At 41.1% G+C, this 72,089-nt stretch overlaps 2 protein-coding genes and 1 long non-coding RNA gene across 7 annotated transcripts in view; 2 read left to right on the forward strand and 1 right to left on the reverse strand.

The window, feature by feature from the left end:
* The first annotated feature begins 4,297 nt into the window (after positions 1-4,297).
* On the forward strand, positions 4,298-45,660 carry RGS8 (regulator of G protein signaling 8). Of its 4 annotated transcripts, none has more exons than XM_075182264.1 (5): positions 4,298-4,725; positions 26,688-26,795; positions 33,621-33,727; positions 38,258-38,424; positions 40,578-45,660. In XM_075182264.1, exons 1-5 carry the CDS (start codon positions 4,598-4,600, stop codon positions 40,758-40,760), a joined length of 693 nt encoding a protein of 230 aa, XP_075038365.1. In that variant the 5' UTR covers positions 4,298-4,597; the 3' UTR covers positions 40,761-45,660. The 4 variants fall into 4 exon arrangements, with proteins under 4 accessions (XP_075038365.1, XP_075038367.1, XP_075038366.1 ...); XM_075182266.1 differs by having other exon boundaries at positions 33,663-33,727; XM_075182265.1 differs by having other exon boundaries at positions 26,691-26,795.
* Positions 21,887-22,468, reverse strand: LOC142100042 (uncharacterized). The gene is made up of 2 exons (XR_012678666.1): positions 22,302-22,468; positions 21,887-22,167 (listed from the first exon to the last, which is right to left on the reverse strand). It is a non-coding gene; the product is annotated as an uncharacterized LOC142100042 (long non-coding RNA).
* A 23,571-nt stretch (positions 45,661-69,231) lies between the features above and the next one.
* LOC142099114 (regulator of G-protein signaling 16-like) overlaps positions 69,232-72,089 on the forward strand; it is a 3,951-nt gene continuing 1,093 nt past the window's right edge. Inside the window, exons 1-5 of one of the 2 annotated variants that reach the window (XM_075182269.1) lie at positions 69,232-69,337; positions 69,482-69,583; positions 70,097-70,158; positions 70,731-70,897; positions 71,655-72,089. The exon at positions 71,655-72,089 is cut by the window's right edge and continues 1,093 nt beyond it. In XM_075182269.1, coding sequence (XP_075038370.1) covers positions 69,294-69,337; positions 69,482-69,583; positions 70,097-70,158; positions 70,731-70,897; positions 71,655-71,852 — 573 coding nt within the window. In that variant the 5' untranslated portion in view covers positions 69,232-69,293 and the 3' untranslated portion in view covers positions 71,853-72,089. Of the gene's footprint in view, positions 69,584-70,096; positions 70,159-70,730; positions 70,898-71,654 lie in introns of both variants that reach the window. The other variant, XM_075182268.1, reaches the window with a different exon arrangement.

Genomic DNA, 72,089 nt, shown 5'->3' on the forward strand with positions numbered 1-72,089 from the left:
CGATGAAGCAATAACCCGGATTAACTTGATGACGTCACGTCAAGCAGGTAATTTAAGTATGCGGCCATATGCAATGTAGACCGCTTTCTAAAGTACATTGTATATGGCCAAATACTTACAATACGCCCTTAACAGCACCGATAACAGCATCGCGGATCTGAGTGACGTCATCAAGTCAAGCTGGGTTATTGCTTCATCGCCATTGGTTATAGTCGCGTCCAACACCAGTCATCCTCAATCCTCGTCAGCAAGCAGCGCTTCGGTGTACACATGTCGGGGTAAGTAGTGTCAATTTCATCACCTTTATTATACCATACCCCACCCATGTTAGTGGCTTTGGCACCGTGTGGGGGCACCAAGGATGCATTAAAACACTGATTGAGTGACATGCCCGGAAAAAGACATTACTCCAGTGAACGCAATTTCATGCAATTCATGACCGCACACAACTGACACGTTAGACTGCTTACATCTTAAAAAGCCGAATGGGAACTAACGTGGACCATGGATAGTAAGGGTTTTCAAACGCGGACGCGGCCAATTCAAGATATGTACTTGTTTTCAGCCGTATCTGTTACACCCATTACAGGACAGGAGTAAAAGCCGACTGATAGTAATGAATGACATGGCATAGTCTTCAAAAATGAAATGTTACACGTATGCTTGGCAGTAGTTATCATAGAACAGCTGTATGCAACTAAGGCATACTATAAAAACACATTGTATGTACAATACACATTGAAAACATAAATCAAAATAAAATATTTTAGATTTGAAAAAATATATAAATGATTATAGTGAAAACAGCTATTTTAAATGTTGATCAAATATTAGTTTTATGTTTTCTGATTTCTGAATATATTTATTGTACTTATGCATGTGTGTTTACTGTAGTCTGTTCTATGTGTCTATATATGGCAAGTACCGTTTAGACAGAGTGTACTTACACCCAGATTCAAATTGAACTATATCTTGAGATACGTTTAGATATGAATACAGCCAGCACTGTGCTCAAGTTACATGCTCTTATTAAGCATGATACTTATGTGCACGTTGAAATGGGACATGAATCAGGCCCTGATTGGTTTAGGGGGCCCCTAATCACTAGTGTCCTAGGCAAATGTCTAGGTTGGCTTAATGGTAGTGCCAGCTTAGACAACAGGGGAAGACAATGCTGTAAGTTAACAGGCTTAAAGAAGCAGTAAGCTTCATTAATTACAAACAACTGAGCACCAAGAAGATTTGACACCATATATGACTAGGGATATTGGATTTCACAGAAGGTACTCTGCATATTAGACTTGGCACCAGTTATAGGGGTCTACTTATCAAAGAGCAAGAAGGCCTGTGACCAGCGAAAATGTTCTTGCCAGAGATCTTAACCCTAAATGTCACGGGGGTACTGCCAGCAATAGCACTGCCATAGATGGTGGAGACCCCTGCCGGCGATAGGATTCATCGATGATATACTTTCCAGGATTACAGCAGTGTATGTATTGTTTGATTAAAGCATTTGTAAAGTTCATAACTAGTTTTGTTTTTTATCTATTTTTAACTTTTTCTTTTTTTTTTACCAAGTGGAACTGAATGTCCATGTCTACCTGGGTCATGCATGTGCATGTATGCAGAGGCTGGCCCAGAGAAGCTGTAAGTTAGCCCACGTTGTGCCAGCTGAGTTTTACGCAGATGCCCTGGAACTATTTTATTGATACATTACAGCAATAAGTTATTTTGTATTGCTGTGATAAGCTGCAGTAGAGTGGGAGAGGGACTTATAGGTGAGGGAAAGAAGCTTTAAAAAGGTTCTGTAGGGGAAGGGGAGCCAGGGTAAGGCAAGGCAGAGAGGAGAAGCAGAAGAGGAGCGGCGTGAGAGAAAGATAAGTCTCACAGCCGTATTGAGTATAGAACGAAGGGTGGTAAGGTGGGAGCGGAGGAGGCCGGTGAGAAGAAGGTACTTGGCACCAGATATGGCTCTGTATGTTAGTTTAAAACCATTATCTTTTTTGCTTTGTAATACATATTGTTCACCAGGCTATATTTGGCAACAGTTCTGACTCATTTAAAAAAACATGTGTCAACAGATGTAAAATGTAACATGCTGCAAAGGGCCACACAAAATATCATGGGAACTATGAGCACTATGTGAATGGAGCTATTGGAACTATCTGAAAAGTGTTGTAAAGGAAAAAGGCGAAGTTCCTGGTTTTTTACTTTTCTGGGGTAGTTTAGAGAATTCTGTACCAGTTTTCATAAATGTATCCAATGTGTTTTATTTAACCTGGGTTTTTAAGGTGCATTTGAGAATCTTACTTTATTCAGTCTTCATCTCTTACTCGCCCACAATGTCCTCCTGTCTGCAGGGATAGAACAACCTGTAGTTATTTAGATCATGAGAATGTAAATAGCAGCAGAAAGTATTTCAGGAGATGAATGAGATGGTCCTGTGGGAGGCAGTGACCCGTCCACCTGTGTGATTATGTCAGTGAGGACAGGATCACTGTACTTATCTAGGAGGACAATGGAGGCTAGCACCAAGCTGCAGACTGGAAAGCAGGGTCCCCCAACACCACAAAGTACTGATGTGAGAATTGAAAGAATGCGTTATCAATCACATCTTTATATGAAACTACTACTTCCAGCTTCATCACCAAGCACCTGAAATGCATGGAAATTGTATAGGTGTTTTTTTTTTTTGTGTCTTCTCCCAGTGAAAACATTGCCTGCTCTCCCATGGTATTCCCCATTCAATTTGCCATACCAATATGGCAGTGATTATGGATGTTATGCTATTCACATTACCCTAAGGGCCTCATTTAGAGTCGGACACAAAGTCTGTCTAAGAAGTGTAGGAGTGGGAGTGTGCCGCAGCTTGGTAGGGTACTACGAGTGACATGCAACCCCAGTTGCATCCCACTCGTAATACCCTACCAAGCTGTGAACAGTTTGTGCAGCTAGCTAACTACTTGCATCACCTAATTCCTGACGCACATTTTTAGCCCCATTTGACGTGTTGCGTCTGCGCCTCACTGCATCTAGGATTTACTTACAGTGTCACACCATCACCATTCCGCATTCCGCCCTTTCCCTCGTAGTGAGCCGCAAGCTGTCGCAAGTGTAAATTGCGTCCATGATGCAGGTGGATATGGTGTTCACTGCACATGCGTGATAGTGTTTTTTTTGCGCCTAAAACCGACTTTGTGTCCGACTCTGAATGAGGCACAAATATGTATACAGATTTTCTTTAGTTAAGGAAATGCAACAGCCCCATAACAATTAACTTTCCTGGTTTAAACAAACTTATGATACAGGTGCCATTATGCGGATTATTGAGCATCACAGTAAAGCTATTTTCTTTTAGGAACACATCTATGTTTGTAAATGAGATGTCTCCTTTGCTGCGATATGTGTACAATGATGCCATTTCTATTTTAATTTCTCCTTGTTATATACGTAAAAATGATTTAATTTTGCAATTCACAAGGTTTATCTAAAACATTAAGAGTGTGAATAACTGTAAATATACTGAGATCCCCAATGCAAAGATTCATAGTAAATGTATTTATTGTGTGTCTCTGGCACTTTAGTTCTGTTTAATCTCTATTTTGTGAGTTGATTTATCTGCTTCTAATCCCATTCTTCTTAATACCTCAGATTTTTGGATCTGTGGACAAAACTTTATACACATATCTGCACAGATCCCCTGAAAGTGTTCTTAAATATAGAAATATATAATTTTCTGGTAGCAAAGAGCCTACAGGTCTATCTAGTTAGTCATTTTTTTGAGAGGAAGGTTTTTTTTTTAGAATGTGTTCTATCTAAGTATTAACAATAGAAATATATTTGTCCAAAGCCTTCTTTAATTATTTTATTGTATGAGTCCCCACCACGACTGCTGGGAGACAATGTCATGGATCTATCACCTTATATGACCTTTCACTTTAACTCCAAGTTCAAAGTGCTCTAGAAATGTTCTTATGTTGGAAAATACTGCTTCCCGATCTCTAGTCGTACTCTCTAAGCTGTACATGTTCAGATCCTGAAGTCGTTTTTCATGCACCATTTCAGTAGCTCTTGTCTGAATTTCCTCCTATTTTATTAATGTCATTTTGGAGATAGGACCTTCAGAACTATACACAGTACTCAAGGTGAAGTGACCTACAAAGTGACAATACAACCTCCCTCTTCCTGCTACCTCTGCAGCTATACTTATAAGTCCTTAGGAACGGTCCTGAAATGGTTAATAACTGATCCGTATTTCTGATCCCTGAGCTCCATCATTCACTGCAGAGGATGGGACTGGGAGAAGACGGTTAATAAGGGTATGGGAGGCGGAGAGGTTATGCCTGGAACAGACATCATGTGACTCTTAGTGTTTTGGTACCCATGCAGGCAGAATAGTTCCCAGCATCAGTCAATACAAGGGATGGCAGGGGTATGTTAGCCTATCCAAGCAGCTATCAACAAATGTGTTACACTGCCTGACCAGACACCCTGCTGGGGGATTAGGAGGGCTGGGATTGAGCTGTCACACAAACAAGGGCAGGAGGCTTGGTGTGGGGGGATTATTTGTTATGCAGGGGTTTATCCCCTCTGGATAATGCATCAAAGCACCAAGCTTCGTTCTCTCAGCATGAGCTGTCCAGCACGTACCAGCAATGAAATGGACGCTGCGTTGGGGGGTCATGGAACAGAAAAACCGCCTCGGCCATGTGGGTCTAATCTGGGGTAAGAACCACAATTTTCAAATGCCCCCGCTCACTTCTTTTGTCTTGTCTTAACCCTCATGTTGTTGCCGTTGTTCTCATTTCAATATATCACCCCCCCGTCACATCCTCCACAAGCTCCCCATACCCCCTAGTCTGTGTAAAAAGAATGAAGAGGCAGAAATGAATGCAAATTATAGTGTATACTGCAAATCAAGCGAACGTTGATGATACATCAGTGCTAGTTAATGTCATGCGTGGAGAGAGTATTAATGAAGGGACAGAGCTTAATGAGCGCCAATGTTTTGTTATTTTCTGCATCCTGCAGAGAAGGAGAAATTCTTCATCTCGCACTGTGCACAAAATGTGGATTATTTCCTTATTGCATTAAAAGATTGCCAGATATTATTATTTTAAATTTGCAAAGTCAGATCCCATGTAATATAAATAGCATTCTCTTTGGAAGAAGTGAGGGATGAGCTGTGTATACCATATAATCCATGAGACCTGTTTCACACAGACAGAAGCAGGCAGCCAAATGCAGAACAGTGCTGGGGAGAGTCTGTTCTCAAACAATGGTTATATCAAAGGATACTCTGCAGCATTCACTCCATGAGTCATCATGACATTATCATACACTGCAGTTGTCTATATCATCCTGGAGAGGAAAGTAAGACTTTGAGGGACACAGCCATTTGTGTTAGAGCGAAGGATAAGAGCTAGTCATTGGAGGAATGGGATTATTTTACAAAGTCGTCAATGTGATCTTTGATCCAGACATGGAATTTGTGAGGACACTGATTATGTAGACAGTGACAGTATCTTGTGTATAATTACAGCAGAATCAGCAAAACTGAAGGAATTGATTAGTGCACGCATAGCATTGCATAGCATAGATGATTTACAAGTCTCCCACAAGGATTATTTTAATGGCTTGATGTAATTGTTGACAAATGCATGCAGGATTATTTACTGTTCAATGCACTGCTGTCTAGATGACATGTTAATATTAAGTGTGGATCAGATAATTTTTGCATCTGCAGAATACTCGTAATAAATGACTTGTGGTTCCTGCCCTTTTTTTTTTTTATCATTCAGCCCTGCACCATGAATATAAGTGAACCACGTTATAAGTGGTCTGCATCAAACAGGCGATCGGGTTAACTTTCCTACATTTCATGGGAAATATCAATCGGTTCAAACAATATACAAGCTGATGAAGATGACAAACCCTGCGTATAAGTCAATCCATTTTGTGCTACTTTTTCAGCATTTGAAGTCATTATAATGTAATCTCTTTAGAATCTCATTTCCCAAAATAATATTATGGGTTGGATGTACCCAGTCGCATGTGAAAGCAGAACAGTTGTACTTACAGGGAGAGGCGAAAATTTGAGGGAAGGACACAAATAAATTTTATTTCGCTTAATAGGTATGACGCAAAAGGTGCAACATAAAATCCTTATCGCTCAAAGAGTTAATAGAAAGAGATTATTAGATTTGAGGAAACAAGCTGTGAAATCACAAATCTCCTTCTGGCACCCTGACCCTTATCTGTGGCCATCTGTGCAGAGAGCAAGCAAGTAGAGGGGGAGATGGCAGCATTAGCCGGGATATTTAGCTTAATGAAAGCCTGAAAGAGTCATCAGACTTCTCATAATTCCTACATTTCAGTGGTACAAAATGGCTCTCAACAATCCTTTTACATTTATTTTTAGAAGAAACAAAAAGCATATATAGAAATGGTTAAGATTCAGAATCACATAAAATCTTCAATGTCAATCACTGGTCAAAGTACAACCCTCCTCAGACTAATTTACATAGACTAAAACAAGCAATAAAGATACAAATAATTAACATTAAGCAAATGTAGTTTATACAGCAGATTGTTTATGTTTAATTATTTTTATCATTGTTAATGTTTAGTAATATCTATCATGACAAATCTTGGGCAACCAATTTATAGATATAATTTCATATATTGTATTATGACGATGTATTTTATTATTTAGTGTTATGTATCACTAGTCTGACCCGACAGTTTAAAAAACATTAGCCGTCTCTATCTATTTTTTTTATTTATTTTTTAAATATATAAACATTTTCGTGCCAGGAGTTTAGCTATAAGGAATTGATTATGTAAATACAGAGATGTAAGCAGGCTAAGAATGTAAAGTGTGATATTGGTTTGTAAATATGGTGGTTCATATGCAATATTTATATGTCGGGGCCTCTGTAATGAAAATCTTCCGGAGTTTGGTGTTTGGTACTGAGGAGTATCTATTGGTGCATTGCAGCAAAAAGCTACTATTTTGAACATCCACTGCTAATTAGGATGCTCAGGATGGACCACATACTTCATGGATCACATAGAAGTCACAGCATCACATGGTTTAAATAGTCACTGAATGTGGGGATATAAAACATAATGGATCTATTCTACAACCCTGTTCTTTTCGGTAAAAGTCATTAACTCTTATTCATTCTTGTATGAGTTTTGTGACCTCCAAATTAAAGATAGGGTGCATTTGATCAAGGATGCAGGACAGTTTCCTAATCTAGTAAAGTTCCCACTTGGCTTTATGGGAAAGGTAGGCAACCTGTAGATCTTATGTAAGCTTGGTGTTAAAGGTCATTCGTAGCCCTTCCTCCGCAGTTAAAAGTACACAGAAGACTATATAACTCCAGACTGAAGCATTCCAGCACAATAAAGAACACGTTTATAGCAAGTTATTTACAAAGAGCAACATTTGTGTGATTCAGCATATCTAGAAATTGAGTTTGGCATATTTGTACATGTATAATCACACACATATGTCCATCTGATATACTCAGCATACTATCACATGTTTCTAACAATGTAGTGATTGTTTGACACTCATTGATGTTTCATGTAACTTCTATCATAAAGGGGATATCTGGGACACCTTTATTTCACACATATTTTAATTTCCTTATTTTAAATATATGACTTTCACTTGAATATTTTTCTGGACTGTGCATTATTTGCAACTATAGGCAGTGAGGTAGTGGATAAGTTAATGTAAATATATAATAAATATATAATATAAAGCCAATTGATAGGGCACTGTACCCCCATGTGCAGCCAGGACAAACTGTATTCTCCATGGCTTTAAGTTTGCCAATGTCTAGAATGGGGCAGGAATTATTCTTCCACAAGAAAATTATTCAACTGACATCTGGTTGACTGTGTTGGAAAACATTGTCTTAGGCATATTTCCAGCATATGCCATAAACATGCCTTCCAACATGGAGGTGTTGTGGTCACTCACAGTGATGTCATGGCTGCCACTTCCCCCATGAGCGTGAGTAGCTCTAAAGTGCTAGGGCAGCCCCAACCACTTCCCTAAAAACACCCTTGCATTGCCAAATGCAGGAGTGTGCGACACCAGCTCACCACCAGCAGTGGCACAGTTCTCTCAACAACCCGTCACTTGGGAAAAACTCAGGATGGTGGGGCAGTCATCTAAAATCAGGACTATCAGCGGGGCATAAATATGCATCATTGCGATTTACAGCCATGCATATTTAGTGGCAATGCATTATGTTGATGCATAGACCCCCTATGTCCCTTGCAGCTCTCTCCTGGGGGCTCACCAGCCCAGACACAGACAAGAAGGTGGAGTGAGCATCCTGCTTTCTCCTTGCTGCACTCTCTAAATCATACCCCTGTAACCCTCTTTTTTAATGTTTCCTTCATATATCTTCAGGCAATTGCCACTGATAGTGATTTAGACCAGAAGATCAAATGCAATTGGAATATTAAGCTGACTTGAACTCAATGGTATATGACAATTACTTGGTGCATAATCACTGTTATTTACTTTTTCTCTTGATGTCATGCCTTCCAGCCTCCAGGAAAATACATAACATTACCAACAAAAATGTGCCATTACCCCAATTTTCATTTGCCCTTTCCCACCTTAAGGTAAACATCCATGTGCAGTTGTTTTATAACTTTAAATGGAAGAAAAAAACTTCCAAAACGAAAATGTACATATTTGTGTATAACTGCGTCTGACCTTACCTAGCACACATATTTGGTATTCCTATACCTGGGAGAATTACCAGTTTACATTTTTGGGTAAATATTATTTTTCCTCTATATAAAGCGCATGCAATAACAGATTTTTATTCCCATTATGCTACAAAAGAAAACCCTATCTTTAAAATGAATAATAATAAAAATAATAATAATTGTATATAAAATGTACTTGGATAGACTCAAAAACAGAAGAGGCAATCTCAGTGAATCCAACGCACCTTCAAAACATAAAAATTGATTTGGTCATGAAGGGGAGAAAAACTCTCCAGACATTAAGAAAGTTACTTGTATTGTTGGAGAGAAGCATATTTTATGTCTGAGACATCTGATATATGCGATATTCTGTACTTTGAACAGGTGACTGGAATAAAGACAAAGGATGAGGTGTAAATATGTTATTTGCATATATTGTTTGTATGTATGGTATGAACGTCTCTTTGGCAAAGTATGTACTGCATTACATCACCAGTAGTATTAGGCAGACAGAGGGGTCTATTTCCTGAGCTGCTATGAGTCAAAATTCCTGAGAAAACAGCTGTTTTCTCCAGAGAATGGCCATCCCAGCTCTTCTTTTAATTTGTCAAGGGGTTAAAGCAGGAGAAATCAGAGATTTCAGAGATTTCTCCTGCCTTAACCTACATAAGGTTGGTCACTGCAGTCCCTGTAGACTTTAATGGAGACTGCTATGTGACCCAGTCTTTAAAAACGAATGATCTCTCAGGATGACATTAGCTTATCTTTTTAATGGAGTCCAAAGGACTAAGGTCGCACATGCGCATTAGACAGACAGGGGTCAGAGCCCCATTCACCGGCAGCATTAGGAGGTTTTACTTACTTACAGAGGATTCGCCAGGGCTCACCAATGAACTCTGGTTTGATAAATTCAATCAGCACTGGTCACCAATGATAACTAGACCCCAAAGACTTGAAATAAAGCAGCAACTATTCATCTCCCGTGTTTCCCAAACACTGATCTAGACAAACCTTCTAAAAGATGATACTTATATAACAATATAACCTGGATGCCAGGAGAAAATAATTAACGTAATTGGAACTGGGTCTTAATATTTATCATGGCTGCAACTTTTAATCTAATTATGTAAAAAGAAAATAAAAGCAACTACAGTGGACATAATGAGCTTGATTCCTTAACTGAGCGCAAAACTAATGTAATGTGCGTTTTTTTAACTCAAACCATGAGAAATCCCCATGTTATTTATATGCCTGAATCAGCGTAAGAATCACCTCCTTTACATCAGGAGCTCTTAGGAGCTAGTATTGCGCCGCGCATGAGGGTTTTTTTGCCAAGCCAAGGATCCTTGGATTAATTACAGATGAAGACCCTGGATCTAGGTGAGCAGTAACAGGGTGAATGAGGATAGTGTATGGGTGTTTTTATTTCAAATAAAAGTCTTTTTACACTTTTGTCCGTGTTTTATTTACATTTTTCCTTAGTGCACTAGAGGTTCCTGACGGTCCTGGGTGCTATGGCATGCTGGCACTTGTGGTTCCCCAAGTGCCAGCCTGCCCTGGAAGCCATGGATATGAGGAGGTTGTAGTACTACAACTGTCAGCATGCCCAAACACTTAATATCAGCCTGGGAATGCTGAGACCTGTAGTGCACCAGAGTCAAAATGGATTTCATCATTGAAATCATTATTATTACTCCACACCCTATTCTGATATATGCCTAGAGTGTATTTTTAAGCATTGTTTAAATATATGAATACTTTGGCTGTACTGTTTAACAGTATGGCACACCTGAACTCCCATTACATGAAAAGTATATGCACCAAGGCTTTCTCTGTACATGAGACTTCCTTAACTTATAATGTGTAACAATACGGTAATATATTAGTAATACTGTTAAGCCGCATGTGTACGCTATAATTATGAGTACGGACACCTGTCGTACGCCTAGTGTAGGAATACCGCTTTTGAGTTGGACAAATCTTGAGATATAAGACCACAATTTTTACAACCAGATTTAGTGCAATACTATTATATACATTTTTGTACATAAATCAGGCTCTATGACTATAGTCCATTTGGTTAGAATAATGAAATTCCTGGTTTTTGTATCAAACATCATGAATCAGTGAATATCCTTCCTGGAAAAACTGCAGTGGAATGTGGTATTTGCCTCCCATGGAGACACAATGCTGAATCATTGAAAATACACTGGTGAGGCATATTATTATAATTACATATCTTTCCTGCAGTACAACAATCTTGGTGTTTAAGCAGTTTGTGCTATTCATCACTAGTAGATAGTGATTGCTTCAGTCTGTGATTTCTGTGGAAGCCATTTCATGAAATTAACCAATATTAAGACAAAATCAGCCTATCAATGCATTAGAATGAGTGACATCACATGTATTGATAGGTTGAATATTGGTTCAACAACAAAATGGCTGCCTCTGCTGATATTAGGTGGCAAGTGCACAATTACTTTATTTTTTCTTATATCTAATCTCCCATCCTCTTTTAATTACCTCACAATTATACTTTATTTTGACATATATTTGTACTCTGGATTTATTGCCTAGTGCTCTATGGACAACAGTTTACTGACCCCATATATCTGTATGGTTACTAATGAAACTGAGAAAATGGGCTTGATGCCGAGTTGAAATTATGCCAGTTTCCATAAAGAACAGGGGCCTGATTCATTAAGGATCTTAACTTAAGAAACTTCTTATTTCAGTCTCCTGGACAAAATCATGTTACAATGCAAGGGGTGCAAGGGGGTCAAATATTGAATGTTTTTTCATGTAGCACACAAATACTTGATAGCTTATTTGTACACTGAAATTTATAGTTGATGTTTGTGTGCTACATGAAAAAACAGTCAATATTTAACTTATGTGCAAAACAGAATACTAATTTGCACCCCTTGCATTGTAACAATGGTTTTGTCCAGGAGACTTAAATAAGAAGTTTCTTAAGTTAAGATCCTTAATGAATCAGGCCCCAGATGCGTATGCTCCAATGCAGACCTGCACGTATCTGACAATTACGCCTCCTTGAGGAATGTAAGGGGTGTGCAGATGCACATACAGAAAGGGTGTGTTCACACAAATGGGTCTCATGCAGACATACACAAACAAGCATATACACCTATCAGGAGGCGCAAATACACACCGCTGATAGTGACTTGGTGTAAATCAGGCGCATATACTGCCGTTGCAAAACCAGCTGCCTCCTGAGATGTGTACGGCTCTGCATATAAGCGGAAATACTCTATTTGTGCGCTGGCTGTTTCGTAGCATAAGTAATAGCCATTTTGCTAACAACACTGCATCAGGTCCAGTGTATCTCTCTTTTAAGTATCCTCTTTGTCCACTTGAACTTTTAGAAAATATGCAAGTAGTTTTGATAAAAAAAAATATTTATGTAATGTAAAGAAAGACCTTAATCAAAAAGATTGTTTAGAATTATGATTGTACATGTGACCCCCCTATCACCGTGTGTGGTGTTGGGGTGCGTAGGTTAGTAGTGCTTTGGTTCTGCTTCTCTGCCCTGGTTAGCTTTTGTGTGTGTTCATACATGACCAGAGGGTCCCCGCACATGCAGGTCTTACAGCAATGTGCTTACAGTGTTTGGACACAGTTGTGGTAACACAGTGATGCAACAAACGAACAGTTGGGTGCCAAACCATCTCTATCACAAAATAAACTATTTACACGACTCTTCAGTCCGGCACAATACTTGGCTGTAAATAAGAAAACAGATATATCCAGCTCCTCTCCTCCAGCACAGATCTTCCACTGTTAGGGCTAGATTTACTAAGCTGCGGGTTTGAAAAAGTGGGGATGTTGCCTATAGCAACCAATCAGATTCTAGCTGTTATTTTGTAGAAAGTACTAAATAAATGAAAGCTAGAATCTGATTGGTTGCTATAGGCAACATCCCCACTATTTCAAACCCGCAGCTTAGTAAATCTAGCCCTTATTGTTATCACAGTTATAGATGAAACAAGTCACTTGCATAGCCTCAATGTCTCTGTACACATACTCTCAGCTCTTCCAGTCTCAAATATTTGGTAAATGTCAAATATCACAGTTCACTAGTCTCCCCCTAAACAAACTCTTAAACGGTTAACATGGCTGTGGTTGTCTCACATAACCTTAATCCTCCTGTGCAAAGCTTAAACATGCAAGTTAATAGGACAGTCACATTTCCTCCCCTGTCCCACCTCTCCAGATATAAAGAGATGGAAGTCAGAGATATGCAATAATCTTAATACGGACGTTCATATGCACTTTTTAGTGCAATATGAAAATGCGTATTTTATGCAAAAACGCATATGCGCCCATCTGTAAAGCCCTATGTGTAGAGTGTATTCAGTACTAGTACTGCAATTCCCTTTTTTGCATTAGCCAGCATGAAACAATAAATTCTTTCCTGGAAATGCTATAGTGGAATGTGGGCTATGTCTCCCATGGAGACACAATACTGAATCATTTAAAATACACTGGTGAGGCATAATCTGTAATTATCCTTCCTGTAGTACAGTTTTGGTGTTCAAGCAGTTTGTGCTTCTTCAGGAGTAAAAAGTGACTGCTTCAGTCTGCGATCTTTGGGTGTTAGTACTCTCCGTGCTCTGGCTTTATGTGTACCCACATCACCTACACACAGCCAAGGAAAGCATTTCACGAGCTGAGCCAATGTCAAGCAGAATACAGTCAAATCATTACAATCATTAGCATCACAGAGGCATGGACTAACAGGCTCAGAATTGCTTTCAATTGCTTTAAGTGGCAGAGTTTTCTTTTAATATTTTCTGATATCTTGTCTTTATTTATTGCTTCACAATTATATCCCATTTTGACATATGTTTGTCCTTTGGATTTATGGCATAGTGCGGAAAGGACAGCATCAGTTCACTGATCCACATATATGAATGTCTGGTTATGAATGTAACAGAGAAAGTGTGTCTATCTTTTAAATGTCCCCTTGGTCCACTTGCACTGTTGGAAGATTTACAAGTTCTTTTTGCTTAAAATATACTTCATGGCATCTGTGTGCCCATATTGTACAATGTTTGATGTTATTCCTTTGCTGTATTCTATTCTCAAGCCTCAATTGAAACGCATCTGTATTTTGATCCCTGAGTGTCTATGTTCTATAACAACTATAGAACAAGTTGCTGTAAACAGACAAATTTGTCAATGGTTGTCATTAGAGATGAGCAGAGCTGTGGCGATAGTTCATACAAATTCATATTCACAGGCGAACTTTGAGTCCAGTTTTGCTTCACCATTCTGCGCTGTGGCTTTGTTGGGGTAGGATTTGAAATAGGTATAGAGCTATCACAGCCAACTGATTCACTAGGTCTTCAGAATATTGTTATAGCCATTGCCTGATTATCCAATAGGCTGCAGCCTAGAGAGCGAGTCTTTTCATGGGGGGAGCAACAATTTTAGGGGCAGCAAAATTGTGACAGGATGAAGTATACACTGAAATTAATTTAAAAAAATAAGAGAATAGTTATTCTCCAAAGTTTTCCAAACTAGCCTAGTTCTCATCCTGCTAATTAAACTGCTTCTTCACCGTTTCTCTGGATCCACCTGCCCACTGCTTCCTGTGAATTGGAAAACTAATTTGATTCTTTGGATTTCAGTATTACCTCTATGCAAATGAGACCCAAATTTATCTATCCATGCCAGATCTCTTGCCAACTGTGTTGTTCCGTGTTACTGAATGTCTTTCTGCCATTTCTTCTTGGGTGTCCTCTTGCCATCTCAAACTCAATCTTCCAGAAACTGAGCTAATAATCTTACCACCAATTAATAGAGGCTACTTACCTGGCATCTCTATTTCTGTTAACAACACAACAATACACCCTACTCTGCAAACTCGATTCCTAGGTGTCATCCTTGACATCCTTATAGACTTTCCTTTGTTCCCCCCATGCAATCTGTATCCAAATACTGTAAAAATACATCTAGAAAACATTTAAAGAATATGCACGTAGCTCACACAAGATACAGCAAAAACTTTAATTCATGCTTTTATAATCTCCCACAGTGGCTATTGCAATTCCCTTCTTATTGGTATTCCCCTAACCAGACCCTACAATATATTTGGAATACATCAGCCAGTCTAATTTTCCTATACTGCTGTTCTGCTCTGTCAGTCCCTATATTGGTGGCTTGTACTTTACAGAATCCAATATAACATACTTTTACTAACATTCAATGCCTGAAACAAACTTTCTTTTTCCCTTGTCCCAAATTACCTCCCAACTCAACCCCTCCGCTCAGCCCAAGATCTGTGCCGCTCATGCACACGTTTTTCTTCCTCCCAATCCCAGGCACAGGACTTTTCTCCGGCAGCACTCACTCTGTGGAATTCCCTGTCTCATACAACAAGACTTTCCCCTAGGCCTAGGGCAGCAGTGTGGCACAGTGGATAGCATTGCTGGCTGACAGCATTTGGGTCATGAGCTTGATTCCTGACCAGGGTACTATTTGTGCGGCATTTATATGTTCTCCCATACTGGTAGGTTGCACTTTTTTTCATTACCATCTGGCTGACCAATATGCAATGAGGCATTTAATCTCATGTATCAAAATTATTTTCCTATAGCTTGTGAGCAGTGTCCTCTTACCCCTTTGTCTGTCTGTTAGTCAGGCCCGGTGCTTTCAATAGGCAACCTTAGGCAGTTGCCTAGGGCGCAGGAACCCGCAGGGTGCCGTTGACTAGATTTTCTAATCTAGTCAGTGGTTTGGGACAGAGTATAGCGGCGGAATGGCGCCTGCTGTTTCGGAGTGGCCGTTCGGTTGTTGAATCGATGACCCCCATCCGCACCGCCCTCCTTCCTCTGTGTTTTGGAAGCCGAGGAGCGTTTGGGCAGCCATTGGAGAGGACAGAAGAAGTTTGAAGAGCCCCCCCCTCCCCCCTGCATCTGACCAATCTTCTGGAGAAAAAGTAGTAAAACTTTGGAGAGCCATTGACTAATCCAGCCTTGATGAGGTACAAGAGGAGAAAAATAGTAATGCTGAAATATACCATGTTTAGTGTGGAACAAGTCAACGTACGCATTGGTGCAGTGGCAGAAATACCATTGGTGCTGTAGGTGCGTGCACAGGGCCGATGGGGAAAATGGGGCCCGCTTCACGGGGAACTAGTGAGCTGTGGGCCCCGGTTCCCTCCTTACCGCTTCCCTGCATGGGGGCCAACAGCTCGCTAGTTACGCCTCTGCATTGGTGGCATTAAAGAATAAAAGATCCACCCCATTCCGCCCTCTTCATGAGCAACACCTAAAAATCATAAGGTTACAATGTCCCGTGAAGTGTTTATGGTGATGTTCACATAAACTTAGTTTAAGTGAAGCCCTAAGCTAAGGGCAATTAAAATTGTGTGCTTTATTTCATCAGCACTAACATTAGGGGTTGAACAATTGTGGCAGCCAGCCTATCACTCCTGGGGGAGTGGTTTTCCAGGAGGGCATAAATTACCTGGGAGCTGGGGGCTGGCTCTCTCTTAGTCCTGGATTTCAGATACCTCCCTCCCGCCCGGCATAAGCTGGTTATACTAAATTTAAGTCCTTGTCTTAGGACAAGGCGCAGTGGGTAGGAGGAGGGCAATGCAGTCAGCGACTAATCGAAGGTACTACCGTTTAATTGGCCGCACGTCACTGCCCCTTTTGCAGTAACCTGACTCTTGGCCTCTGGGGCGGAGAATATCCGGTCGTATGCGACAATGTGAGTCCAGAAGGGGGCAGTCACGATGACGCCAAGTTTAGTACCGACCAATCGTAAAGACTTGGGATCCGTAAAGTATTGGGACAGCGGTATTGAGTTTCACCTTACGCTGTATTGCTTTAAAGTTTAGTCATTAGCTGACTGCTTCGCTCTCGTCGCCATTAAGAGTTTTAAAATAAAATTCTTCCACAAAATAAATACGCCCCTTTTTTTGCCAAACTTCTATCTGGTGTCCGTGTCGTTATTTTAGATAAGAAGGTATTAAGTGTTTAATCATTAAGGAATAAGTGCAAGGATAAAAGGTATTAGCACTGAACATTTTAGAACAAGCACCAACCACATCAGCATGTGATCAGAAAGCAAAACATTTATTTACTGGTGTCATTATCCCCAAGACTGACCTCTTCCACCATTGCCTCCGTGTACAGTGCTTCTGCATTCTCCTCCCCAGTACAGTTCTACTTGGTGATATTATTACAGCTGCTGCACTGCTAATACCAGTGATGATGACAATGATGAAACATCCAGCCTTAAATTGCTCTTTGTAGTTCTGGTGATAATTAGTCACTGTCAATAGTGATAGTAATGACATCCTGATTTCTAGATATCGGGGAGGATGAGATTTGCAGAGAAAAAGGAATGCTTTAGAAACTTAGAATGCTTTAGAAACAACTTATGCAATCTTTTGAAAATAAAAAAAGAAAAAACAAGAATATGTGTGGTACAGTAAGGCAAGTGCTTCCAATTCAATAGCAAAGTTCAACAGCACATGCTAAATCTGGGTATACATTACAGATTTTTAACCCAATTATAGTCCCAATCCCATGTTAAATGACTCTATGGTAAGATATCACATTAGTGTGAACGCTCCCACAATCATGTTTTATCTTTTATCTTTATCATGTTTTATCTTTTATCTTTTAGCCTGGCTTCCCCACTACCTTTCCTCTGACCTGCCCTCTATCATACTTGGCGACTTTAACATCCCTTTGACAACCTCAGCGACCCTGCCTCAAACTTCTTGCCCTTTCCTCGTCCTTTAGCCTCACTCAGTGGATTTCATCCCCCACCCACTGTCTCGGTCACTCCCTCGACCTTGTCTTCTCTCATCTATCTGCTCTCTTTGACTTCTCTAATTCCTCCTTCCCTCTCTCTGACCACTATCTCCTCTCCTTCACTCTGTCATTCACCCCTGAACCCCCACCCCCGCCTAAATCCACTCTCACTATGAGCAACCTTGATGTTCTGGATCCTACCTCTTTCTCCTTTTCTCTCAAAGTTCTTCTCTCCCCTCTTCCTACTGTGGTCTCCCCTGACCAGGTGACCTTTCTCTACAACCTCTCCCTCACCACTGCCCTGGATGCTCTTGTACCCGCCTCTCCTGTATACCATCGCCATCTACTACCCCAACCATGGCACTCCAAATTTACCTGCTTCCTCCAGAAGTGCACTCACGCTTCCAAACACTTCTGGAGGAAATCTTGCTCCCTGGCCGATTTCCTTCACTTTAAGCTTATGCTCTCCTATTATAGTTCTGCCCTCTCCCTTGCCAAACAATCCTTCTTTAAGTCCCTCATTTCTTCTCAGTCCTCCAATCCCCGCCACCTCTTTGCCATGTTCAACTCTCTCCTCTTCTGTCCACCCTCCCTATCCTGCTCACCCTCTCTGCCACTGAATTCTCATCCTTTTTCACCTCTAAAATTGAGGCTATCAGACTTGACATCGCCTCCTTGATTCACCCTCCAGCCACCATCATCGTTCCTCCTTCCCCAACTGCCAACTCTGGTGCTCCTTCTGTCCTACATTATGCAATGAAGTCCACTTTCTCATTCTTTCCCAATCTACCTGCCAACTGGATCTTATCCCTTCTCACCTCGTTCGCGCCCTCTCCCCCACTGCCTGCTCCCACCTTTAATCTTTAATGCCACTTTTAATCTCTTTAATCTGTCACTCTCCACTGGCAATGTCCCCTGCTCCTTCAAACATGCCCTTATCTCCCCCATTCTTAAGAAATCCAACCTTGACCCCACCTTTCTCGCTAACTGCCACCCCATATCACTTTTCCCCTATGTCTCCAAACTACTCGAGTGGATTGCCTGCAACCGCCTTACCAGTCACCTCTCGGTTAACTCCCTCCTTGACCCCCTCTGATCTGTATTCAGCCCCATCCACTCCACTGAAACCGTCCTGGCCAAAGTTACTAATGACCTCATCTTGGCCAAATCCATGGGTCACTTCTCCCAGCTCATTCTCTTGGAGCTCTCTGTGGCCTTTGACACCGTGGACCACCCCTTCCTTCTGCAAACCCTTCTTTCTATCGGCCTCTCTATCTCTGTCCTCTCTTGGTTCACCTCATACCTTACCAACCACTCCTTCTCTGTTTCCATCCTCACCCCCCACCGCCCTACCCGTTGGAGTTCCTCAAGGCTCCATCCTCGGCCCTTTCCTTTTCTTGCTGTACACTACCTCCCTGGGTGATCTCATCTCTTCCTTTCGTCTCCAGTATCATCTCTATGCTGATGATATTCAACTCTCTTCTCCTGAACCCCTCCTCCTCTCTCGTGTTTCTGACTGCCTTTCTGCCATCTCCTCTTGGATGTCTTCTCAAAATCAACCTTGCTAAAACTGAAGTCATTGTTTTCCCTCCTTCTAAATCTTCACCCCACCTTGACCTCTCCATCACTGTTAATAACACCACCATCTATCCTGTTCCCCAACACCACTGCCTGGGTGTTACCCTCGACTCTTCCCTTTCTTTTGCCCCACATATTCAAGCTCTTGTCTAGTCCTGTTGTTTCCAACTACGGAATATCGCCTGAATCCGGCCCTTTCTCTCTCAGGATGCCGCCATAACCATAAGCGAGTCTTATCTTTTTTTTATGCATCTCCTCCTCCATCTCCCCTCTCTGCCTTGTCTTACATTGGCTCCCTTTCCCCTACAGAATCCTCTTTAAATTCCTTACCTTTACTTACAAGGCTCTCTCCCATTCCACTGTCCCTATATTTCTAACCTCCTTTCCATTCACACTCCCGCCCGTTCCCTGCTCTCAACCAATGTCCATTGTCTCTCCTCTGCACTGATCACCTCATCCCACCCCAGAATTCAAGACTTCTCCCGAGCTGCCCCCCTCCACGGAACGACTTCCCTTGCTCTATCCGTATGTCCCCTAATGGGCTCTCAAAACCCATCTGTTTCTCAAAGTCTACAGCCACCCATCTAACCTTCTCCATCCCTCTTCTCCTTACCTCCTACTCCTCTGCTCATGCTCCTCTTGTGCTTGTTCCCCTCCACAGACTCCTCTTGTATGTGCGGTCTGTTTCCTCCCCTTAGAATGTAAGCTCTTTTGAGCAGGACCTTCTTCCCTTCTGTCTCAATACCATCTCTTCCTCTCCAATGTCACTGTACTTGCTATGCCTGGAGCTATTGGAGTCTTGTTTTTACTTGTTTTGTTCTGTACTGTTGTACCCATTATGGTCTACTGTTTGTATTGTATTTGTATTTTGCATGGCACTGCGGAAACCTTGTGGAACCATATAAATAAACAACAACAACAACAACAATAATAATAATAATAATAATAATAATAATACACTAGAGCTTAAGACCTGGGGGCATCTAAGTACCTGCGAGCGCATAAAACTCTACGGGAAAGGCAGCTGCTAAAGGTGAAGACCTCTATTCCATCAGTTCTATAAGTATATCCTGGTAATCGTGAGCTCTAACAGATATTGCCCAAGATTTCAGTGATAAGCTAATTTTCCTGAAGTTAATTTATAGTTCAAACTTTAAGTTGGAAAGCAAGCCAAAGGAACTTCTTACAGAAATCCTACAACTAGGACTATCTGTGGTGTTTCCCCAAATTAGAGTTTCTTTGTGCATTTTCCTCAGTTTGCTGGCATCTGTTGCTTTTGGTGAACCTTCAGTGTGCTGAAGAACGTAAAAGACTATCATCACTCCACTATGGGGCAAGAGTGATTAAATGGGCTAGCCATGCTCAATATTAACTGTGATGTGGCACAAAAGTTGGAATTTTCCAGATTGATTGCTACATTTCCAGAAAAAAACAAAAAAGTTAGAAAAGCACTTCTAATTTGAAATCTCCAATAATCCAGTACATCGGTATATGTATACAGTATTTATTTGTAAATTTTAATAAGGTTAAGCATTAAAATAAATTTTAAATACATTTTTAATGGGGTTTTTTTCTTTCTTTTTTAAGAAAAAGGGTGTGTGTGTGGGGGGGGGGGCACTTATTTTTGGTTTCCCCGGGCCTCTATGAACCTCTGAAAGGGCCTGTATATAAGTGACGTCATCATGTGTGTGACAATGCAGTCTAAGGTATCAACAGATCTTGTGCACTATTCAGTGGCAGAATGGTGTGCCAATCTGAGTGTCTCTCTTAGATGAGTCTTGTCAGAAACGCATATATCCTGATCCCATAATAACTTTCTTCACTCATCTGGCTTTTCAGCACCTTTTGTAAGCCTGGTTCTCTAAGGACGCTTTAAAAAAAATTCTACTCGACACTCTGCGAGAGAAAAAAGCATTGTGTATTGTTGGATTGGTTAAGGAGTAACTGGCACACTGCAATGCTGGGTATTGTTTGGAGGTGGAACAGATCACGGTGGATGTCTGTCATTTTCACAATGAAATTATCTAGATGACCATATAAGCCTTCTTTACAGTAATTATGTGCGGTGCAGTCATTTACAGTCCAAGGCAAAGAAATGGGCACATTCAATATACTAATACATCCCTAAAGCATACTGGTGGGTTAGTTGACAATATTAACCCTAGTCTGTGTGGTAGGAAATATAGATTGTAAGCTTCTCTGGGGCTGGGAGTTACATGCATGATAAAATATTATCTGTAAGGCACAGATCATTATGTAGGTGCTATATGAAAACCTGTCAATAAATAAATCTTATATTAGAAATGCTAAAAGAATCCCAGACATACTTCTATCTTTTGATGCTAAAATCTATGGAGATTTCCTTACAGGCATATTTGCTCTATATTCAGACCCATCAGCAATGATAGTGATCAATGGGACACCATCCAAAAGGGTTAATATCCGAAACGGTACTAGACAAAAATGTCCGCTGTTGTCCATGGTCTTCACTCTGGTTATTGAACCCTTACCAGCAGTCATTAGATCTTCACAAGTATACCAGGATTTCAAGAAGTTTCCTCCGCTCTCTTTCAGGGGCTTTGTGGCGCCCCTTTAAAATTTTGTGGTCAGGCAGTATAATTATGTATTTTATGTATTCCTTATTTATCTTTAAACTTTAGTCTTCTTGTCTTAAGGCTTTTAAAGGTGTGTTTATTCTGCACCATTTGTGCAGCGTGCATGTAACATGTACATTAATCCCCTTAATACTTAAAAGATCACAGGAGACCAAATTCGGCTTATTTTTTTATTCCATGCTTCTTAATTGCACTTAGATTAACCTAATGCTAAATAACTTAATGGTAATGGTCCCATGCAGAAGAAAGATGACATTCTCAGTATGACTAAGCCTTGCACACTCATTAACTTATTTGTTTTTCATTTTCTTCTTTTTTTCTTTTTTTTTTACATTTTCTGAATGCTCTTTAGGGTGAGGTGACTCCGGCAGGTGGAGAAGGTCACCGTCATCGTCGCGTATTATGCCTCTAAAACGTCAGACGATTACGTCTGTAACCTGTAACAATGAAAAATAACAGCTTATTAAGTTAAAGAATCACTTTTTCATGGTAGACAAAATTTGTTGAGGAAATCTTGTACAACACTGGCCTAGACTGTAATTTATACATTAGCTGGAACATATATATTTACCTCTCCGTGTGCCTTTAGTACCGGTCACACGCTTCTTCTGCCTTGTGTACCGTCTCTTCTTCCGGTAAGTCATTGCCCGAGTTTTGGGCAAGTGGCCCTTCTTTTGTTTCCTTTGATAGGCCATTGTTGTAGCCTATTTGCCTTCAGCCAGGAGCAAATGACTTGTAGGCTCCCAGTCCCCACTTTTATACCCTGAGACTACTGTGTCTTTTATGATGTCATATGGGTGGGGTTTGGGTGTGGTCTGGCCAATTTTTGTGACACTGTCAACTTGTCATGTGGGTGTGGTCAATTAACCAGTCATAAGGGTCATACTAAACATTAACATCTGCGTTCACAGCAACAATAAAACAGGTGACTGGAATATATATGTTCCAGGAGAAAAAAGGATGAAGTAAGCTTTATATTTGGCTTGTAAACACAATCACAAATGACCTTGGAGAAGGTGGGAAAAACAGCTCAAATAGACCTACACGTACCGGGAGGGTTATTAAGTACAGCCAGAGTTTCCAACTGTCAGTAAATGTATTCTTGCTGTACACTACATCCCTAGGCAATCTCATCTCTTCTTTTGGTCTCCAGTATCATCTCTACATTGATAATATTGAACCCTACATCTCTTCTCCTGACCCCTCCCCTTCTCTTTCGTGTGACTGACTGCCATTCTGCCATCTCCTCTTGGATGTCTTCACGTTTTCTCAAAATGAACCTTGCTACCCGTTTGAATAGAGTCCATCCGGATCTGATCCATTATGATCAGTTGGGATTTATCCCAGGTCGTCAAGCCAGAGATAATACCCGTCGAGCAATAGATATAATTCAAATAATTAACCAGAGGCGTCTCCCGGCCCTGTTGCTCTCTTTGGACGCAGAGAAGGCATTCGATCAGATTTCGTGAGATTTCATGTTTAACGCTCTGAAGATGTATTGCTTCTTTGCTGAATTCCTGACGGGAGTATCTGCTCTTTACAACTCTCCCACCACTAGGGTATTGGTTAATGGCTCGCTTTCTGATCCTCTTTCCCTTTCCAATGGGACGAGACAGGGATGCCCCCTATCTCCTTTAATGTTTGCAATGGTTACAGAGCCCTTGACTAAAGGCAGTCGGCTTTGATAAGGGGTGTGGAGGTGGGACCCTGGGAATTCAAGGTCTCTCTCTTTGCGGATGATATACTTCTTCTCTCACGAACTCCCGAGACTCTTTACCCGCCCTATACAGGTTCATTGAGGAGTATGGACTTCTCTCAGGCTATAAAATTATTTTTGCTAAATCTGAGGCCATGCTCCTCCATGCTCCCCCTCCCCTCCGTACCGCCCTACAGGCTAATTTGCTTTGCGCTGGCAGGCGAACAAGATCAAGTATCTTGGGGTCTATATCACCTCTTCATATGACCGATTATATTGAGAGAATTTTCCTCCCCTTCTCATTAAAATAAAAAAAGACCGAGAAGTATGGAGGAGCTATATTATATTGTGGCTGGGGAGGATCATTGCTGTTGAGATGAATCTAATCCCTAAACTTCTTTACCTCTTCCAGACTCTACCGGTGAAGGTGCGGGATCTTCTGTTTCGGGACTTACATTCTTCTTTCCTCAAATTTGTCTGGCGTGGCAAGCCCCCTAGAATCTTAGTAGCAGTACTTAAACAGCCCAGGGCCCGGGAGGAAGAGGCTTTCCAGATGTTAAATACTATTACTTGGCGGCCCAACTGACCCAGGTTGCAGTTACTTATGTCCCTTACCGAACCGTAGCATGGGTGGACTTGGAAACCCACTTAGTGGGAGTCCTTTCCTTATCATCCCTATGGGGCCTCTCCAGACTGGACAGGCCACAGGGGGCCTCCTTACTCCAATCGCTCAAATTTTGTTTGTCCCTATGGGACTCGTGCCGGCTCAAGCACAAACTATCCTCCCTTATTTCCTCTTTAACTCCCCTCCGGAGCAATCCGCATTTCCCCCCAGGTGGCCAGTCACCGCAATTTAAACTCTGGAAACGTGCGGAGATACGTGTGGTCTCGGACCTGGTGGTTAATGGAACATGGGCTTCTATCTCAGATCTTCAGCATAAGTTTGAATCTTTTTGACCGCTTTTCTTTGAGTACTTCCAGGTCCGACACTTCGCAATGTCCTTGCCCGCCTCTGACACTCTTAGGCCCTCACTCCCTTTGAGTACATGTGTTTGCATTCCCCACTCACCAAAGGGATGGTGTCGAGGATTTATAACTGGCTAAAGCTGGGTACACACTACACAGTTTTCATCCAATAATCAGCTAAATCAGCCGACATACGACAGCTCGTTCAAAAGTCGGGTCAGTGTGTGCAGTGACACGATGGTCGAAAGTCTGCCCAAATATACGATTGTCGCCTCATTTGGTTGGTCGTACTGTTTAATATTTTCGTTTCAATCTCGTTTCCGTTGTGTAGTGTGTATAAACTTCCAACCGATCCACAACAGTGAGTACGAAATTACAGTCATTGCTCACGACAACATGGCTGTAAAAAGTCGCTAAAGGGACGTTCGCTCTTCCCTTTATCGTCCTAAACAAGGCTAGTGTGTATGCAGTCCATGGACTGAGCGATCAGACCATCGATCGCATGTAAAATTGCTCGGCATAAAAAGTTGGTTGAAATTTCTGTAGTGTGTACCCGGCTATCCTTTGACACTCCAGGACGCCATGAACGTGAATGGGAGAGAGATCTGGGACCCCCTCCGGATGAGTCTGTCACGGTTGACTTATGGGAAATTGATCCCTAAGCTCTGCTGGACATGGCTTAACCCACCCACAGTTGCGGAGTCTAACAGGCAGGTGGTTTTCACCAGGAGCCCCCGCAAGGAGGTATGGACCTAGCGGCAACAAACCTGCAGGTTGCGGTCCTGTGAGTGGGTGAACAGCAGAACGGTGTAACACAGGTAGAGATTAGAGCCCACCGGTAAATGATATGGGAGCAGGAACACTAGAGATATGACTGATGGGCAGCGACAAATGAGGCACAAGGAGAATAGATGTCCTGTGGTACAACATGAAAAAGCAGAGGCTGTCACAATGGTGTATCCAATGGAGAAAGGTAGAGATACTGGAACAGCTGGAGTACAGGACTAGAGTAATGCTGAGTACATGGGGTCCTCCTGCTAACACCCATTATCAATTGTCATAAGAAAAAAATGGCAATCCAATGGCATTCCCACAACTAACCAGGGTTGCTACTTTAATGGCTGAGCAGGTATCCATTCAGTTGAATGAAAGGAAAAAGCAGCATTATCAACTAAATATAGAATTTGCGTTAAGCATTAAAAATGTAAAGTTATAAGAAATTAAATTAAATGTGCATTATTTACCCACTCATAAATGGATTCAAAGGCATATTATGTTACTAAGATGTTAATATTGTATCTTGATGCTACTTAAATCAGTTGCTTGGTGTATGTCAGGGACCTAATTACACACTATGATAAAATGACTGTTGGTTAAAGCACCAGTAATTGACATTGTACTTGCCAAAAGTAATAAGAAATTTTAGTAGAAATATTATTATTAATAATGTCACAAGAATATTACTGTCTATAACTCTATACAATGAATACACAGCATTGTTATATGACAGTGGAGGACTGGCAAAAGGGCAGAGGTGCAATTGCTTCCCAAGCCACATAGATGAGGACTGGCCCAGGGCTTTCTTTGTAGTCAACTCAGCACATCAAGAAAGGTTCATAACCAACACTATCCTACCAGATTGGCCCTATACATCCAGACATATGTACTTTACATATGATGTATGACTGTAATTAGTTCACATGCATGCTGCATACTAAAAATTATAAGCATGTGCCATGTATGTGAACTAATTGCAGTGCAGGGTATAAGTAACGTAGGTGTAAGGGGTAAAGCTGATATGGGCCCACATCTGACTAGTTACACCCCTGGCCATGCAGACTGTGTAATCCATATGTGCCTAGATTTACATGGCTGATTGGGTATGTAGGAGGATACAGATGTTGGTCCATTATTACTAGCTACCTCCGTATTTCTACCAATAATAGTCTGTACAGATGAAGCCAACGTTATCCCAAAAGAAATTTGAGTCACCTTGAACCATCTTATTATAATTAAGCATAGGTATGTTGATAGATTGAGAGCTAAAGTTCTGGGATAGCCTAGGTTACAACATTAGAATAGCTGGACCCTACCTGTGGTAACGCGGGCTACTTATTTGTTCTTTCCAGCTGTCCCCTGCTGTACGCACTTTTAAAGCAATGCACGCCTGCTCCTACTTAATCTGTTTTAAAAGATGTAATACCCAAGCTCTAATTCCTTTGCTTGTAAATTCTGCTTACAATTCTACGACTATGTGCCAGTTCTCACTCTGTTTATTGTCTTTGCAATTCTCAGCAGAAGCCGAGGAATAAGAAATCACCTGAGCTGCCTCTCGCAGAAATCAGATTCTCTAAGCGATTTCTCAACTTTACAATATGATGCCAAGCACAGCCAGGCACTGAAGTAAGTAACTTCTGGTTCACTGTGTGTTTATTTTACTCTATGCACATTTACTGATGTCTGCTAAGATCTAGGTTCCATTGCCTCTGCAATGGAAAAGTTGCTTGTTGATTAAGTGTTTATATTTGAGTACTGTGAATAAATTAATTGCTTGCACAGCAATTATAGTTGCATTGATAATGTTGATTAAGTAAATAAGTAATAAGTATTTTATTGCAATATTAACTTTGCATGATGTGCCTGCTAAACACACCATGCAGTAGTCATACCAGCACGTCTCCTTCTGCTTTCATTGTAAAATTATCTCATTCCATTCACTTGCATTGTCCATACAGCCACTTCTAAATTTACACTTCATCTACTGGTTTGGATTGTATACCATCAAAGGCAAACTGAAGGGGGGTTTTCTATTGCTTGGAAACCCTCCTCCAAGCCTGGGGCACTGTATAATTGAGGTGGCTGGACTCTGCTCCCGCTTCACACAGCTCTGCTTGAAAATAGAGAGCTGCGTGCACCTAACAGTAGTGCACGCAGCATTGCCCATGTATATCATGGGGATAGAAAGAGTTGGAGAGCAGCCAAGCACTGTTTAAGATTATAGCCACGCCCCCATGCATGCTGGTCACGCCCACTGGCGGCGTGGTGTGGAAACTCCCCTCTACAAATCCTGTGTTTGCCCCTGACTATTGCAGTTTTACAGGTGTCAGTGTACAATGTTATGAAAGTAGTAAAAATACATATTCATCTTGTGGCTACATCTTGTTCTAGGGCTACGTCCAGACAAATGTTGTTTTCAGATTTTTGAAAATACCATAAGCGTCATATTGCCTCCTGTTACGGGAGCATAGAAAATGAAACAGTTTTAAAAAATAAAAAAATTCCCATTGATATGTGTTACTTGTAGATTCCTTTTAAATGTAAGTATAGGCTCTTTACAAGCCTATTAGGATTGTCAATTTTTCAGGTAAACATAAAAACTTCTGAATAATATGTCCTGCAGTGCCATCACATCCAGCAAATGTAGGGTTCTGCAGCTATTCTGAAAAATTGTATTTTGTAATGTATTTTTTCATGGATATAAAAAGTAACCATTGATTTAGTTAGTTATTGTGGAACTAATCCCAAGGGTGTAATTATAGCTCTAGAAGCTATAGAATCTTATGCAACTACTATAATGCCCAGTAGCACAGGAGGCCCTAATCCCAGACATGTGTCTCTAAGGCCCGCTCAGTGTGGCTATTGACGATAAAAGAAATGTATATAGTTGATGCAGTTTGGCAAAGATGTTGTCAGGGTGTTGCGTTGATTGTTATTTTGGGATGGAGCAGTACTTTTTTGCAGTGGTGCTTAACATTTCTTTTAGCTGGGTCACCAAGTGTCACTGTGCCATTGTTCTGGGGTCCTAAGGGGTAAATGTATCAATCTGTGTTTTTGTTTTGCCATTGGAATTTAAAATTGCAATTTTATTTAAGGCAAAACCCAGGAGGTTTTGCCTTTAATAAAGTTGTCGCTTTACATCCCAATGGCAAAATCACTATAAATCATCAATTTTACAAAACCGTTGGCTAATACATTTAACCCCAATTGTCAGTCTGCCATTGTTCTGGGAACCTAAGTGTTAGTGTGTCATAGTTCTGAGAACCTAAGTGTTAGTGTGTCATTGTTCTTGGGACCTAAGCGTCAGTGTGTTATTTTTCTGAGAACCTGTCTATGTGTCCATGTGCCATTATTCTGGGAACCTATGTGTCCATGTGCCATTGTTTTGGGAATGTTAATGTCTGTGTGCCATTGTTCTGGGATGTCAAGTGTCAGTGTACCATTGATTGGGGACCCCAAGTGTCACTGTACCACTTTTCTGGGAATCTATATGTCAGTGTGTCATTGTTCTGGGACACTAAGTGTCATTGTACCACTGATTTGGGACTAGAAGTGTCATTGTGCCATTGTAATAGGACTCCAAGTGTCAGTGTATTATTATTGTTGAACCCCAAACGTCAGTGTACCATTATTTTGGGATCCCAAATGTCATTGCGCCATTGCTCTAGAACTCCAAATGTCAATGTGTCCTTGTTCTAGTACCCCAAGTGTCAGTGTGCCATTGTTCTGGACCCAAGAGTCATTGTAGTATTTTTCTGGGATAAGAAGTGTCAGTGTTCATTGTTCTGGTATCCAAAATGTCAGTAATTAACAAAAAAATTATAGTGTTAATATATGCTTTCTAACAATGAATAAACACTAGGCCAATGTCTGTGATATAAATAAAATAATAAAATGTTATTAAAAATAACTAAATATAAAAGCAAACACACTTATTCCTATCACACTGTAGTGCTAATATCTATGACATAATATTTATGACTACAACTAGTCAAATAATATTATTATTTAAGTAAACAATGTATACGGCCAAAGGCGCCAGAAATCAAGTCCCCACACAGTTTCTAGGGATAATGGAACCAGTGGTCTCTCAAACTACTGGTATTGAATTCTCTTTAGGAGCAGTAAGTCTCAAATTGCCATAGAAGTAGTAAATCTCCTATAGATTCCAACAAATGGTTCAGCTGTATGTAATTGGTTTTAAGCACATCAAACTCTATGTGGAAGCTAAATGTCCCAGCTGACTCTCATAGAACAGAATTAGTCACAATTAAGCACTCCAGACAGAATAGGCTTAGCAAAATGTACTTGCTGAATATGTTGATGCCTGTAACCCAGTCGTCTCTGAGATGCTGTTCTCTTTTGTGGATCAAATTCCAGTAAAACGTTTTACTCCATAGAAGTGTGTGGTCCCTTGCAACTTGATTAAAAACTGTTTTAAGGCATCCATTGTGTGTTGTATAGATACATTTTCAGACATAAATAGACAAACCAATTACAGGCTATTCCCAACACTTGTGTTTTGGGAATAACCCATTACAGACAGGTCTAAAACATTTTTAGAAAAGATAGCGTAGAAGAGAGTTGAATAGGTCCCCAAAATGCAGAAACTATATTTATGTATTTTTAATAAAATATTGTTATTGTATTTATATCAGACATAGGTCTCATATTTATTCCTTTTTAGAAATCAATATTAGCACTGTCATTTTTTGTTAATTATATACAATTTTCTCTTGGGTGGTAGCAGCCTTTTATGACAGTCACTTGCTAATTAAAAGTTAAGCACCTTTAAATGTTTTTTTCTGTTTTTTATCTACTTAGTTTGGGCATCTCTGCTCTATGTGTTAGGAAGTGTAATGATACTGACTGAAAGTTGCTGGGAATGTCTTGGTCAAGTAGTGGCCCATTTAAAATTTTGCTGTGGTGGCCATAACTTTGTAGTTACACCCATGACCAAACCCCAAAAAATCTGAATATGTTATAAACATACTTGCCTACTTTGGAGATCTCCCGTCAGGGAAGGGAGATCTGCATGCAGCTTCCTGGGGGCATGGCTACGCGGACCACATACTTAGACCCCATCCCTCTGTCAAATCCCACCAATTTAGTCCAATTACAGAAGAGGGGCGGGGCCAGTGCCCCCTCCCACTTCACCAGCAAAGAGGTCAGGATATGGAAGGTTGCCCTACTGTCTCGAGAGTCCGGCAAAACTCCCAAAAATTTTGGGATTCAACTGTATTGTCTTGCCTTAGCTTACATGTCAAAACTGATTTAGATAATCAGAAGTTACATCTTACATGCTGCTGAGTGCTGACACAGTACTGTGGAAGTCTGATTGACATCCTTAGTCTATGGGGGTCATTTGCAGCCTCAGAGTGCATTTGGTTATGTGCAAATACACCTATTTGCTTAGCACATGAATAGATGCCCACCCACATTCCACCTGCCCTGTACAAAAAGCTCCGTGCAACCTTTTACAGAGTTGTAGGTGCACATGGATATGCATATGGTGAAGAGAGTAAAACATTGACCTCATAGCCCTGCCTGCTAGCACTTTAGGGCCACCCCCTTCATTAAATACAACTTTCAACCTGTATTGTAAGTTCCTGGAAATCCACTTTCGTGCAATCTGCAGCTGGAAGTTGGAAAATCTAGGGATAAAGATGATTTTCCAACACCTCTGAATTCAGGTCTTTTTTCAGCGAGTAAAAGCCACTACGGCAGGAGCGGATTGGGAATGTAGGATGGCCATGTAAGATATTGTGAAAGTGGCCTCCTGTTGTAAACAAAACTACATTTTACAAATTTGCCAAAATGACAGGAGGTAGAGGAAGCTAAATCCCACTGCTGCTGTAGTGGGGGAGGGGGTCCACTGGCCCCAGAAGAGGGAAGGGGATAAAAAGGAATGGAGAGTAAAGTAATTGATCAGGGTTGGCCCACACTGTACATACAATAAGTTGACTAGTCCCTGGGGAGGGGTCAGCCACCAGGAATCACACCAACGCCAGGGCTTGGCTTACAAGACCGGGGGCCCTAGACTCTCCACCCATCTTACTAGCTTAAAAACAGGAAACCCCTCCATAAATTCTCCTTCTCCACTTTCCTGCCAGCCCATTTAAATAATCTTAACCTACAAAATTAGTGTGTCTAATCAACTGTTAGCAAAGTACGTCCCAACCCACTCAATACCCCTGATCTGCTGAAGTTTTTGCACACTTGCACATGCAGGGCCGAAAATCCATGCGTCTACACGTGAACAACGATGCATTTGCTCAAAAGGAGGCATGGGACATCACAGAGCAGCATTTGCACTTTCACAATTAACCCTTTACATGTGCAGATTGTTTTCTTAGTTTGTCTGTTTAAACCAGGATTACACAAGACATTTTCTGTCCTGAGATTGTGTGAGATAAATTACATTAGACAAATGTTATGCTTTATAGCCAATGGATTGCATCTGTAGCAAGTTCCATTGTGAACCATTAGTTACACATCTTTGTGGAAACTTCTGACACAGAGATAAGATATGTATTATACTTGTTGAATGGGGTCAGGGATGGACATGAAAGTAATTAAGAACAACAGGCATAAGCTCGGTTCTTATGGAAACAGATAACTGTCACTATAAGCCCTGTTCCCACTTATGATGCTGCTAATTACTTTGATGTCCTGTAAATGTAGTACACTGCTGAAATCTCCCGGTCAGGAATTCTCAACAATATACAGAGCTCTGGAAAATATTACGTTGTGCGTTTCCTCCCACAGTGAGAACTCTCATATAATGTCTTCTATAACGTTAGCCGTACATACCTGCCAACTAGGATAAATTAGGCAACACCCTAGTCTGCCTAAAATAAAATCTGCCCTTGCCATTTTCATTTTTTTACTTTGACATGCATTGATAAATTTGTCATACCTGAAGTTTAAAAACTTTTTATTATTTGATGTTTATTTTGTTTTAAGTAAAATACAAAATGTATGGGGTTACCTAATCCTGGTTAGTAAAATCACATGAGATTATAAGCTCCTGGCTTTTCGTATACATTAACCCAGTGGATCCCAAAGTTTTTCATTTCAAGGCACCCTTAGGGTCTCCATAATCTTTTCAAGGCACCCCTAAGCCAAAATATCTACCAAGTAGTCCCTCGCCTTGTTTACCATTGGTCCTGGCGTAGGCACCCTTCTGAGATCTCCGAGGCACCGTAGGGAGCCTAGGCGCACAGTTTGGGAACCACTGCTCTAACTTTATAAAGCTAATACTGCAGCTTTCATATGCTCATAAGTCATAACGGTGGCCACTCACGGACCGATCCTACTGTTCGACCTAAGTCTACCGACAGGATCATTGTTCAATTTGTCTCAAATGTTGGTGGCCAGATTAGACTAGATCTAGCCATTCAGTGCTTGGACTGAGTGTCTGAATCACTTCCAGTTTCATTATGGCCTACTAGTGCAGTTGGAAGATGACCACCAAGCAGGCCGATAGAAGTCATCTTCCAACTGCTTTTTCCGCAACACTCAATTCAGGTACCACAGTCATTTTCGGACTTTATGTGCTGTGGTAATTCAGCACGTGGTCAGCTTTATTTTGTTGATGGCACACAATTTAGTTTAGAGGAGTGTTTTGTCAGAATTTGCCCACACCACATTCCAGATGCAGCACATCATGAGATAAGTGCTCAGAAAATCATCCAGTGTTTGCAACCAACCAACAACTAACCCTGCCGCTTGTGCGAACAGCGTAGCTGTGCAGGCACCGGGTTCAATGATCCCAACACCTGCATTATATTCCGAGCTGTTTACATCCTGCTCGGTGTAACACTGTGAGCAAGTACTTATAAAATACTCCCCTGAATGAGTCCTACAAGTGGACTTGATAAATGTTATTTAAAATGTTATTGACCATAACAATATAGTAGCAACAGAAAGTCTATGGAAAAATTGCATCAGCACTAAATCATATGCTAAAGCAGTGTGGGTATACATTGTTTATCTTTACAAATTTTAAAAGTGACGTAAAATAGACTCTATAAAGACAGCTTTTATAAAATAAAGAATTACGCTAGATTTAGTAGTGAACTAATCATTAAACATTAAATTTAAATTAACTATCAAATATTTGTAAACCTTACTACATAGTGCTGCTGTACATTAGCTATCGGACAAACTTTAGTTTCATAGAAAGCAGCATAAAAAGTAGGTTAACTTTCTTTAGCCAAAATCTAGATCACATCTATAAATCAACATTAAAGCCCAGTTTTAATTGCTAGTACAGAATGCAAAATAGGATAATAAGTTGTCACCTATAGGTTACAAACTGCTGGTATTGATGCAGTAAAATAGGTTTGATTCTGTATGTAGATCCATAACATGTATCAATTCATTGTTTAACTTGAGTACATCTGCATGGTAGCCAGTTCAAATTTACTATTGCCCCCTGTATTCTAGAACCAGCCAATCAAGGATTATGTATATCTTTCGCTCCCACAGACGACTGACTGCAGAAGAAACCAGAAGGTGGGCTCGGTCATTCGATCTACTGTTGTCTCACAAATGTAAGTACACAGATGACCTTGATTAAACTTAAATGGAAGACTGAATTAGCAAAATATGCATATCCCTGAATGAATGGCACATTGGAACATAGGATGCACGAAGGCATTAAAAATATTACTAATCCTTCTTAAAGTACCTAATCACACACATTTTAATAAACTGAATACCTTTGAAATTTCAAATGAACTTGTTGCTGTGCATTGTAATGGACTTGGGGTAATGATCTTGCATATTTTAATGTTAATGTTATGATGCGCTCCTCCTCTGCCTCCCCTCTCTGCCTTGCCCTACACTGGCTGCCTTTCCCCTATAGAATCCTCTTTAAACTCCTCACCCTCACCTACAAGGCCCTCTCCCACCCCACTGCCCCTTACATCTCCAACCTCCTCTCCATTCACACTCCCTTCCGTTTCTGCGTTTAGACAATGACCATTGCCTCTCCTCCGCACTGATCACCTCATCCCATGCCAGAATTCAAAACTCCTCCCGTGCTGCCCCCCTCCACTGGAATGACCTCCCTCGCTCCATCCATCTGTCCCCTAATCTGAGCACCTTCAAACAGGCACTCAAAACCCATCTGTTCCTCAAAGCCTACCAGTCATCACCTAACCTTCTCCATACTTTTCTCCTCCTCCCTCCTTCCTGTTCACGTTTCTCTTGTGCTTGTTACCCTTTACTGATTCCTCTTGTGACTGCTGTCTGTTTCCCCTCCTTTTATTATGTAAGCTCTTACGAGCAGGACCCTCTTCCCTTCTGTCCCTATACCATTTCTCCTTCTCAGACATCACTGTACTTGCTATGCTTGGAGCTTTTGGAGTCTTGGTTCTACTCATCTTGTTCTGTACTGTTGTATCCTGTATGGTCCACTGTTCGTATTGTACTTTGTATTTTGTGTACAACGCTACAGAAACCTTGTGGTGCCATATAAATAAATATTATTAATAATAATAATAATAATAATAATAATAATAATAATATATTTCTGTGAATTGCAATTAATCTGGGAAGATGGTGTTTGTGTACACTGTGTTTGTCCAGCTAGAGTGATATTTTTGGTTTGTTGTAATGAACATGGTGTTATGTTATCGCTGTGTACTTTGTATTGCAATGAACTTGGGTGATAGTCTTGTGTATTGTATGGGTAAAAATTGAAGGTGCCAGACAAAGAGGAGAAAACGCTTCCAATATATCAAGTGTTTTTAATAACAAGTTGAAGTTGGAAGAAATATAAAGTTATACTCACAATACAGTGTTTTAATAATAACAATTAAAGCAATGAAAATCAGGTTGCTCCCCACTACATCAAACAGTGTATCACATGCGACCAAGATGCAAGTGTATCCTTAATAACACATTTCTAGGATTACCTCTTCTGCAGGATTTAGCAACACTAATTGACCTGAATGATGGTGACACACTGGGATTGTTCAGACATCAATCTTCTCAGCTGGCGGGGCTGTGGACATTTAATCTGTATATTCAGAGACTACTGAAAGTACATAGAGGTGTGCAGAAATCTGTGATGTCTTGGTACCGTAGTTCCCGATTATAAGAGCAGCTGGACATCACGGTGATATCCGGTAGCTCATAGTCCAAATTGAATTCCTCCCTTTAAATCATATTTTTCCCTAATCTGAGCACCTTCAAACAGGCACTTGTATTAGGTATTTCATGCTTTGCCTTGGATTAAGGTGTGGAATTCCCCAGAGGAGTTAGTTCAATTATAATTTGTGGATATTGCTAGTCATCATCAGCATCATTTATTTATATAGCGCCACTAATTCCGTGGCGCTGTACAGAGAACTCGCTCACATCAGTCCCTGCCCCAATACAGCTTACAGTCTAAACTCACTAACATAAACACACACAGAGACTAGGGTCAATTTTGATAGCAGCCAATTAACCTATAGCATGTGAGGCAGGAGTGCTAACCCTGCCCTAAGCGACACTGCTGCTTGTGTTCAGAATACACATTGTAGAGCTGACAAAGCCTTCAAATTGAAAAATAAACACTTTCCTAAGAAGTTATGGAGCTTTTGGTAAAACAAGCGGAGTGGTAATCCTCATTGCAGCACAGGTTACTTCCCCTGGCAGTAGAAGGAGACAGACCACACAGGGAGATATGTGCTTGTGAAGAGCCTTATACCTAACAGCTTGCTTACAAATCCTTCTATTTACTTACACAGGTCAGTTTACAATTTTACATAAGAATGGCAGAAATTGGAGACTTTCAGGAAGGCTCCTTCCTGGTGAGAGTAGATTTAAATATCTCCATGGATCCTCCTCTTGATGCTTCCAGCAGTAGATGAGAACTCTGACTTATAGATATTTGGTGCTCACCACACATAACTGATAGGGATTCCATCTTCTTTTCCCATGTTTATCAGGTTTACACAAACATTGAATACAGTTTTGTAAAACATTATCCCTTGCATTTAGTTTTGGATGTAACTATTGGTCCCATGAATGGTTAGATCATGCACCTGTGCACTTACACATTTACCTGTCGTCTCCTCTAAAAGGGCAATGAATGTGGCCTTTAAATCCATCAGTATTAAGGGATCCACTTGAAAGGTCCTAGATACAGAAACTTTATAGCTCTTTCTAAAATATAATCGGTGGTAGTCAGTTTCACAATAACTACAATAACGACAAGGACACCTACAGAAAAATCACAATGAGCATCAAGCCGACAGTCAATAACTATCTACATACCATTATTTAGATGAGCTGTCTCTCCAGCAGCAGTTATACCCTTCAGCTGTAAATTGCGAATAGAGAAAATCCGGCCACAGTGCGATTGCTGCTTTTAAGGCGGCAATGGGTGGATCCGATGCCTCTATAATGTGTTCTAGCGCCGGGTCCACCCATTATCGCCTTAAAAGCGTCAATCGCACTGTGATCACAGTAAATTATGAGGTTAGCAGTGGCCGGATTTTCTCTATTCGCAATTTACAGCTGACAGGTATATCTGCTGCTGGAGAGACAGTTCATCTAAATGGTATGTAGATGTTTATTGACTGTCGTCTTGATGTTCATCAATTTAAATATTGCTATTGTGGAACTACATGTCCCAGCAAGCACTGGCAGCCACAGACTGGAAGGGAATGCTGGTGCTTGTGGTTCAATAAGCCAGGGCCGGATTTACCACTAGGCAACCTAGGCAACTGCCTAGGGCCCAGTGGTCCCCAGAGGGCCCTCCCAGGGCCGGTGGTGAGCTGGGTAGGCAAGGCGGAGGTGCGCTCTCCTCCTCTCTGCTCCCACTGAGACATTCAGTGGTAGCAGAATACAAAACCAAAACCAAAATACACGAGGGTGGTTTTGCCAAAACCAAAACCAAAACACGAAGCTAATCCAAAGCCAAATCCAAAACCACTTCACAGAGGTCAGTGAGCATCTCTACTTATTAAGTTGTTTTGACCCAACTATTTAAAAAACGGGACTGCTCTGTAATTATTGGGGGTGCCTTTTTCTTTAGTAGAGTGGCCTAGCTCTTTTCACATGTTAGGTACGCCCCCAATGATGCAAGCCATGCCCCTAATCGTATGGCCACACCTCCTTTGACGGCGTGGCGGCACATACTTTCATTTCTGCTTTACTATAGGGGTATATGGTATGCTACAAAAATATAGTGCCTTGGATTGTTTCAGGGAGGGGGGCCCCAAACCAGTATCCTGCCTATGGCCCCATGAGTTCTAAATCTGGCTCTGCAATAAGCGCATCTTGATGTAGCTGAATATTTACACTTTATTTTGAGATACAATTCAAACTACACATGATTCTGCAGCTGTAGGTTAGAGTCTTTGTTCAAAACACAAGACTACGGCCTACTCTAGTCTATATAAGACCTATAATATCTGGGAATTTCTTAGTTTTTTCCCCTCCTCCCAACAAGCAGAAGAGTGAGGGCCCCAGGACTTCCATCAGCGCCAAGATGTTTCCCCCCATTTTAAATTCTTCATGCAAGTTCTTCAACTCACATTTTTTTAACTTTTTTTGTGAGTTATCATGCACCAGTGATGTTAATATATGTATAAAATCCCATAATCACATCTGTAAATGGTGAGTACTAATTGCTTATAATTGGTGTGTTCTGATTTCATCATCTCAATAAACAATAACAAAACATGTTTGTTAAAAGGAATAATGTACCCCTCTCTGTAAGTCATTACGAATCTTATAAGTCACCTTGGACTTCAGTACCCTAAATAAAAGCCCCCGACCTTCAGTAAAATATCTTCTTGGTGCCTTCTTATATCTTCTTTATTATTTACAGTAGGGGATAATTATCTCCTATTTCCTTCTTGGACAGTAACCTAAACATCATTGGCCAAACGGTGACGTCACCAATTCTCTAGACTGATGTTATCTCAAGTTGGGGGGAGCTGGTCAGGGGGAAAAAATCACAGTACCATTTTAAACAATAATAATATTTATGTAAACTTAGATTTATCTTGAGTGTAGTTAATTAAAATAAAATATATGTGTGATTTGCTATTTGATGACTGATGAGTGGTTTTACCCACCAGGTGGCCGCTCTGCGTTCCGTGCCTTCCTGCAGACGGAGTTCAGTGAGGAGAACCTTGAGTTTTGGGTAGCCTGTGAAGACTACAGGAAGACGCGCTCCATGAACAAACTGCCTGCAAAAGCCCGACGCATTTTCCAGGAATTCATTGACGTCCAAGCTCCCAGAGAGGTGAGCTGAAATCATCTTCATGTTCAGTAATGGCACACAAAATCTGTCATTTCAGGGATCTATTTACTAGTGTATGAAGCACCTAGTCCACCACACTATACAATATGGAAGGTAAACACAATACAATGTCATTTATTTGTTAAACCATATAGGGGCCAATTCAATTCGGCCATGTTAGTGTAGGAGTAATGCAGCGCTAATTGTATTACCGTTAATGCCGTAATTCTAACCTGGATGTTTGCTTGCGGCTGCAAGCAGAAAACAGCGTTAAAATATTACCGTACTAACGGTAATAGTGCGCACTTTTACAGAAGTAACAGTAATAGTGCGGAGGCCGCGCTATTCCTAGTATAACGCGGCCAAATTGAATCTGCCCCATATCATTTAAGGCTATTCCTGCTTATGAATACAACGCTCTGCTAAAATTACTGACACAACACTTTAGATGCTTTTGGTGGACATTAGGGTCTGGAGTACAATATGCTATTTTTGTCTTACCCTGGGTAAACTTGTACCAAAACCCATTAGCATAATTCCATAAAATGACTGCTATTTATAAAAATAACTTCTAAGAACCATTTCTCTATTATAATGCCAAAAAATTCCTTTAAGCATTTTCTTGTGTTAACACTGGTGATTCAGAAATCACATAGGTCATTTAAATTAACTTATATGAATCATGTAAAGAGTCAGCTTACTATCTGGACTTTTAAAAAAGTATTCGGCTATCTTCTGTACTGAATACTGAATTTTACGTATAATAATGTTATCCAGAATGTTGAGCTGACATACATTGTATTTTAAGTAATTTTAAGAAAATATTAATAAAACAAATATGCATTGCTTAATTATTTTTTACGTTTTCATTTTTTTAAATATAAAATATGAATAAATATGGATTAAGAGACGAAAACACACCAAATAAATTGGTGTTAGGAACCATATATATAATATAATAGGTGAGGGCTCAAATGGGAACCAGTACAATCTCCAGATTCCACACAATAGAATATTATATGATATTGCTGTCAACTCCCAGACGCTAGGGAGTCAATGAATCTAAAAACATGCTGGCTCCTAACTTTTTTGAGTCGCTCATATTGAAAATTTGGAACTCCCCCATCTAGAAATCCTGAGTTTGCCCCTGTAAAGAATCCCTATTCCTTTTGAAATGACAGGGTGCTGCAGTTAACTGGATCAAAAGACATGTCACTCCCAAACAAGTTAATCATATAGGGGCTGATCTGGAAGCAAAACGGGAGTGAAATTCTCTTTAACAAAGAGCACAGAAAACGAGCGTGTTTCTGCCCCCTAACATGCGTGTATCTGCATGAGCCACATTTGTGTGAACACACCTTTAGTATACCTGGACTGTGTTTGCACTTCCCTTCCCCCTCTCTGCCCGGCCTCTCCAGAACTTAGTGCCAGAATCGCACAAGCCTGCATCGGAGTATATGTGTACTCCCACATTCTGGGCATGCGCAGAGCAATTTCACGCAAGATGCGCTCCGCAAACTGGCATAGTACTCACTCAGCATTAGCTCCATAATGTATTCCTTGGAAAGACTTGTGTACTACCTTATCATTTCGTTAGAACTTTCTATGCAATGTCTTGCTGCAACTGGACTGTTTCTGGAGTACATAAATATAGAGAGATTGACAAGGCTATTCACAATAAATCTGAGTGATTTACCTGACAATCAAACCTATGGTACCACTATTTCATCACCAATACGCCAAGCGCTCATATATTGGCTTTTCTAGGTAACAGCTCAAAAGAATATTCTGTTTAACTAATTAAAGCAGACTATGAATGGAGATAATAAATTAAGGAGGTAATTATTTAAATAACAAAGAGTATTGATTAACCAACTGCCCAGATCAAGGAACTAACACTATATGTATAATTATCAACTGTCTGAAGCCAGGAATTAGCACAGTACCTGTATCTAAGTATATGCATCCTCATCAACAGCTACAATTGTTATTCTGCTACCTTAGGCATCAAGTGTTACCTACACCTCCTAGATTGTAATTATTGTATGTTATAAGGGCTTGCAAATTAGTCAGCTTATTTAACAGTATAATTGATAGACATACAGTATACAGTGGCCTCAAATCATACATTAATACATTCTGTTGTTTTTCAAAAGGTTAATATCGATTACCCAACCAGAGAAATGACAAAAAGAAATCTTCAGCATCCTACTTTGTCCTGCTTCGACCTTGCCCAACTGAGAGTACGTAGCTTAATGGAAAGAGATTCCTATCCGAGATTTCTACGTTCCGAAATCTACAACGAGCTAGTAAGCCACACTCAGAAGAGCCCATGCTAGTCCTACAAATGGCTATAGAGACACAGGGGTCCCTTGTTTACCCCTAGGTAGGACTGTCTGGCACTTTGGCCAAGAGGACAGAAATGATACGGTTATGACTGATTGAGACATTGAATACAGCATCTTCACTGCCAGAGCAATACATCTCATCATCATCCAGCTATCCTTCATATACCGATGGATAGTTGACAAAAAAACTATATCCTATAAAACGAGGAAACAGAAGAACAGAAAGAGGAAAATGTTGCATTAAAAAGATGGATCAAACAGATCAGAAGAGATGGATCATCCTGATGCCACCTTTGTCCTCAATTTTTTTCTCCCTGACGTCCAAAGCACATTGTCCGAATTCATTGTTTTTCTACGATGCCAGTAACTTAATCAAAATGTCTACACGCACATCCTTAATTAGTGTCTATTTCGCATTTATTGATTCAATTACATAGGGATAGCTTTTAATTAACCAAAATGTGTTGTTTCAGAAGTTAAACTTTTAAAGTTTATTCTCAGTGTAAACAATTCCACCTCAGATACTTGTAATACGTGCTTAGCAGTGGTAGTGAGGCATGTTGGAAATTTAATTATTTTTTTTTTTATCTAGGAGAGTCACGTTACTGTAAGTGACACTAAGTTTACAATCTGTTATATGAAGGCTCAAAATTTTTCCCTCCAGGTCATCAACTAACTCATGTCCTTAGGAGGGAGTTGTCCTTAACGCAATAGCTCAGTTTATGAGTGTGATCTGCTGGGTGAAGCTTTCAATTTGGCCAAAGGATGTGAAAGCTGTAACTCACTACAGCTGAAAGAAAATACAAAACACACTTCTCTAACTAGGTGATATGTGTTATTTGTGCAATATTCATGTGTACTGTGTGACTGTGCAACAGTGTCTATTCAGGACCATCTTGTATTGTGTGAATAAGGAATAATAAGGGACACAAGGCTCCGGATATCCATATCTATCACATTAAAGCTATGCACCGTCTTGCTCTTCTAGGAAAAAATCTGATAATTCATGAAAATTTAGAACATGGTTGCTGTGTTTCTGTGAAATCAGATTAAGGGAATTACAGACCAGAGTTATCTAATCATTGCGTTTTAGATGCAGAGATGTTTTAATGATTCCACAATAAGACAGGAGGTTGTGTGACATGGAAAACGATAAATGTAATTATGTCATCACTGTAGATCAAAAATAACAGTTTGTTTTGCATAGAAGTTATGAGTTTAGATAAATAACTTGAATGGTAACCCTAATGTAATTTTTTTAAATATCCTTTCCTAATGGTGGAGTACCCCCCATTCTTACCACTCATGATCAGTTTTAGAGTCAGCGGCGCCCAGAATAAATGCCATCTGTGGCTCTATGGCTTGGATTAAGGTGTAAAGAAAAGATTTGTCCGTCCCTTTTTATCTGCAATGATTTTATTTTTGATGATACTTGGCTGTTTCTTTCATTTTTTTCGAATGCAAGCGATAGTGGTAAAAATCTTGCTAAAACGCAGGTCATACGGTAATCCCATCTTTATAGCTTCAACTGCAGATTCAGTGCCCGTGAAGCAATGTTTGGTTATTTTAAGTGTGTGTTATTTTTAACAGCAGGAGAGAGTTTTTCACTTATGCTGTAACAGTCCACAGTCCGGTAACCTCATGTTTTGTTTTTTAATTGTGCTTAGAGCATGTGGATGAATGATCTCACCAGTTGTTTTCTGTGTGTAAAAAGCTCAGTTGAAACAGGTGAATACCCCCACCATAGGCAAACCGAGGGAGGGGGAGGGGTTCTTAGTGCCTGGGGCACTGTATAATTGAGGTGGCTGGACCCTGCTCCCGATTCACACAGCTCTGCTTGAAAAAGAAGAGCTGCGTGCACCTAACAGTAGTGCACACAGCATTGCCCATGTATATTATGGGGAAGGGAAGAGTTGGAGAGCAGCCAAGCACTGTCTAAAATTATAGCCACGCCCCCATGCATGCTGGTCACGCCCACTGGTGGCGTAGTGTGGAAACCCCCCTCTACAAATCCTGCATTTGCCCCTGCCCACCCCCCTAATGGTTGATCCTACTCTTATACAGGAATAAACTGCTATGGGAGGAGTGAAGTTTAGGTTTTTGTGAGGGGGACAAGGAGGAAGGATAATAGGTGAGTAAGTAACCTTTGGGTTGAGCTGATGAATGCCTTGGCTAGTTTATACCATTAGAAGAGGTAGGGAAAGCCATGCACAACTAATATTATTATAGAAACATTTCTTTTGTCTAAATCACACATCTGGAATTGGGAAATAAAGCATTTTTTAACTTAACCTTAGTACTATGAAGGAAGAATAGCAGACAATCACAGCAATCCTAAGGGAGGCAAAAAGAGGGCAAAAATAATCTTTGAGTTGATAAAACATTTAATCGTTGGATCTTTGTTTTGCACGTTGCGAAATTGTTCACAATAACAGCTGTTTGCAATCAAAATCAGCCATGCTGAAATTTATATTATGTGTATAGGTACCTACAGTGGGAAAGGTTATCAGAGAAAAATAAATCTGCTACCTATATAAGTAAATGTATGATAAGAAAAAAAGAAAAGGCAAATTCACTTTTGCAGTAGAGCTAAGCTAAATTATATTCAAAAGTGGTATTTACCTAATTATTTTGCTGACTGGTGACAACAAAAATGTCAGAAACTGATAGCAGATTGTTGTATGTGATTATAGAAACGTGTGTTTTTAAGCTTAAAGCCCAATGTTCTGCTGTCTGTGCTAGTTGGCTCCTTTGTACTGCCTCATTATCCAGCACAGCACTCATATGTGGTCCTCTGCTGGCCCACTGTTCTTCCCTGTTTTTCCCTGTCTCATGTAGTCCTAATGGTTTACAAAGAGACATGTCCACTGTGTGTAAGAAGTTAGTCTTATGTAGGGGCCTATTTTTCCAGGTTCTCACTGGGAGTATTTACTGCAGGTGTAGTCAATACTTCCAGTCAGAACCTGGAGTTTTCATTATTACAGAGTCATCGCTGGGACAGCCTCCTATTCCTATTGGGCGCACAGTCCCGACATGACTTTAATAGTAAATTGCGCTGTTAAGTCATCTTTCATTGCTACGATGACAGATGATACTTAACGGGGCAAAATTGTGAAACACCAGGCCCCATAGAGAGAGAGAGAGAGAGAGAGAGACAAAAGCCTAATGGGGGCAAGACCAAGCAGTCTTGGTAAGTGTGTTACTGAGGAGTACTATCATACTTACAGACATATGTTCTATTGTGAAAGTGGCAGAGTCTGCCTAAATGTAAGTATCTGTTAAATAAACTAACAGTGTAAAACAAGTGTTCATCATACGAGCTCACCCTTGTTGTCAGACTGGTAAGATGTCTAACTGGGAACCTATTTGTCCGATACATTGTACTTATTGATGTAACTGTTGACGGTCAGGAATGGTTAGATATTAACATGTCCGGTAAATACAGTGGTCCCCCTATGTATAGCTGTGAATTATCTTTAGTGATCCACTACATTTTATGAAATAATGCATCTTCAACGTGAGTGATGTTATTAAGTGGTAAGTGTCAAATTCAGTATGTATGGACAAACATACAAAGAAAACAAGCTTAGGCCATATACACACCAGTATTGCGTTAATGTTTTTTAACATTAGTAATTATGCATGTCTAATGCAATCCATTTAGGAGGTCACTGAAGCTCTTTGTGGTCTTCCCCTATGCGTTGATCCATGATAATTGAATAAAAAGGAACAAAATGCAATATAAAAACCAAAACACAAACGGACCGCTAGCAAACGTTAGTAACAACGCTAGTGGATGTGATAGCATTAAAAACCTTATTAAAATACACTAAATAAATGACTGTGCTTTTAAGCAATACTTAAAATAATGCATTAACTTATTTGTATGTCTAAAGAATTAGATCTTTTCGTTTTATTAGGAAATCTTCTTTAAGGCATTTGAGCCACTTCCAGGGGTTTCAGTGCTATTTTACAGGCATCGGCTTAGGGCAAAATCCGTAATTGCCCCTTGCTGTGGTGATATCAACCAAGCAGCTTTTTCAGCCCTGGCAGTTAGAACTTACTGTGTGAGTCTTGTACCATTACATAATTGGTAAATGTAACTATTTTTTGCTAGAAAGTGCATCTCCCTGTTTGATGTCAAAATGGAAATGGTACAGTGGCCATGGCTTTTTTTTATCATGACTTTTTGTTACTAAGTGACACTTTTTGTCAATCACTTCCACGTGCAAAGATGACCCTTCTTAACTGGTTTAAGGAGGGTGCGATCCAGGTCTTCCAATGGATATCATGTCACACATGTTAAATGTGGTTCTGTGACATGGAGAAAAAAAAATGTCGGTTGTTATTTCCTTTTCAAATACCTCATATGTAGAAGAACCATGTTTCAATAATAAGCAGCAGTCCTGGAGAGATTGTGAAAAATGACACTTATTGTGCAACATTGTGTTAAATATTCCTTGCATGAAAAGTGTGAATCTCTTCTTGCTGTGTTACGTGTCACATTGCTCTCAGTTCTTTGCTAGGTGTAAGTGTAATCCCACATACAGCTGTATAGTTATCCAGAGGTTGTTAGAATCCCATTCGGCCATCTTCTGCTAGTAACATCCATCTCCTGCTTTGCTCACTGATGCGTTGTAATTGTAACCATGGCAACATGTCTAGTGCAGTGTGAGGTGATTCCCTGTCACTAGTCTTAGAATAGTAAGACCTCACCCGATATCAAGGTCTATTACACTTTCATTTTTTGTGATCCCCTCTGCAACAATATCGTTAATACAGTGTGTAGCATTTATTTTGGTGTATTTGTGTCATCGTTACCAGTATGCCACCATATTAAAAAAACAATCCTTATTATATATTTCAAAAACATATAAAGAACATAACCTGATACTCCTGCAGTCAAAACTTGTGAATTTATTGCATACCAATAGTCTGTGTCTAGTGATGAATGAACCCCGTGTTACCTCACATTTTTGTTTTTTTCTGCCTTTTATAGCAGAATATTCGGGACTAACGTTCAAAATGGGAATGATCACCCTCACCTACAACATATCATTTTTTTTTGTTGCTTCACTTTTACTTTGATGCCAACGTTTTATAATAGTTCCCAGGTCCACTTGCCACTGTGCCGCTGCATGTAAGCACACCATGTGGGCTTTACAATCCCCATCATGTCATGTGTCCAAAAATTCATAATTGCATAATTTTTGCATTTTAAATACTCCCCTTAAAGAAATACTAACTTGTAAATTCAAAAACATTAGGATAGAAGGTGAGATATACAACACACAGGCACATATGAGGGATTTTATTGTGCAGTTGATCAATATTGAAAAATAGGAACATTTCTAGGGACAAATCTTAAAAAACAAGTTCTTAAACAAGCGTCTAAAATCCAGACAAGTTGAGAGTCAGAGGTATGATCATTTTCTATTTATGCTAATTATGCAGTTTAGGGGGTATATTTACTAAACCGCGGTTTTGAAAAGTGGAGATGTTGCCTATGGCAACCAATCAGATTCCAGTTATCATTTGTTTAGTACATTCTACAAAATGACAGCTAGAAGCTGATTGGCTGATATAGGCAACATCTCTACTTGTTCAAACCCGCAGTTTAGTAAATATACTCCTAACAGTTATTTTGTGTGCATGAGAATTCAGCCTCACTACGAATCAGTTACATAAGATGCCTCATGCCTCAGTGATGTCATTGGCTCCTAATTCATTGATGGGTCATATTTTTAACACTATTGGTTAAGCCTACAAAATGGCTGATTCCTCTGCTTGGTCCACTTTAAAGAAAGTGACTTATTCCCAGGCATTCTAATTGGCTCAATCTGAGACTCTTACTAAAACACATTTAGCTCTGTATACTGTAAATATTCCTACAAAGTCCGTAATGGTTTCTTTATCTTTATCAGTATTAACCCATTCATTATCATAAACCATATTCACTAAATTGTTCCTATGTGGTACAAGTTTAATGTCATTCTATTGTAAGCTATGCATCTGTTGCCTGGTATACCTCATAGACTGTAATGGAAGTTCTGTGAAACAACCTAACTAGATTTGTTCTTTTAATGCAATATTAGCATGTTTCTTAACCCATGCAAAACAATCAGTTTATACAGGTATGAAATCTTTTATCCAGAAACCCGTTATCCAAAAAGTTTAGACAACCAGATAAAGGTGAAGAAAAGTAAATTACTGCTGCTATTTGGTGATACACACAAACATGATCGCCAAGTGTTTTGCGCTTACTCACAGTTACTATGAGAAACTCTGTTAGACATATTAATAAGAGAAGAATTCCAGGGCTGTGTCGGGAAGGACATTTTTTTTAATTAAATTTAGTAGATTTTAGGCATGGTGCTCCAAAATATGGAAAAACCCTGTTACTTGTTAATTATAAGGGCACCACTTAAGGTTTTAGCTCCACCCCCTGTCAATGCAGGAATTTGCTTTTCTTGAGCAATTCAACCCCAAGTCACAAGTATTTAGAATAGGAGATGTCATACCTGTATTTTGCTATGTGGAAAATCCTTTTTGCTATATTCTCATTTATGTTTGAACCACTTAATCCATTTGTATTATGTCCAATTTGTTATCTGTATAAAAGAAATGGTCAGCCCTATATAAATATATACCTAAATATAATAGGCAGATGTACACCGCACAACCCTGACTTCCTGCTTGCCCTTCATGGTTTCTGAATGTGTGACACAGTTCTTATTTTCTGGTCTACCATCTTTTGTACAAAAACAATAAACAATATTAGACATTGTATGTAAATCATTTTTTTGAAGTGTTCTTTTTTGAAAGTGGTATATTTTCTGCTACAGTCTATGTGGAGTATGTGGGTTGGATACACTGAATTATGACAAGACTTCAAGTTATTAGCACTCTTGTATCATAAAGATAAAAATAAACCCATGTAACACTGTCCGTCAAAATGAAAATGTAACATTTATTATGTGCATTTAAAATGTTCAGATAGATACTGTATATGAAAACAAAAGAGATGAACATTAAGCTCCTAATGGGCGAATGATGCATTGCCTTGGAATTATGCCTTTTTTGTTCCGTGCCCTTATATGACAACGTCTAATCTAATTTTCAATGGAAGCAGATAAGTAAATAAATAATCCGTTCTCTTGAGCAATTCATGATGGGCCTAATTCATTAAGGATCTTAATTTGAGAAACCTCTTATTTCAGTCTCCTGGACAAAACCATGTTACAATGCAAGGGGTGCAAATTAGTATTCTGTTTTGCACATAAGTTAAATACTGACTGTTTTTTCATGTAGCACACAAATACTTGATAGCTTATTTGTACACTGAAATTTAAAGTTGATATTTGTGCGCTAAAGAACTCTTCTGATGTCCTGCAGCATATAATGTCATATGCTAAATATGCTACCGTCATAAAACATTGCAAGGGTCCATCAGTGCAGTAGAGCTATACACACTTTCACACTCAGATCTCCAGCAGGTTTATGTGAGATGTGTCTCGCATAATACTGACTTACACCCAGGGCTGCCAAGAGGAATTCAGGGCCCCGGTACAGCAACTTCATGGGGCCTCCTTATAGTTGAGCATGGTAAAAAAAATTGTGGGAGTGGTCGTGCAATTGGGGGCATGGCTGTGCATAATTGGGGCGTGGCTACCAGGTGAAAAGCGATACAGAAAAAAACCTGCATTGCTGTGTACACCATTGGCACGAAGGACATCTAGCACCATAGTGTAGTATATAAAGAATGCAGTGTGTACATAAAGAGTTCACAGACTTGGCCTGCCCCTTACATTGGGCAGAACACTCACCAAAAACTGGGATTGTCCCACTAGAATCACAACATTTCACAGACTCTCCTGCTCTCTCCTACCTGTTCTTGTCACTTTCACCACCTGTGGCTGCTGGTCTCTTTAGTTGCGGCTTGTCTGGGTCCTGGAATGTTGGGGCCCTATATGGAAAAAAAGGGGTACATTTAGAAAATTCCAACCAGCCCCGGCGTTAAATCAATAGCGCCTGCAATTAATAATTAGGCCTACCTCCAGCTACAACATTAAAATAATAGTATTCACATGTGCTTTTCTGCTTTCGTCCGATTGCCTCCGTTCCTTTACTTACCTTTGTATTGGCTTCTTTCATCTATTTTCCTTTCTTCTTTTCTGTCTTCTGTCTTCTTGCTTCTTACTGGGTCCTCTCTGCGCTGCTCCTCACCAACATTCAGTGCAAATGGAGCAGGGAGGAGAGAAGAGGGACGCTGGCGCTACGATCATGTGAGTATTTGTTTACTCACATGATCGCGGCGCCGGCGCACACACTGCATCCCACCCTCCACCCCACTCCCTGCGTAAAACAAAAAAGACAAACACAATACAAAGAAAAAAAATAGGTTAAAAAACAAGCACAAAAAAAAGAATGTCAGCAGTGAGGGCCCGGGTCGGGCCCCCTAGGATACCCGTGCCTGGGAGATTAGTAGCCGCACCCCCTGCTTACACCCTATGCGGGGCTTGATTAAGGGTTCAGGCCACCCTGTGCTAATACACTCATAGTGCCCCGTTGCATTTCACGCCAGGCTAACACACAGGTAGGTAAAAACAAACTCTTTCTTAATTTAAAATTTAGCTTCCTTCACCCCCACCCCCAACAATGTTTATGTTCTCATGTTTTTGGCTTGGCTTGGCTTTTTAAAAGGATCAAGGCAAACTTCTGTCAGTGATTTTGTTTTCATGAAAATCAGGGGCCTGATTAATTAAGGATCTTAAGTTAAGAAACTTCGTATTTAAGTCTCCTGTACAAAGCCATGTGACAATGCAAGAAGTGCAAATTAGTATTCTGTTAAATACTGACTGTTTTTTCATGTAGCACACAAATATCAACTTTAAATTTCAGTGTACAAATAAGCTATCAAGTATTTGTGTGCTACATGAAAAAACAGTGAGCACTTACTCTCATCAAAGCATGTGCAATTCTCAATGGCTCCTCTTTGCAATTATGAAAAGTATAATTTAATCTTCTCATCAGATCTAATAGAGAGTAATGTACAGTTTTCTCTCATGTTCAGTTCATTCCCAGGTGCCAGACACTCATATGTTTTGCGCTATGTTCATGATAGATTAGATACAGAGTGCAGAGAAGTCTTTCAATATGTACAGAACAATCTGTATCTTACCTCTGCTTTAATATGTTGCTTTTTTTTAATGCCATTAAAAAGCATGAAGCCATTATATTGCATATTATTTTCATAATATATTGTATACTTGAAAAAAAATCAGATTTATCACTGTTTATCACTATAGATGTTGAAAAGTCTGTTTCCACAGAACTCTTGTGAGGATTTTATACAGTTTCAGTTGATTTTCAGGTAGAAATGTTTAATACTATTTAAATAAGTGACATTCCGCAGGTAGTTTTAGGTACAGGAGACGCTGAATAGAATCAAGAGTGAAAACTGAACCATTTTGAACCTTCATAAATAACTGCTTATGGTGCACATTGAAATCTGACAGTTTGTCCTGATAACTTTATTGTTGTATTTTGCATGGAACTTTAAATTGGACAGTAATGACCATTCAGATAAACAATAAGCATAAAAGTGAGGAGCAGAAAGAATAGCAATATGTGTATCAAGTAAAATGAAACATAAAAAGGAAAATATAAAAATCATATATAAATCTGGTAATCTAACAATAATACCAACAAATATAAGAACATATAATAGGACATATAATAAAATAAAATAAAACATGGAAAGATTGTGGCAACAATGTACAAGAGTAAAATATTAAGAGCAACATTACAATAGGGAAACAGCCTGGTGGTGTAGTGCAAATCCCATCCCTGATTCGCTCCTCCGCTTTAGAGAAATCCAATGGTATTATAAAAGAGAGCAGAATGGGTACGATGAGTAAGAGTCAAAGCAAATCAGAGCAAACCACATTCCCTATTTACTCTAAGAAGGGTTGTGTTCTGTATACGAGGTAATCCATTAATTCCATCGGTTATAGAAAACAATGTTTCCGACTGCGTCTCTGGTGCCACAACAATGTACTGTTCCGCCCATGTCTGGACCCATGGCCATCTTTTCCACTGAGCACGATGGGCAGGTGCCCGGGGGCCCCACGGGCAAGGGCGCCCCATAAGCAGGGCTCTTAATAAGAATAAATAATCCTGCAAAAAAATAACATTCCTGCAAAAAACCTCAAAAAATTTACCTTTTGCAGTCACACGGTCAGATGGCCATCCGGTTTCCTCCCTGTTCACCTCCTCCGTGCACGGAGGAGCCACGATGCAAGAAGCAACGGAGAAGGAAGTGACAGCGAGGATTCAAAGAAGCAGAAGATACAGAATTTAAAAAAATAAGAGAAGAAGGGGGTGCAATCAGAGAACAGAGCGATTGAAAGGTAAGTGAAGGGTGGGTTTTAGTTGCTTTACTTCAAGTGCCAATGAGCGAGTACATTTAACAAAAAAGTGATTTATTTATATATATATATATATATATATATATATATATATGTGTGTAGGTAGGGGTCCCAGTCCACTGCTTTGTCCAGGGGCCCATAATATTGTGAAGATGGCCCCCAGAGATGGCTGGTGCTCTGGATATGATGGCCATACTTCTCCAGCATGCCGGGATACATTGTGGAACTGCAGGAGGAGCACTTAATTAATTTGGCTCCTCACCAGAGATATGACGGCTGCATTTTGTTACCAGCAGAGATGGAGGTGGGTTGTCTGCATTGTAAAGCACTTCTGCCTCACAGCACTGGGTTCATGAGTTCAATTCCCAACTATGGCCTTATCTGTGTGTAGTTTTGTATGTTCTCCCCGTGTTTGTGTATGAATGTCAGAAACCTTAATAAAGAGTTTCAATAAAGAAACACTGTCCATTCATTTGTGTTGATTCTACAAAACTTGTATGCAACATTATAAAATGTTCTATAAATTATCACATGTCACAAAGATCAATTGGTACAGACATGTACAGTAAAAAAAAGGTAAAATAGCTAATAGATAAAATAGATAAATTTAAATATTGAGTCTCTTACAAGAATTAAAGTAAAAGATTGAAATCAGGATTTCTTATGATACAGATTTAGCTAAATTTGAACCCAAATAGATTGACACATTTTCATAATTTGTGTAACAGGTCTATCAAAATGGCCACTGAGCTCTATTTTTGTTGTATTCATACTTGTCTGTGTGTATTGTAAAATCATTATCCGATCAAAGGCTGAACCGAGACATCTCCACATATAATGCCAGGGTGTTGTCTCTGATGCTTCTGCACATGAGTGAGAATATATTCTTTCTTATCGGTAATGTACCAATAGCGAGTCTGAAAATATGTTTATACCCTTATATGTAAATTAATTCTAAGACTCTTTCTTCTCTGAGTTTAAAACCGGAATGCATCCAAAGAGACCCTTGCCTCATGACTGGACCTTGATGAAGAAGGACCCCTCCAGGACCCCTCTTTACTGTGAAAGAGGGGTCCTGAAAATTGACTGTTACTTGAACATATTGGAAGCTAAGTATTTGATTAACTTTTTCTTTTATGTTATGTTTATCATAAAAATAAAGGTAAACAACACAATAATTCTTGCATTCATGAGTCATTAACTCTTTGAAACCGAAAGAACCTCATTCAACCTGGAACAATTTGTCCAAGAAGAAAATGGATAGAGAAAATACAACATTCACAACACAGTCAATGGGAGGAAAAAAGGCTTAATAATAGAGACATCAAATAATATAATAGCATAATAATAACCAAAAACAATATCAATATGTTACTTCATGAGGAGGACGTCCAATATGGATTTAAGTGTCTACTAATGGTAAGATACGCAACACTTAATGCTGTGTTCCAGTAAGACGGAGCTGGATCATCCTTACAGCGCAATATTAAAGGTACGAGTTGGCAGAGAAGTAGGAAATCAAATGCAGATGAGAGAAAGGGGAGTGGAGATGCAGGGGAAAGAGGATGAGAGAAGAAACACAGGTCAGGGAGGTGAAAAAGGGAGGAGGGTGGTAAATGAAATGCAGAGGAAAGAGGGTGGGAGAGGAAATGTAGATACAGGAGATAGAGACAGAGCAATACACAGGTGAGAAATAGAGGGAGAGTGGGAGATGAAATACAGAAGGAAGAGGGTTGGCAAATAAACACAAACACGGGAGACAGCGGGAGGGAAATATGCAGGTGGGAGATGAAATGAATGTCAGAGTGAGGTAGTTGAAATGCACAGGAGAAGGGATTTCATATATGCTGCAAACACATCCATAAATAATAATACACTAACGTTTGCTATATATATATATATATATATATATATATATATATATATATATATATATATATATTTAAATACATGGAAATCAGCTCTAAGAGCTGCCTACAATAACAGTCAGAAAGCCTGTAATAAAATATATAGTAATAATAATAGTAAAAACAAATAAACAAATAACTGATATATTTAGTGATGTATGATGTATGTATTGGTATTAACTAATATTAATAATACCACTGATGATGATTATCACTTTTTATCGTTTGCAATCACAATTTATTATTATTAAGAACAGTAATCATAATTATTAATTAATTTATTCAGTGTAATACCAATATACTGTATATATATATATATATATATATATATATATATCTCATACTTGCAAACTCCCGCATTTCGGGTGAGTCTCACGGACTCCCGGGAAGCTGTGGCAATCTCCCGCATCTGCCCACAGAATTGAGCAGAATTAGGGCCAAAATGCATTGATTCTCTAGGAATCGCAGCATTTGGCTCCGCCCCCTGTTGTAAAATGACGCGTTTTGCGTCATTACATCACGGGGCGGGTCCAAATGACGCAATTCTGAAGCCCCGCCCCCCGCACGTCCACCTGCCCCAGGGAGGCTCCCGGACACCAACTCCAGAAAGTTGGTAAGTATGATATATATACACATATATATATTCCCTACCCGCCCAATCAGACTCGCCCCCATCCTCAAATCTTGCAAACACTTCCTCAAAACACATGTTTTAACATTTGCCTACTCTGTCTCATTCTAAAATCTTTCCCTCTTCACACTCCACCTGTCCTCTCTCTCTCACCTTTATTTTCTCAGTTTACTACCCTAATCCACTTAATGTTAACTCTCACTAGTTTGTCCCTCTCTACCTTCTACCTCCAGAGCCGGATTTAGACCTCATGGGGCCCTAGGCAAGAGACTGGTTGGGGGCCCCCCTCTCTGAAACAATCTATAGCACTATGTTTTTTTGGCATACCATATACCCCTATAGCTGAGAAGAAGGAAAGCTATGTGCTGCCGCACAGCAGCGGCAGCCATATCATTGGGGGCGTGACTTGCATTATTGGGGGCATACCTAGCACCAATAATCTAGCGTACCTAGCAGCAACAACCAACGTACCTAGTAACAACCTAGCAGTTGTCACTTTTGTCCCTCCATCATCACTTCTGCCCCTTCACAATATCACATGTGCCCCTTCACATCACCTCTGTGCCCCTGCACATCACCTCTGTGCCCCTTCACATCACCTCTGTGCCCCTGCACATCACCTCTGTGCCCTTTCACATCAATTCTTCCCACATTCACATCACCTCTGTGCCCCTTCACATCAACTCTGTGCCCATTCACATCACCTTTGTGCCCCTTCACATCACCTCTGTCCCCATTCACATTACCTCTGTGCCCCTTCACATCAACTCTGTGCCCCTGTACATCACCTCTGTGCCCCTTCACATCACCTCTGTGCCCCTGCACATCACCTCTGTGCCCTTTCACATCAACTCTGTGCCCCTTCACATCACCTCTGTGCCCCTTCACATCAACTCTGCGCCCCTTCACATCAACTCTGTGCCCTTTCACATCAATTCTGCACCCCTTCACATCACCTGTGTCCCCATTCACATCAACTCTGTCCCCCTTCACATCACCTCTTTCCCCATTCACATCAACTCTGTCCCCCTTCACATCACCTCTGTGCCCCTTCACATCAACTCTGTGCCCATTCACATCACCTTTGTGCCCCTTCACATCACCTCTGTCCCCCTTCACATTACCTCTGTGCCCCTTCACATCACCTCTGTGCCCCTTCACATCACCTCTGTCCCCCTTCACATCACCTCTGTGCCCCTTCACATCAACTCTGTGTCCCTTCACATTACCTCTGTGCCCCTTCACATCAACTCTGTGCCCCTTCACATCACCTCTGTCCCCCTTCACATCACCTCTGTGCCCCTTCACATCAACTCTGTGTCCCTTCAGTTCAACTCTGTGCCCCTTCACATCACCTCTGTGCCCCTTCACATCACCTCTGTGCCCTTTCACATCAACTCTGTGCCCCTTCACATCACCTCTGTGCCCCTTCACACCACCTCTGTCCCCATTCACATCAACTCTGTCCCCCTTCACATCACCTCTGTCCCCATTCACATCAACTCTGTGCCCCTTCACATCACCTCTATCCCGCTTCACAATTTTTTTTTTAAACAATTTGTTTCACTTTTTCATAGTGTGCCATTGTGCCTCCGTTAGTTTGGTTACCTTTATATTGCTTTCTTCTCTTCTGTTTTCTTCTTTCTGTTTTCTCATCTTCTGTTTTCTTTCTTGCCCCATCGTGCACGCTGCTCCTCTCCGCTCCTCTGAGTCTTTAGTGAATATGCCATCGGGCATGATGATGTCATGCCCGACATTTAGGGGAACACAGCTGAGCAGGAAAGAGGAGAGGAGGCTGCCGGGGGCCGTTGGAATCGCAATTTTTTATTTTATTTATTTTTTCCTCCCTTGAACATATTTTTTTTTCTTTGCTGGCGCCTCCACCACCAGCCGGGCCCCCTGGCGACCGCTGGGCCCTAGGCAAGTGCTTAGGTTGCCTAGTGGTAAATCCGACCCTGCTCCTCATCCTCTTTGCAATGTTTCCTTTGTGCTAGTTGTCTTCTTATGTAGTTGATTTCACAATAGTCTTTTGTATTGATTTTTACTGATTATATTTTTTCTCTTGTCCTTTACTTATCTGTATTCTTTCTGTTTATTTTTGTTGATTGTGCAGCGCTGTCGATTTTGTGGTGCTGTGTACATAAACCAAGATGATAATGACGATGATATATTTATATATATTTATATTATATTTATATTATATATTTATATATATCAACACAAGAGCAATTAATATATTACAGCTCTACTGTTTCTCCATTAAATACTTTTTTGAAACTCTTTTCACCATCCTCAGAGTGGCGAGCAGATTTAGGTGATAATTAATAATTTCACACATGTGAAATTTTTGCGAGAAAATCATAAAATATAACATTTCATTCCTGCCCTATAGTTTCTACAAGGAAAATTCAAAGGTACAGAAATGATTGTTTATTTGCTGCCATAGTGTGAAAAGTTGAGAAATGTAATTATGTGAAGTCTAAAATGTACCAGGTTGGTATAAGTGAAGCATCATCATACGTGAAATTGAATTGGCCCCATTAGTTTGATATCTGCAACCAGCAGATGCAGAGGCCAAGTATAAGAATAAATGATGGACATATCTTGATGACAATATTCACACCTTTAAGTGGGAGGGACATTTGACATATGATGATGCGATTTGCATCATGTAGTCCCACTAACTTGTCTGCTAGCGCTCTTGGAGGAGCTCAGTCTGTTCTCATGAATTCAGGGAGTAAATGTATGAAGCTGAGAGTTTTCCGGCGGGTTTGAAAAGTGGAGATGTTGCCTATAGCAACCAATCAGATTCTAGCTATCATTTTGTAGAATGTACTAAATAAATGATAGCTAGAATCTGATTGGCTTTTCAAACCTGCCGTAAAACTCTCAATAGAAATTGAGTGGAAAGAATAATACTTGCACAATATTCGGGTGTGTGATAAATCTGTCCTAATTTACTGAGTTTCTCAGGCCCTATGTAATATACATTAACTTATAGCATACACATTTGCTCTTTATAATACCCAGGTGCATTCCTGCCACCGACACCAAGGTTTCTGCAGTAAAGAGTACTAGCCACTAGTGTATTAATAGACTCTTAATAGGCTGGTTTATAGTGAATTAATATGGCGTATTCTGAGTGATTTCACTGCTTCCTTGTAAACTGAATTCTCCTAACCAATCAAAATTGCTTCTTTCAATGCTTTTAGTCAGCAGGAGCACATTACCCAGCATTACCTGTCTAGGAGGGCTATGCCCAAATTGTTGCATGACAGGAGGGGAGGAGCCACCAGCAGGGGGGTGCTGGAAACTACATCTCCCAGCTAGAGAACCAAAAATCAAGAAAATAATGTCAGAGCCCACAAAATGCAGAGAGCTTGGTTCCAAGGAGGAGAGAAAAGATGGAGAAGCATGGGATTGTGGCTATAGATAGGTAGGTGCCTCCATTACTGGGATTAGCATCATGCTTTGATGAACCGAAGGGAGACAGAATGCAATACTGCCACAGCCACTGATTCTGCAAGTGAGAGGGGAGGTCACTGTGAGAGTGATTACAATGGGGACAAGTGCTGCATATAAAGACTAAGAGGGCACCCACAGTATAGATAGGCTGTAGCAGATGAGAAGGGCTGCCTACCCATTAGACAGAGCTGCATGTTTCACAAAGAGGGCTGTGTGTTTGACAGGAAGAGCTGGCAACCTTACAGAGAAAGCTGTCAGCAAAGCATGGCAAGCGTGTGTAACCAGCTACACACTGCACACATTGGTGGATCCAGAGGGGAAGGACGATCGGGGCAATCCCCCACCCCACACACCAGCAGTAGTGGGCTGCCAGCAGCTGCTCACAATATTCATGTCCCCATCGGCTGACAGAGAAACAGAGAATCCTGTCTGGCCGCTAGTGAAGTTTGTCTGGCGGCCCATTGCTGTCATTAGCAAAAAAAATGGGTGGGGCACTAAATTACCCCTCCCCCTCCCAAAAGAAATATATATTTTATGTCTGCCCTTCACTGCGCAGCACCATGCACCTGACTAATTGTCAGTACTCAGGTTTATTTGAGCCAGAGGCTTGGCCTTGCTGCCTTACACTGCTGGCACTACTCCTCCCCTTATTGTCTGAGGAATTACCTCCCTTGTCCACTGCCTTTATCTATACTTATTCTTCAAGGGACATTACCAAGTATTACATGTGCTGGGAATATCACCCACATCATTATCTTCATACTAATCATTATTTTGACAACTCCTTACTCATAATTATCTTACCTTAATAATAAAAGATTTACCATTATGTTTCATTGGTATCATCTTCTTCATCACAAGTGCTGTAAAGGTTCCCAACCGTCTATGTTGCGACCCCATCTTTTACAAATTGAGGGTTTAAATTCTATTCCATCCATATTATCTGTATTCTGCCATATGCATTTTAGGGTGTGCTCCCCTAGGTATATATAAGAATGACTCCTCTTTTAAGCCCATCTTTAATAAATGTGACCAATCCCTTTTTCCTGGTGTTCGTGAGTGGGTTATCACAGGTTGTTTGCAGACAGTTGGGCAGGAATTTCCGGAGTCCATTTCAACCTCTGGTGGACAATGCCAAGATCTACAACCCTGAAGAGAGAAGATGCTTCAGGTGGAGGCACTGTGCTTGAGAAATTTAGAGAGAGTTGAGATTACCTTAACCATCAGATTTTCCCCATTTTTTTAAACATGTGTCTTTGTAGTTACAAAATCCTACAGATATTAATTGCAAACATCATCATTTTAATATCTCAGGGCCTGATTCATTAAGGATCTTAACTTAAGAAACTTCTTATTTCAGTCTCCTGGACAAAACCATGTTACAATGCAAGGGGTGCAAATTAGTATTCTGTTTTGCACATAAGTTAAATACTGACTGTTTTTTCATGTAGCACACAAATATGAACTTTAAATTTCAGTGTACAAATAAGGTATCAAATATTTTCGTGTTACATGAAAAAAACAGTCAGTATTTAACTTATGTGCAAAACAGAAAACTAATTTGCACCCCCTTGCATTGTAACATGGTTTTGTCCAGGAGACTTGAATAAGAAGTTTCTTAAGTTAAGATCCTTAATGAATCAGGCCCTCAATCTGTAGTAGCAATTGGCAAAATAGGCCACATTGTCAAGGTCATTTGTCCTTAATATTCTAGCAGGTAGATTTTATAACATTATAAAATCCTCTGAGGGACCCTTGCTATGTTCTTATCTCAAGGTATCTACGCGTAGTAGGGTGAAAGCTTGAGCTAATTAGATTATTATAAAGGTTTTCAAGGTCATTTGCCACTAAGACATTATAGCACATGTTCCTAGTACTGACTTTATTGTGCAAAGTGTATTGATACTAATTTTGCAATAGTACAGGATGCTGCTACCACAACTTCTTGTCTAGTCTATTTTATACATGTGACAACTCCTCTGCACGCAATGCAACAACTTTTAAAAAAACAATTGTGCTTTGTTATTTGTCTAGCAACATAACCCTGGTTAATGTGATGCAAACAATGATTGAATATACGATATTGCTAATAGTTTGCATAGTGTGTGGTTGCTGCTTTGCATCTCAACAATACATGACGTCCAACTGCAGTCTAAAGACCAAATATTAACATCATGCTTCAGATGAGACTGTTACACAACAAGAAACAAGAACTGCAGTCAGGGACAACGTCCCCTCTAAACTAAACAGTCTAAAAATAAAAAGTTAAAAGTCAATCCTACAAGGACTCCAATCTGAGGTGCTGAATTCACTCACAATCTGCAGATTTTTTTGCTACAAATGTATAACACTATAATTTCCAGATTGTTCGGCTTAGAGGAAACAGTGGTTAGGTAGCTGTTATATACATTATAGAGGAAATTCCTCTTTTTTCTTAAAGTAACACAATCTTTATTTGATTTTTTTCACATTTAAAATTAAAGGCGTACCCATGTGCGAGAGTTTGTATTACTTAGCACAGACAAGTATAAATGTCACCTTTTTCCATGATGATTGGCCCTTTGTGACACAGTCGCATTGCCTGATGTGTCATGATATCGATATGAGCAAGAAGCATGGCAGATCTTACCCACGTTAACATATGTAAATGTGCAAAGAATTAAGGTTCACTTTGCAAAATGACCATTATACCGAGATGTTTTACTGTCTGTCAAAATAAAGTGAATTGTAATTTTGAAATGCTTTATATTGCATTGTACCTATGAAGGATAACTTTGGTTCCATATTGGGTTTAACCGTGTAAAATTGATCCAAAGGGTCTGTTTTGCAATTATAACCCCTATACCAGGGTTTCCCAAACCCAGTCCTCAGGGCTCCCTAACAGTGCAGGTTTTCAAGACCACATGTTACATTATTAGGATCTGTTACAATGTGTCAGTCAGTAATAATGAATACACCTGTGCTCCAGCAAGGAGATATGGAAAACCTGCACTGTTAGGGAGCCCTGAGGACTGGATTTGGGAAACCCTGCCCTATACTATATCAAACCATGGGTTAGACACACTCTAGTAGAATCCATTTAATATGACTTTTCCTGCAACTTCTCCACCGTTATTGGGCCACATGTATACAGTCCTCTATCTAGGCCCACCAGCATTCCACACAACCTACATACCTGGGTTTGAATACAGTAGCATGAACATTATTTTGCACAATACAGTTAAAACAATTAACATTTGATGCAGCAGTGAGAGCCAGTTGCTTACGGAGGTCTGCGTACATCTGACCCACCAAATACGGAGGACCAGGAGGAAAAGATACATGTTAGAGTGCTTTTAACCAATGGTATATTAAGCCACAAAAACAAGAAAATCTCCACAAGTAAGAACTTATCCTTTAACAATGAATATTGTGTATAATTAAGTATAGACAAAATAATTTATACATTTTATTTATATGCTTTGACCACATGATTAACTATGATTTTGCAGGTTTCAGATCAACATTTACAATTTTCCTTCCACCTTCAGATTATATTTAAGGAAGTACAAAGCACCAAATATGGCTAGAGAACTTCACGGGGCAGCCTATGGTATACATAATAAAGCTAGTGGGATAATTATCTCACTCTCCGAGGTCACGAATGTCTTAGTGCACAACAACAAATACATTGCAGTCACGTACTATACCATTGGCCACTAGCACAGGACCCCTTTGGTGTCATTGGCAGCCTCAGAGTTCAATTTAAGGTTCAAGAACACACGGACTGGTTCCTGATTCAAATTAGGTGCACATATATTGAGCAGGAACTCTGTTAGAAAGAGGGTTTTTCAAATTAGAAAATATCACATTTGAGGTGTGCTGGGTGATTTTTATAAGCTGAAGTTCCCTTAGTTGCCTAACTAGCAAGTCCATGGCAAGAGAGGATTGTTGGAAGAGAATGGAGGACAGGGCAGGAAACATGGGTTAAGGAGGCCTAGATTAGCATTAGGCCCAACAGGTTAAACCACTCTTTCAAGCAATCTCATACTTGCCAACTTTGTGACTCTGTCCTCCAAGAGATCCTAGAGGGCAGGTTATGTGACAGGGGTGGGAGGGGGTGTGGTCACCATTAGCTCTGCCCCCACTATAAAATGCCGAAATTCAGGGCATTGAATAATGGGGGGCTGGACTTAATGATGCGAATAAACCCCCTCATATTCAATGCCGTGAATTTCAGCATTTTTTTTAGGTTCCGTGAGGTTTGCCTACTTTTCCGGGATACCGGGAGAACTCCCCGAAATTCGGGAGCCACCATGAAATATTGGGAGAGTAGGCAAGTACGAGCAATCTGGTATGATGTAAAAGTGAGGGAGCTTCTTGTTTTTGGGATCAGTAGCACTCATATCACTTATACTCTAGATCTTGGTAAGTATGCAGTAGGTTGTTAAAAAAAAATTGGCCTATTCTTAGCTGACGAGAACCCTGTGTAGCTGGTGGGTACTTGTAGCATAGATTTGTAGGTTACAATATTTTCCAAGTACGACTTCTTTACATATCCTCTAAAGGTAAAATACAATGATGTCACATCACAAGAAGTCCCATTTTGCATTTAGACATACGTATCATGTATAATAATATTACATAGGATTTATTTTCTCTCCACTCAGCTTATCTGCTTTCATCCATATGCAGAATGTGTCTGTATAGCCACTGGCCATTGCTAGATAGATACAGTGAACTCAGACACCATCAGTAAAGGGATCAATTGAAGTTTTAATTACAGAAAAAGCTTCAGACGGTAACATCACACGAACACATGTCTTATTTGGCATTTAATCGTTCCAGAGAAGCGAAATAGAAATTGTGACATAACATAACATCCTGTTTGCAATGCACATCATTAATTACAAAGTAAATGTTATATTCTTACATCAGGAATATTTTATGGTACAAAAAGATTATAATTATTTCTTAGGAAATGTTTTCTTAAATTTTTAAACATCGGTAGTTTCCTTTTTATACTCCCAGTTTCTTACTACATTGGCTGCTTTTATTCCATTTTGCTATCAGCATCTGTACTCAAGCTACAAGAACTTTGCTTTTAAGTAGAGTATATTGTTCATTAAACCCTCTCAATATAGACTTAGAAAATAAAATAATCGTATTGTAGAATAATATTGTACAATAATAAAAGATAGAAACATCACTTACATGTTACTTTTCTGCCATCGGACTCATCTACATCAGTGAAGGTTATATCCTATGTTACCAATCATCGATTAACGGCAATGCACTTCACTGGGTTTACTGATGTAATAACTGGTGTGCATAGGTAAAATCCTCCACCAAGATATGTGAATAGATTAGTAGTAAATGTAGTTGCGCACTCTTTAATACACAGCAACTTGCATTTAGTTATAGTGTCCTGACCTAAGAGTGTGGAAATTTCCCAGCTTATAAATATGAATGTAATGTCGGTTATTTCTCATTTTCGGGCGCGCCTCTTCTTTGATTAAGTTGTTCGGTGTCCAATAATGATTTTGTTTTCTTAAGCCATGGAATGTGAAGAAATAAAATATTTAATGAATTGTGCATGGGTTTTTGTTCCCACTGTGTATTTGTATTTTTTTAGATATTTTTCCCAGGTGTACTACAGGTACCAGTGGTCTTTTGGCTCCAGGGCATGTTGGCACTTGTAGTTCTACAAGTGCCTGTACGCCCCGACAGGCATGGGTACTAGAACCCCAAATCCAGTCTTTTAAGTACCTTCATCATTAGTTTTACGAGAATAGTGGCAAGGTAGATTTTCTTTGTGCATATGCTCAGACAGAAACATTCTTGTGATCAAATATCCTCTATCAGGAATCACCCTCGCCATTTATTTATATAGCAGCACTGATTCCGCAGCTCTGTACAGAGAACTCATTCACATCAGTCCCTGCCCCATTGGAGCTTACAGTCTAAATTCCCTAACACACAGACAGACAGAGACTAGGGTAAATTTGTGTTAGCAGCCAATTAACATACTAGTATGTTTTTGGAGTGTGGGAGGAAACCCGAGCACCTGGAGGAAACCCATGCAAACACGGGAAGAACATACAAACTCCACACAGATAAGGCCATGGTATGGAATTGAACTCATGACCCCAGTCCTTTTAGCCAGAAGTCCTAACTACTTAGCCACCGTGGAAAAGCTAGGAAGCTAGGTTAGTATATGACCCCCAAAAATTACAGAAGAATTATATAATTTCTGTAATGTACTCTATAATCTCAGAGACCTGACCAAAGATTCCCAGGCTGTAATAAGCTCTATGTATGCATATCTCTCCCAATTTCCCAATTCTGTCCCATGACAATGTACTCAACTTCAATCTTAGGGGAGGAAACGTTAGCCATCCAGGCAATGATGTCTTCCTTCACCACAGACCCTGATGGATTCACCACTCATTAATATAAATCCTAAACTCGTGGATTTTGTAATCTGAGGTTCTCCTTTCAACACAACTACTGCAAGAGCTAGAATAATGGTAATACATAAAGGACCTTAACTCTTGTGTTTAATATCTACCTACATTCCTATTAAACATAGATTTTTGCAAAAATTTTCTCTAACAAGCTCAACAGCTTTTAGTTATTGATTTAGTCCATCAAATGAACAGTTCTAAATACCTTTTGTTGATAACGCCCTAAGGGCTGAGAAAATGTTTGCATGGTTGATTGTTTAATCTTTTATGATGAGGATTAATATTAAAACTCTTTAGCCTCGGTGCTTATGAATGGATTATCTTCATTTCCATTTAGCATCAAGAATGGCACTAGGCAAGGCTGCCCTTTCTCCAACTTATTTTTGCTCTTAAACAACAACCTAGTGATTTACAGTGCTACAATTGCGCTGGTGTAAAACATACCATAAACATATTATACACTAACATTAAATAAATATATTATCTTGTCTTCTGGCTGACATAATTCGACCAAACTAAAGTAAATATTAACTTTAAGGGGCACATTCAATTAGGTGCCGGGATTGCAGTAATGCGCCAGAGTGGGTCGTGATTCGTGGCATCGCGATAAGGCTGATTTTCATTGAGGAAAATCAGCGTTATTGCAGTACTGTATTACCTTCGGCCTACGCACCAGCTGAAGAGTCATCCCCCTACGCACCAGCTGGAGAGTCATCTGCCTACGCACCAGCTGGAGAGTCATCTGCCTACGCACCAGCTGGAGAGTCATCCGCCTACGCACCAGCTGGCGAGGCATCCGCCTACGCACCAGCTGGAGAGGCATCCGCCTACGCACCAGCTGGAGAGTCATCTGCCTACGCACCAGCTGGAGAGTCATCCGCCTACGCACCAGCTGGCGAGGCATCCGCCTACGCACCAGCTGGAGAGTCATCCCCCTACGCACCAGCTGAAGAGTCATCTGCCTACGCACCAGCTGGAGAGTCATCCCCCTACGCACCAGCTGGAGAGGCATCCGCCTACGCACCAGCTGGAGAGGCATCCGCCTACGCACTAGCTGGAGAGGCATCCGCCTACGCACTAGCTGGAGAGGCATCCCCCTACGCACCAGCTGGAGAGGCATCCGCCTACGCACCAGCTGGAGAGGCATCCGCCTACGCACCAGCTGGAGAGGCATCCGCCTACGCACCAGCTGGAGAGTCATCCCTCTACGCACCAGCTGGAGAGGCATCCGCCTATGCACCAGCTGGAGAGGCATCCACCTACGCACCAGCTGGAGAGTCATCCGCCTACGCACCAGCTGGAGAGGCATCCGCCTACGCACCAGCTGGAGAGTCATCCCCCTACGCACCAGCTGGAGAGGCATCTGCCTACGCACCAGCTGGAGAGTCATCCCCCTACGCACCAGCTGGAGAGGCATCTGCCTACGCACCAGCTGGAGAGTCATCCGCCTATGCACCAGCTGGAGAGGCATCCCCCTACGTACCAGCTGGAGAGGCATCCGCCTACGCACCAGCTGGAGAGGCATCCACCTACGCACCAGCTGGAGAGTCATCCGCCTACGCACCAGCTGGAGAGGCATCCGCCTACGCACCAGCTGGAGAGTCATCCCCCTACGCACCAGCTGGAGAGGCATCTGCCTACGCACCAGCTGGAGAGTCATCCCCCTACGCACCAGCTGGAGAGGCATCTGCCTACGCACCAGCTGGAGAGTCATCCGCCTATGCACCAGCTGGAGAGGCATCCCCCTACGTACCAGCTGGAGAGGCATCCGCCTACGCACCAGCTGGAGAGGCATCCGCCTACGCACCAGCTGGAGAGGCATCCCCCTACGCACCAGCTGGAGAGGCATCCCCCTACGCACCAGCTGGAGAGTCATCCCCCTACGCACCAGCTGGAGAGGCATCCGCCTACGCACCAGCTGGAGAGGCATCCGCCTACGCACTAGCTGGAGAGGCATCCGCCTACGCACTAGCTGGAGAGGCATCCCCCTACGCACCAGCTGGAGAGGCATCCGCCTACGCACCAGCTGGAGAGGCATCCGCCTACGCACCAGCTGGAGAGTCATCCCCCTACGCACCAGCTGGAGAGGCATCCGCCTAAGCACCAGCTGGAGAGGCATCCACCTACGCACCAGCTGGAGAGTCATCCGCCTACGCACCAGCTGGAGAGGCATCCGCCTACGCACCAGCTGGAGAGTCATCCCCCTACGCACCAGCTGGAGAGGCATCTGCCTACGCACCAGCTGGAGAGTCATCCCCCTACGCACCAGCTGGAGAGGCATCTGCCTACGCACCAGCTGGAGAGTCATCCGCCTATGCACCAGCTGGAGAGGCATCCCCCTACGTACCAGCTGGAGAGGCATCCGCCTACGCACCAGCTGGAGAGGCATCCGCCTACGCACTAGCTGGAGAGGCATCCGCCTATGCACCAGCTGGAGAGGCATCCGCCTATGCACCAGCTGGAGAGTCATCCCCCTACGCACCAGCTGGAGAGGCATCCGCCTACGCACCAGCTGGAGAGGCATCCGCCTACGCACCAGCTGGAGAGTCATCCCCCTACGCACCAGCTGGAGAGGCATCTGCCTACGCACCAGCTGGAGAGTCATCCGCCTACGCACCAGCTGGAGAGGCATCCGCCTACGCACCAGCTGGAGAGTCATCCCCCTACGCACCAGCTGGAGAGGCATCTGCCTACGCACCAGCTGGAGAGGCATCCCCCTACGTACCAGCTGAAGAGGCATCCGCCTATGCACCAGCTGGAGAGGCATCCCCCTACGCACCAGCTGGAGAGGCATCCGCCTACGCACCAGCTGGAGAGGCATCCACCTACGCACCAGCTGGAGAGTCATCCGCCTACGCACCAGCTGGAGAGGCATCCGCCTACGCACCAGCTGGAGAGTCATCCCCCTACGCACCAGCTGGAGAGGCATCTGCCTACGCACCAGCTGGAGAGTCATCCCCCTACGCACCAGCTGGAGAGGCATCTGCCTACGCACCAGCTGGAGTCATCCGCCTATGCACCAGCTGGAGAGGCATCCCCCTACGTACCAGCTGGAGAGGCATCCGCCTACGCACCAGCTGGAGAGGCATCCGCCTACGCACTAGCTGGAGAGGCATCCGCCTATGCACCAGCTGGAGAGGCATCCGCCTATGCACCAGCTGGAGAGTCATCCCCCTACGCACCAGCTGGAGAGGCATCCGCCTACGCACCAGCTGGAGAGGCATCCGCCTACGCACCAGCTGGAGAGTCATCCCCCTACGCACCAGCTGGAGAGGCATCTGCCTACGCACCAGCTGGAGAGTCATCCGCCTATGCACCAGCTGGAGAGGCATCCCCCTACGTACCAGCTGGAGAGGCATCCGCCTACGCACCAGCTGGAGAGGCATCCCCCTACGCACCAGCTGGAGAGGCATCCGCCTACGCACTAGCTGGAGAGGCATCCGCCTATGCACCAGCTGGAGAGGCATCCGCCTATGCACCAGCTGGAGAGTCATCCCCCTACGCACCAGCTGGAGAGGCATCCGCCTATGCACCAGCTGGAGAGGCATCCACCTACGCACCAGCTGGAGAGGCATCCACCTATGCACCAGCTGGCGAGGCATCCGCCTATGCACCAGCTGGAGAGGCATCCACCTACGCACCAGCTGGAGGACATCCGCCTACGCACCAGCTGGAGAGGCATCCCCCTACGCACCAGCTGGAGAGGCATCCGCCTACGCACTAGCTGGAGAGGCATCCGCCTATGCACCAGCTGGAGAGGCATCCGCCTACGCACCAGCTGGAGAGTCATCCCCCTACGCACCAGCTGGAGAGGCATCCGCCTTTGCACCAGCTGGAGAGGCATCCACCTACGCACCAGCTGGAGAGGCATCCACCTACGCACCAGCTGGAGAGGCATCCGCCTATGCACCAGCTGGAGAGGCATCCACCTACGCACCAGCTGGAGGACATCCGCCTACGCACCAGCTGGAGAGACATCCGACTACGCACCAGCTGGAGAGGCATCCGCCTATGCACCAGCTGGAGATGCATCCATCTATACACCAGCTGGAGAGGCATCCACCTACGCACCAGCTGGAGAGGCATCCACCTACGCACCAGCTGGCGAGGCATCCGCCTACGCACCAGCCGCACATGCGTTTTTTCGCCACGTTTGGATGGTCCACATTTGTGTGAGCATGCCTTTACTGTACTGGGCCATTGTTAGAAAGTGCTTTCTTCACCGGTCCCACCTCTCCAGACGGACGTGTCAGATCCTTACTGGTCAGCATAGGTGCGTTTGCCAGATTTAGACTCTTGGGAATATATTTACTAAACTGTGGGTTTGAAAAAGTGGAGATGTTGCCTATAGCAACCAATCAGATTCTAGCTGTCGTTTTGTAGAATGCACTAAATAAATGATAACTAGAATCTGATTGGTTGCTATAGGCACTTTTCCAACCCGCATTTTAGTAAATCTAGCCCTTGGAATAAAATGACCTTATCCTGGATAGATAAAAATACTTCAGTAAAAATAAATATAAAGATTTTTACCGCTCTGCCAATCCATAACCATGACAATGCAGTTTAAGACATTTCCTTTTGCAATGTATAAGTTCACTAAATTCAAATAACTGCGCAACATCTAGGACTGGGGTGGGTCCTAATTTTAAGCAGGGCTATTATTCAGTGCAGCTGGCAGTGACGTTACCCCTGTGAACAGACATAAAATGAGCTCCTCTTTGGTCGTTATGATGACTGCACCCTACACAGAGGTCCCTGAGAGCCAACCTTCATCTCTCTCTCTGGTGCTGTCCGCTGTTTTATTATAAATCTCTATCCCATTGTTACACTTTACTGACCATAATAAGTGCCTCAATGTGCAAGTGTTGTTGACATTTCTGCTTAGTGAAGTTATCCAATTGAACTCATTAACCCCCTCCTTCTTTTCCTCATCCTTTTCTGCCCCCCTTTTCTTTTCTTTCTCACCCTAGTATCCACCTTTTCTGTTCCTTTTGCTTCTTTAATCTGCCTTGTTCTCTTGTATAGCAAAATTGCAGGTATCAGACATTATCCCTCTGAGTAAGGCTACTATGGCTTGTACAGGGTTAAACATATTTCAGTGAGTTGGATGTGTCATTTGCCCGATCACTATCTGTACATTTTTTTTCTGATACTGCTGACAGATAGTTTGATTGAAATATAATGATAAGGAGAGAAGAAACAGTTTCTGCTATAATTCATAGACTACAAAAGCAGAAATAACAGTTGTGTAATGTGCATTTTTCTAAAGATTGTTTTGCACTCTTGATAAAACGTCCTCTTTGTTCAGCTTCCTGGTGATTGCATCTGTACAAGTCCATGTATCCGCAGTGTCCTTCATTCTGTCCTATTGATCTGCTGTCAGTTTGTGAGGCAGTATGATTTTTTTTTTCTGGCAATTCTGCCTACTGAACACAAAATAACTGGAAGAAAGTAGGGTATCTGCTGGTCATGTAACACAGTACAGCCTGTCTGCCCTGGCACAGCTGACTGGGAGGAGGTTTGATCTTCTACCTTCCTCCTACCATGCATGTTATGTTCAGATCCTCCTACCAGGGGGCTGTGCCTTGTGCACACACAGATATAAGTCAGGGCTCCTGGGACTGGGAATCAGATCTGAAAGCATGTGCTTAGGACATTCAGAAAGAAATTGTTCTTGTCTGGAATGGTAAGAGAACCACTGTAAAAGGATAACAAAGTAACACTGGAACTGCTTCTCACTGGGAAGATACGCAGCAGAAAAGAACTGTGCACTGCAGAGAGCAATGATGTACTTGAATTCATTTAATCCGGATGCCTTTTTGTGTGGCAGGGCAAAGGAACTGCGATCATCAATTGGCACCTTAATTCACAAAGTAGACGTTGGACACAAGCTAGTGCCATCCAGCTTGTACAAAAAGAAGGACAATCATAGGTAAATCAACAACTGTAGCTATGCTGAGTGCTAGACAAAGAGTTGCCTCTGCCCTCTTATGTATGTCTAATGCTTTCCAGTGTGTACATGTCTTTCTAGAGAATATACATTACATTAACAAAGGGAGCTGACTGTATTGTAGCAATTAGCTCACCTATTTAGCACCAAGATTGTTAGCATTGCATTTCCAATTAAATGAATGGGATGTAGCTGGGATATATGCACTGTGATACACTGCAGAATATACAACGTTCTACAGTGGGAGACTACTAAACGTGTCCCAACTGTTATGTCATTTTAGTAACATTTATAATACTTAAATCATCTTAATGTATTAGTTTTGTGTTATACAGCTGCTTATGTTTCCTTTATAGTAAACAAAACACATACTGTAAACAAGGAAAGGACAGAATTGTCAGATTATTACATTAATATTAATTTCATTATGCTTGCAATTCAAATCTTTAAACTGTATCTCTCTCTCTCTCTCTCTCTCTCTCTCTCTCTCTCCAGAAACTGCACAAAGGAAGCAATGAGATGGAAAGAATCATTTAGTCAACTGCTTATTAGCAAAGGTGAGAATGTCGTTCATTATTACATCCAACTTTGGGTCTTGAAAATTATTCAGGGAGAAGGAATAGATGTTTGTAGAAGGACCCACTGTTATAATGAGCGCTGAAAGCTACTGAGATGCTAATGTATATGTATGTATGTATGTATGTATGTATGTATGTATGTATGTAGAGACATTATATATGTATGTATGTATGTATGTAGAGACATTATATATGTATGTATGTATGTATGTATGTATGTGGAGGCATTATGAAAGTATGTATGTATGTATGTATGTATGTGGAGACATGTATGTATGTATGTATGTATGTATGTGGAGACATTATATATGTATGTATGTATGTATGTGGAGACATTATGTATGTATGTATGTATGTATGTATGTGGAGACATTATGTATGTATGTATGTGGAGGCATTATGAAAGTATGTATGTATGTATGTATGTATGTATGTATGTATGTGGAGACATGTATGTATGTATGTATGTATGTATGGATGTATGTAGAGACATTATGTATGTATGTATGTGGAAACAAGTGCTAGACTAAATGTCTGCCCCTTGTCTACAGATGGGCTGTCAGCTTTCCGCACCTTCCTGAAAACAGAATTCAGCGAGGAGAACCTGGAGTTCTGGGTAGCTTGTGAAGACTATAAGAAGACGCCTTCAGCGAACAAGCTTCATGCCAAAGCTCAATGCATATTTCAGGAATTCCTGCAGACCGGGGCCCCACGAGAGGTAGGATACAGACCTATAATTAGCATCCAGATAAGAAAAAGACCGTTTGTGTTGTGCTGCTGGGTTCCTAAACGTGCTAGCCTGCCAAACTACTAAATAGCTGGATATCCCTTACATAGTTAGAGGAACTGGTATTATACACTATCCCATACTTACTTTTACAATTATCACTCTGCTGTAACTCATGATATGGTGGAAAAAAACATATAACATAGTTTTATTTTTGTTCCCCATTTTTTGTTTAATATTGTTTTGCTTTCATATCTTGATGTACCTTATCTTAAACATCAGTCTCTATAGGAATAGCCAACGGAAGCTAAGGGGTTAATCTTATACCATTTCCCAAATCTCCCTTAATTGCAACTAGCTTTGAAAATGATCTTTGAGTAGAAGTGAGTGAATCAGTAATTTATATATAAAATGACCTGTGCACGGTAAGACATTATCAATAGACCGCTGGCTGAGGTGCACAGAGGAATATGAAATGTTCCTTGTAGTTGCAGAAAGAAGCTATCACCTTTCTTGTGGGACTGTATACCAAGCCCTATTATACAGCGCTATTGATGATTTTTTTAGCGCTGTGTAAGAAGAAATAATTAAGAGATATATGGGGAAATTATTTTACCATTGTAGAATTCATAAATGTTTGCTAGTGAGGTATGCAGCTTTTGTATAAAATACATATGTATTCACAACGCCTCAATGTGCACACAAAAAAAATCCACAAAGCTTAATATTTTGTTTTGTACTTACACAGGTCAATATCGACCATCAAACCAGGGAATTCACTCGGGAACAAATAGCAGACGGCTGTCGCAATTGTTTTGACGCAGCGCAAGAGCAGACACGAATTCTAATGGAAAAAGACTCCTACCCACGATTCTTAAAATCCCCTCTTTATCAGCAGCTGTTATCGCAGTCGTGTATTAGGAAATTAAAATTATCTTTTACATGAGCGGAGAAGAAGAGCGGAAAGCATGTATACTATAAACACTGAGATGCAGAGCTCAGTTCATGAAATGACCCCACGCCGTGTATTCCGGAGTCTGGGTGCGGACTGAAGAGCAAGGACTTGAGTGCGAGGTCCATCAACGTTGGTGACCCCGAAGTCAGAAAGCAGTGAAGACAATGCACAATATGGGTCTATGAACTCTTTATTCCAACTGATTCTCAAAAGTGCTAGTAGCTATGA

This window comes from Mixophyes fleayi, chromosome 8, assembly GCF_038048845.1.
Source record: "Mixophyes fleayi isolate aMixFle1 chromosome 8, aMixFle1.hap1, whole genome shotgun sequence".
Lineage (NCBI taxonomy): Eukaryota > Metazoa > Chordata > Amphibia > Anura > Limnodynastidae > Mixophyes > Mixophyes fleayi.

Excerpts from the sequence above, each read along its gene's own strand:
- RGS8 (XM_075182264.1), top strand. The coding sequence starts at position 4,598 with ATGCATCAAAGCACCAAGCTTCGTTCTCTCAGCATGAGCTGTCCAGCA. Across the intron at positions 26,796-33,620 it reads AAGCACAGCCAGGCACTGAA|AACCAGCCAATCAAGGATTA; the intron begins GTAAGTAACTTC and ends CCTGTATTCTAG. Across the intron at positions 33,728-38,257 it reads TCTACTGTTGTCTCACAAAT|GTGGCCGCTCTGCGTTCCGT; the intron begins GTAAGTACACAG and ends TTTACCCACCAG.